The 71887-nt window shown below is 45.2% G+C and overlaps 3 protein-coding genes across 3 annotated transcripts in view; 1 reads left to right on the top strand and 2 right to left on the bottom strand.

Moving 5' to 3' along the window:
- Nucleotides 1–12706: 12706 nt before the first annotated feature.
- LOC137810810 (uncharacterized protein At4g06744-like) lies at nt 12707–14193 on the bottom strand. Its single transcript, XM_068612262.1, has one exon. It carries the CDS (start codon nt 14066–14068, stop codon nt 12827–12829), a length of 1242 nt encoding a protein of 413 aa, XP_068468363.1. The 5' UTR covers nt 14069–14193; the 3' UTR covers nt 12707–12826.
- A 27737-nt stretch (nt 14194–41930) lies between these two features.
- LOC137809105 (uncharacterized) lies at nt 41931–45073 on the top strand. Its single transcript, XM_068610246.1, has 2 exons — nt 41931–42344; nt 45062–45073. Exons 1-2 carry the CDS (start codon nt 41931–41933, stop codon nt 45071–45073), a joined length of 426 nt encoding a protein of 141 aa, XP_068466347.1.
- A 26719-nt stretch (nt 45074–71792) lies between these two features.
- The window catches only part of LOC137809104 (uncharacterized), a 1668-nt gene continuing 1573 nt past the window's right edge, over nt 71793–71887 (bottom strand). Inside the window, exon 2 of the mRNA XM_068610245.1 lies at nt 71793–71887. This exon is cut by the window's right edge and continues 256 nt beyond it. Within this exon, the coding sequence (XP_068466346.1) occupies nt 71793–71887 (95 nt within the window).

Here is a 71887-nt window from a genome sequence, read left to right as displayed (position 1 = left end):
TGAGGGTCTTAAGCCCCTTTTATAGTTATCCCTTTAACATCTTTCTCCCACAAGAATATAATCTCAATTGAAAGCATAATAGAAACAATATTCTGCCTACGGGCACCTTTACACACGGTGCTAACAACAGAAGAAAATCTCGTGCACCTTTATTCTTGGGTGCTCACCACTTATGATGTGAGTTGATTTTTAGATGTTTTCATTTATGGTGTGACACTTAAATTGATATTTTTTAGCAATTATATGGTGAGAACCCAAAGAAGATCCATACTGAACAAAAACTTAATCAAGTGGTTAAGTAAGTATGAAGATTCTGTTCTAGAGGGCAAAGCAAAAATACAAGAATATGGTGATTGATGATGAAGGGAGAAATGTAAAAGAGCATGGAAGGAAAAGCAAGAACATAATGAACACTAAATTGACAAAGGATGAAAACAAGAACATAAGAACACAAAGATAAATGGAATAATGGGAAGAATGGAAGAGATGAGAGAAAGGAAAAGCTTATGTGATGGAAGAAAGGTGGATCACGCCACTTGAGAGCTCTCAAACAGTTAAGATAAGACCTAAATGCTAAGAGGAAACAAACCTCACTAACACCTTACACAATTTGTGCAGAGTAACTTTTCTCTTCAAATTCAACATGGAAAATACAATGGGTAAGCCTCATATTTATAGGTGAAGGAGCCTTGGAAAACAAGCAAGAGGGGTAGGATGGGAAAAGGGAAAAAATGGGCAGCCTTAGGGTTTGACTAAGTCAAACCCGTACCCTAGGCTTCTCCTTCTAGAAACTAGGTCCACTTAAAAGGTTGATACAAACCAAAGCATACAAACCAAAGCAAACAACAGATGACTAAGGACAAATCAAGCACCTCACAAAAAGGTTAGTCATCTCATTATACAAAGTCGGGTCCCACCAAACCTCAAGAAAGTATCAACAAAAGAAGAAGCTACAAATCAAAATATCAGAAGTTCTTCCCGCTGGTCTTCTTAAATGTTTAGAAAATGTTGTAAATAAGTTGGGCTTATTTGAGGGGTCCAAATAGTAGAAATAAGCTAGAATAAAGTGCCTTTAGCATAATAGGGGGTGTGGGTAGCATTTTAGGTTGTTCCTAGCCCTTTTGGAAAGCATTTTTTACCTAGTTTCTAGAAGGATAAGCCAAGGATGTGGGATTAACTTAGTCAAACCCTAAGGCTACCCATTTTTTCCCTTTTCCCATCTTACCCCTTTAGCTTGTTCTCCAAGGCTCCTTCATCTATAAATAGGAGGCCTACCTAGTGTATTTTACAAGTTGAAATTATAGTAAAGAAATTCTGCACAATTTTTGTGTGAGTTGTGAGTGAGTGAGTCTCCTCCTAAATTGGTCTTATCTTGTGAGATATGAAGCTCTCAAGTGGCGGCCTCCTTTCACTCATCTTGGTGATTCCATCCCATCAAGTGGTGTGATTCAACCTTGCTTCACAATCCCTAATTTCTTCTTTCATATTCTCTTCCATTAATCCATTCCTATTCATGTTTGTGTCTCTTCGATTTTATCATTCTTGTTCTTGCTTCCTTTTATAATTCCGCCCCTTGATCTTGTCATTATCATCCCCATTTAATTGTGTTTTTCTCTTTGCCTTATGAAAATGAACCTTCACATCTACTTAACCACTTGGTTAAGTTAATGTCCAATGGGAATTTTCCTTAGATTTTCACTCTTTAATTGTCTTAAAATCCAAATCTAAGTAAAGTGTCACAATACAAATGAACAATCCTAAAATCAACTCACATCATGTGGTTATCAAAGCTTAGGTTCTTATGCTTAATTTGCTTGAATTGATTTGGCACTTTACAATTTCTTTACATTGTAGCACCTTTAATTCTTGTCTTTAAATTCAAGTACCTTTACTTTCTTGTCTTTAAATTCAAGTACCTTTAAATTATTGTCATTATTTTCTTGCTTTTTATTTTCCAACACCTTATTTCTTGTAGAGTTTTTTTCGGCCTTTCTTTATATTCATAGCATTTTTCATTTTGAATATGTTTCTTATTATGTCTTTTGTTGATCTTGCCTTTTACTTTGAGTCTTATGTTCATTAGTGTTCTAGGAGTCCTTGTTTTGATTCTACTTACTTGCTTTTAATTGTGAAGTTTGCAAAGTAATTAGAAACTTGTTTTTAGTAGAAGTAGATTTAAAGTTCCAAACACATGATTTCAAGTGTTCAATTAATTGAATCCAACCAAACTTTTTTGTGAAAATTGAAAGTTCTTGAAAATTTTCATGATGCAAGCTATGTTCATTCTTTTCCCTAAGTCACATTAGTATAAAAAAAACAGCAAGGTATTTTGAAAGAAAAACAGTACCGCAAAATACAAAATAGCAAAGAAATTACAAGGCATCTTTGGTTATCATTTTCTCAAAGACAATTCATTTTCAAACTATGGATTCAACTTGATTGGCAAATTGTTTTCAACCTTTGTGGAAGTTTTTATCCTTTTACTTTAGCATTTTTCTAAAAAGACAAGTTTCATAGTTAAAAGTTTAGTGAGTTCCTTAAAGTCTTCTTTTGTGCTTTTTCTTGCTTGTCATCTTTATCAAAAGTTTTGTCATATCTCTTAATTCAAATTTGGTTTAGCTTTTTCTTGTTTAAACTTTTCTTGTTTCTCTTTTCTTTCTTTCCTCAAGTTTTATGGTGAATTACCTTGAGCATGTGTTGAGGCTTTGGCATTTTTCACTTGAGAGTTTCTTAAACCACAAGAAAGGCTTGGCTAAGGGAGGAATTATTGTTTGTTGAGTGCTTAGAGTGCTTTTATTCAAATTTCTGCAAGCTTTACATTTCTCACTTCAGTTTCGATGGCCGCTAGTTCCTTTATTACGTCGTTCAGTTCAAAGAGTCATTCGGGTATCTGCTTTCAATGTTTGTTAGTAAACAATGGTTGTATCCTTGATACCCTCTCGCCCTTACATACAACATATTTGAGTGATTTTTACTTCTTTTCTTAAACTTGTTTGTTCCTTGTGTTTCTTGTTTGTTATGGCTCATATTTCAAGTGGTGCTTCTTCCAAATTGCAATCGTATCACAAACCCACCTTTTGGGAGAACTTGTGGAGGTCAATAAGCAACTTGTCCACAAAAACGAGAAACTAAGACAATTTGCGCAAAGATTGCAAAGACTAGAAGAAGCTCAAGCAAGGAAAACTCAAGAAGAAGAGAACGAATGGAGATTGCACACTTTTGCCAAACGACACCATCAACACCAACCACAACCACCCTTCTTTGTATTTAGATTGGGAAGCTAAGGTTGAACATCTCTTTAATGTGTATAAGGCCACCGAGGACCAAAAGGTTAGGTTAGTTTCCCTAGTTTTTTAAGACTATGCCAACCAATGGTGGCAACAAACTGTAATGGACATTGGGCTAAACAAGAGGTCAACCATGGTCTCTTGGTATGATTTGAAAGCATGTATGTGCGCGCGGTTTATTCCTCCTCCTTATAGGAAGGAACTCTTGTTAAAGCTCCAAGGGTTTCATCAAGGACCTAGGATGGTAGATGCATACTTTAAAGACTTAGAAATAACCTTGGCTAGAATTAATATGCATGATAATGAAGAGTTCAAGATAGCTAAGTTTGTAAGTGGTTTGAGAAGAGAAATTAAAGATTTTGTAGAATTATATGAGTACTCTTCTTTAAAGACAATGGTTAACCTAGCCATCAAGGTGGAATCACAACTTTTGAAAAAAACATCTTTCAAAAATACTCATAATGATGGCTTATACAAATCTTCTTGGAAGGATATAAACAAAAATTATACAAAAACTTCTTCTTCCAATTTTTCAAAACAAACCACTTCTCACCAAAAAGTTTCTAAACACAATCCTTCTACCTCTACCCCTAAGTCACCCACCAAAACTTCAAGCACAAAATGTTTTAAATGTTTAGGTTTTGGGAACATAGCTACCAATTGTCCAAATAAAAGAACCACCATGTTACAAAAAGAAAATCAAGACCAAATTAAAACAAAAGCTAAAATAGACAATGAAAAAGAAGAGGAAAGTAAAGTGGGTCTCATCTTGTTGACTCCTACGAAAATCACTGCACCTCCTAGGTATATTTCTTCCTTCTCTTTTTTCATTTCCCAATAAATCTAAATACTTGACATCTTTGTTAAAGAAGTTTAGGGATGATCTTCCAAAACCTTCTAAAGGTTCTTTACTTTTAAGAGGAATTTTACAAATAGATCATCTCTTCCCTAAACATTCTCTACAACCATGGTCTGTATCTAGCATTCACTCATGTGAACTCCCCAAGCTTCATGAACATAAGTTTGTTTCACATCCTCAAGTTAGAAATCTCTTCTCTGGGAATAAACTAACTATGTTATTTGCAGGAGTTCTAAATTCGAGGACGAATTCTTTCCAACCTGGGGGGCATGATACAAACGAAAGCAAACAACAAATGACTAAGGACAAATCAAGCACCTCAAAAAAAGGTCAGTCATCTCATTATACAAAGTCGGGCCCCACCAAACCTCGAGGAAACATCAACAAAAGAAGAACCTACAAACCAGAATATCAGAAGTTCTTCCTGTTGGTCTTCTTAAATGTTTAGAAAATGTTGTAAATAAGTTGGGCTCATTTGAGGGGTCCAAATAGTAAAAATAAGCTAGAATAAAGTGTCTTTAGCATAATAGAGGGTGTGGGTAGCATTTTAGCCTGTTCCTAGCCATTTTGGAAAGCATTTTTGACCTAATTTCTAGAAGGACAAGCTAAGGATAGGGGATTGACTTAGTCAAACCCTAAGGCTGCCCATTTTTTTCCCTTTTCCCATATTACCCCTTTAGCTTGTTCTCCAAGGCTCCTTCATCTATAAATAGGAGGCCTACGTAGTGTATTTTACAAGTCGAAATTATAGTAAAGAAATTCTGCACAATTTTTGTGTGAGTTTGAGTGAGTGAGTGAGTCTCCTCCTAAATTGGTTTTATCTTGTGAGATATGAAGCTATCAAGTGGCGGCCTCCTTTCACTCATCTTGGTGATTCCATCCCATCAAGTGGTGTGATTCAACCTTGCTTCACAATCCCTAAGTTCTTCTTTCATATTCTTTTCCATTAATCCATTCTTATTCATGTTTGTGTCTATTCGGTTTTATCATTCTTGTTCTTGTCTTTTTATAATTCCGCCCCTTGATCTTGTCATCATCATCCCCATTTAATTGTGGTTTTCTCTATGCCTTATGGAAATGAAATTTCACATCTACTTAACCACTTGGTTAAGTTAATGTCCAGTGGGAATTTTCCTTAGGTTTTCACTCATTAATTGTCTTAACATCTCATTCATAAATATCAAAGTGTCACCTAATGATCAATCCTAAAATCAACTCACATCAAAGGTGGAAACCTTTAGGAGATGTTTGAAAATCATCCCTAAAATACTTTAAGAAAGATGGTAAGTAGGTAGAAACCTTTGGTAATGAAAAAGAGAAGGAAGAAGTATACCGTGAAGGCGCAGTTATTTTTGTGAGGTCTAACAAGATGAGACCCTTTTTACTTTCCTCGGCTTTTTCATTTTCTCTTTTCGTTTTTATTTGAATTTGGTCTTGATTTACCTCTACTAACATTATGGTTCTTTTACATGGACAAATGTTTGGGAATGACAAATCTTTGTGATGAAAGTCCTCTTTAAAGGTGGAAACCTTTAGGAGGTGTTTGAAAATTATCCCTAAAATTCTTTAAGAAAGATGGTAAGTTGGTAGAAACCTTTGGTAAGGAAAAAGAGAAGGAAGAAGTATACCATGAAGGCGCAATTATTTTTGTGAGGTCTAACAAGATGAATCCCTTTTTACTTTCCTCGGATTTTTCATTTCTCTTTTTGTGTTTATTTGAATTTGGTCTCGATTTACCTTTTGTAACATTATGGATATTTTACTTGGACAAATGTTTGGGAATGACAAATCTTTGTGATGAAAGTCCTCTTAAAAGGTGGAAACCTTTAGGAGGTGTTTGAAAATTATTACTAAAATTCTTTAAGAAAGATGGTAAGTAGGTAGAAACCTTTGGTAATGAAAAAGAGAAGGAAGAAGTATACCGTGAAGGCGCAATTATTTTTGTGAGGTCTAACAAGATGAGACCCTTTTTACTTTCCTCGTCTTTTTCATTTTCTCTTTTTGTTTTTATTTGAATTTGGTCTTGATTTACCTCTTGTAACATTATGGATCTTTTACTTGGACAATTGACAGCTATGTGCCCAAAACCTAAACATTTAAAATATTTTGTGCTTGAAGTTTTGGTGGGTGACTTAGGGGTAGAGGTAGAAAGATTGTGTTGAGAAACTTTTTGGTGAGAAGTGATGTCTTTTGAAAAATGGGAAGGAGAAGTTTTTGTAGAAATGTTTTTCGCATCCTTCCCAGAAGATTTGTAGAAACCATCATTAAGAGTATTTTTGAAAATTGTTTTCTTTGAAATTTGTGATTCCACCTTGATGGGTAGGTGAACCAACTTCTTTAAGGAAGAATACTCATATATTTGTACAACATCTCGAACTTCTCTCCTCAAACCACTCACAACCGAGTTATCTTTGAGTCATCACTATTAGGCATATTAAATTTAGTTAGAATGGGAAGCTAAATTTGAACATCTCTTTAATGTGTATAAGGTCACCGAGGACCAAAAGCTTAGGTTAGCTTCCTTAGTTTTTTTAGACTATGCCAACCAATGGTGACAACAAATTGTAATGGACATTGGGCTAAACAAGAGCCCAACCGTGGTCTCTTGGAATGATTTGAAAGCATGTATGCGCATGCGGTTTGTTCCTCCTCATAGGAAGGAACACTTGTTGAAGCTCCAACGACTTCATGCAGGAACTAGGACAATAAATGGATATTTTGAGGATTTAGAAACAACTTTGACTAAAATTAATATGCCTAATAGTGATGAGTCAAAGATAACTATGTTTGTGAGTGGTTTGAGGTGAGAAATTCGAGATGTTGTAGAAGTATATGAGTACTCTTCTTTAAAGAAGTTGGTTCGCCTAGCCATCAAGGTGGAATCACAAATTTCGAAGAAAACAACTTTAAAAAAAACTCATAATGATGACTTCGACAAATCTTCTACAAAAACTTCTCCTTCCCATTCTTTAAAAGAAATTACTACATACCAAAAAGTTTCTAAACACCACATTTCCACCTCTACCACTAAGTTACCAACCAAAACCTCCAATATGAAATGTTTTAAATGTTTAGGTTTTGGGCACATTGTTGCCAACTATCCAACTAAAAGCACCAAGTTGGCAACTAAAGAAAAAATACAAATAAAAATAAAAGGAGAAAATGAAAAAGCAGAGAAAAGTAAAAAAGGGTCTCATCTTGAACAAACACTTAAAGAACAAAAGTTGAGTTTGTTGAACAAGATGTTTTGATGTCTCCAAATCCAAGTGGAAAGCTTGAAGACCTTGCTGCTGTTGTGTGTGTGTTTCTAGTTGTTTGAAACTTGTTAATTCACTCCTTAAGATGATCTAAGTTCATTTGAATCTTTAATCTTTTGAAAAGATGGGTTTTATAAAAAGTTTTTGAAATTTCAACAGGTTGAAATTTCAAAACAACATGTTGTTTTACCTTAGTAGTTTTTGAAAAGGTTTTGAAAAGCTTGACTTTGCTGTCAAGTCAATTCAAACGATTGTTTCGGCAAAACAACCAATTGTTTTCCTGAAAACCTTAATAGAATTTTGTTAAGTGGTTTTAATATGTTTTAAATGATCCTAACTACCTTAGCTCCTTCATTAAATGTTTTTGACCACTTGGTTGGTCCATATAAAGGTGATTTTACGCTCCTAATCTTGAAGTAAGAAAAAGAGTTTATCAAAAATGTTTTTCCAAGATTTGAAAGAGCTTTGGATCATTCTTAAGTGTGTGGAATAGGATTGGGTTGTAATTCTGAACCTTAAGCTTTGTAATACCCAGGTGTATTCTATTCTCTTCTTCCTTGATTACTGTATTTATGTATTTGTGTTGCCAAGGAGTGTTGTGTGTTCTTGAGGTGTTCAAGATCAACACTCTAGGTGTGGTTTTCCGAAGGTAGTGTGTTTCTTGAGGGGTTCAAGGTCTCTACTTTGGTGTGTGGTGTTTGTAATCTGGTTTTGATTGCATAGTGGATTACCTAGTGGTTTATGGGGACTGGATGTAGCTCTTGGTGAAAGAGTGAACCAATATAAATCTGTTTGTGTGATTCTCTCTTTCCCTGATCTCACATATATATGTTTTAAGCTGTTTTTATTAACTGCTGATAAAAACAACCGATTGAATCGCAAAAACAACTGGTTGATTTTCTGGAAATCAACTAAAACAACTTTGTGCATTGATTTCCTTAGTTTCTTTCTTTGTGATTCTTCATTGGCTTTCATTATACCTTCAAATTTTTCGAAAATCTTTCATAAAAAATTCACCCCCTCTTGTTTAAGGCCATATATTCTAACAGAGTTCACATCCGCATTATCTTATATGTGAACAAACTAACTATGTTATCTGCAGGAGTTTTGAATTCGTGGTTGAATTCTCTTGAACTTGGGAGGCGTGACACAACCCGAGTAGCTACGAAGATGACCAAGGAAGGAAAAGTCAAAGCACATAGTGAACAGTCATCTCAAATTCATAACCCCACTAAGGATCGCATAGACCTCACCAGATGAGCTGAGCATAAACCATCACACCAACTATTCTTCCTTTTAGTCTTCTTATAAGATACAAATATGTTGTAAATAATTTGGGCTCTCTTTAGGGGTCCAAATAGCAAAGATAGGCTAGAATAAGGTGCCTTTAGCATAATAGGGGCTGTGAGTATCATTTTAGCCTGTTCCTAGCCCTTTTGGAAGGCATTTTGACATAGTTTCTAGAAGGACAAGCCTAGGATGCGGGTTTGACTAAGTCAAACCCTAAGGCTGCCCATTTTTTCTCTTTTCCCATCCTACCCCTTTAGCTTGTTCTCCAAGGCTCCTTCACCTATAAATAGGAGGCCTACCTAGTGTATTTGACAAGTTGAAATTAATAGAAGAGTTACTCTGCACAAATTGTGTGAGGTTTAAATTCCTCTTAGAATTTATGTCTTATCTTGTGAGTATTGAGAGCTCTCAAGTGGCAGCTATCATCACTTATCTTGGAGGCCAATCACACTCCAAGTGGCCTGTTCCACTTCTCAAATCCATCACATAAGGTTTCTCCTTCCTTCATCTATTCTTCCATTGTCATTCCCTTTTTTACTCTTTGTATTATGTTCTTGTTTTGTTTCATTGTTTCCATTCAACAATTCTATTTGCCTTTCCTTTTCATGTTCTATAATTTCGCACCTATTAGCATCATGTTCACCTTGTAATTATCTTTTCCTTTTGCTTTTGTGAAGTGAACCTTCACACTTACTTAACCACTTGGTTAAGTTCATGTCCAGTGGGGATCTTCTTAGAGTTCTCATAATATTCTTGCTTAAAATCTCAACCTAAGTAAAGTGTCACACAAAAAATGAACAATCCTAAAATCAACTCACATCAATCAAGGACTGGCCTATCCCTCAAAATGTTAACGAGGTTCGCAGCTTTCATGGGTTTTATGGGTTTTATCATCGCTTTGTTCCTAATTTTTCCACCATTGTTGTTCCTCTTAATGATATTGACAAGAAGGATGTTCCTTTTCATTGGGGTCCTAAACAGGATGATGCTTTTCACACTCTTCCAACTTGCTTATCCCAGGTGCCTGTTTTAGCTCTTCCCATTTTTGCTTCCACGTTTGAAATAGAATGTGATGCGTCTAACATTGGAATTGGTGTTGTCCTCACTCAACATGGTCATCCAATTGCTTATTTCAGTGAAAAGTTAGAGGGGGCCACTATGAACTATCCTACCTATGATAAAGAACTGTACACTCTCATTTGTGCTCTTCATACGTGGAAAATTTATTTGGTTCCTAAAGAGTTCATTATTCATACTGACTATGAATCTTTAAAATATCTTTGCAGTCAGCATACCCTCAATAAACGCCATGCCAAATGGGTTAAATTTTTGGAGCAATTCCCGTATGTCATTAAACATAAAAAGGGATCTCAGAATATTGTTGTCGATGCTTTATCGCGTCGACATATGTTGCTCAATGTCCTTGGCGCTCAAATTCTCGGTTTTGGTCATACTAAGCAATTATATGAATCTGATGCATATTTTGCTCCCTTTTTTTCCAAATGTATTCATAAACCATTTGACGGGTTTTATTTGTCTGATGACTATCTCTTCTTTAAGGGCCTTCTCTATATTCCCAGTGGGTCTATTTCCCAATTATTAATAACTGAAAGTCATCAAGGTGGGTTAATGGGCCATCATGGGGTTCATAAGACTTTTGACATTCTCAAACACAAGTTCTTTTGGCCTCATATGCGAGGACGTTGAGAAATATTGTGCTAAGTGTTAGAATTGTAGGCCTTAAATAAGAGGGGGGTGAATTGTTTATGAAAGATTTTCAAAATTTTTGATGGTAGATTGAAAGCCAATGAGAATAAATGAAGGAGAAATCAGTTTAGCCAAAAACAAATCGATTGTTTTTATCAGCAGTTATGAAAATCAAAGCTGAAAAAATTTAAATGAGATAAGGGATAGAAAGATCAACACAGAAGGTTTTATACTAGTTCACTCTTTACGAAGAGCGACATTCAGTCCTCAGAAACCTCTGAAAATTCCACTAAAAAATCCAATACATTGATTACAATAGTCAAGAACAATCTTACAGAAAGAGAGTAGTCAAGAGAGAAAAGGAATGATAACATTTAGTTCAATCACAGATTGAAAATGAAAAGTACGAAGCAATCCTATTCCACTCTTAGAAAGAATCCAAAGCTTGAAGCAATCTTGGAAAATTGATTTGAAAGAGATAATTTGAATCACTAACAACCAGGAGTGTAAAACAGATTATTTAAAGTCCAATTAGTTGTTAAAAACATTTAATGCAAGAGCCAAATCAGTTTTAAAACAATTAAAATAGACTAAACCACTTTTACAAAATTTTGTTAAGGATTTTAAAAAATCAACCGATTGAAAAGACGAAACAATCAGTTGAATTCGCTTGACAACAAGGTCAACCGGTTGAAACGACAATTCAACAGGTTGATTTTCCACTTTCTTTAGACAACATATCTTTTTCAAAAGAACTTGAATCAAGCAACCTTGGATCATGACTATGAGTGGATTAAAAAATTCAAACTACACAAAACACACACACACACAAGCAACAACAAAGTCTTCAAGCAATCCACTTGGATTTGGAGACATCAAAGCCTATGTTAAACAATCTCCCCCTATTTGATGAAGACAAATTCCTGGTTTGTTTGTGTTGTCCTGTTTGAATTTGAAATCACCGACAAAATAGAAATTGTGCATGTACAAAGTAATAAAACAACCCAGGTTTTAAACTCTCTCCAAAAACCTGTTTTCCAGCAGTGAAAACCAGTGTTCATCAAAGCATTCAATCAGCAAATCATACCAAATTTAAAGCAATGTAATACAACAACAATATAACACTAAAAAACCAGATAATTCTCCCCCTATTTGTCTTCAAAAAGAGAGTAATACAAGTGATAAAAACATAATTAAGAAAGAATTTGAGAATCACGAATACCTAACTCATTTCTTAATAAGAAAAATTTGTCCTTAGACAGTGATTTTGTGAAAATGTTTGCAAGCTATTTTTCAGTTTCAATAAATTGAACTTCATAATCCCCATTGCTCACATGATCTCTTATAAAATGGTGACGAATCTCAATGAGCTGAATTTGATTTTTGGTAAGATTAATAACACTTGTGTTGTCACAAAGCAAAGACACCTTGCAAACTTTCAACCCAAATACTTCTAGCTGCTGTTTAATTATGAGAATTTGAGCACAACAGCTTCCGGCAGTTATGTATTCAGCTTCTGCAGTTGAAAGAGGCACACAAGCTTGCTTCTTGTTATGCCAAGATATCAAACTTGAGCCAAGAAGATGACAAATCTAACTTGTGCTTTTTCTGTCCAGCTTACACCCTGCAAAATCAGAATCAGAGTAGCCAACCAAATGTATAGGAGAGTGATAAGGATACCATAAACCAACAGTGGTTGTTCCCTTAAGATATTTCAGAATTCGTTTTGCAACTTTGAAGTGAGATTCTTTTGGATTGGATTGAAATCTTGCACAAAAACAAACTGCAAACATGATGTCTGACATGGTAGTAGTGAGATAAAGCAAGGAATCTCTCTCATAGTTATGAGATAAAAGAAAATTGTTAAGTCTCTCATAGTCTTGGAACTTGTTTGACCCCTACAAAGCCTTTTTCTCATTATTTATTCACAATCTTGTGTGTATATCCTAAAGTACCCCAAATACTTCAATATAAAAAAAAATTATTGATAAAAAAATATCTATTTGTACATCAATGTCTTAGTAACATATTTAAGTGAAATTTTGATTCACTTGGACATGGACTCACTTAAACATTACTTTTTATATATATAAAATATAAATATTAATTATTTTAAAAAATAACTTTGATTCTATGATATCAAACAATAAAATCATAAAATAAATTCAAATATTTAGATTTCCAAGATTCCTTTATTTTATTTTCGGGGTCGTAAATATACTTCGCCAGAAACCCTCCACGCAATTTTTCACAACTCTTTCAATTTAGCATACGAAAAAAAGTATGATAGGAGATGAGCAATATGATAAAAAGGAAAAATTGTAAGAGTTTATTATTATAAATATAACTTACTTAATCCCATTACATTCTGTGTATGCATGTAAATCAAAGTATATATACCTTAGTACACACTACACAATCCTGAGTTAGAAAAGGACTCTATTTGTGGAAAGAGCAGAATATGAAAGCAAATGCCTCTGAGTTCTTTCTCGCGGTTTCGTCCAATGAATTTGACACGGTATGATATTAAACGATGCAGGGTGCAAACAAGACCTCGGAATCGAAAAAAACGCCATACACTCCTTCGCCGATCTCTGATCCGGAAGACCAACAATACAGTTATTCCTCACATCAAGAACCCCTCTTTGAATCAGGCTCTTGCACGAAGGTCCCACTTTCGTAAAATAATTGTAAGACAAGGAAAGATTCGCCAAATTGCCCAACGCACACACCACTTCCGGAACCTGTCCATACAAAAAGTTCCTTGCTAGGTTCAGCTGCTCCACTTTCTTCAAGCACCCAAAGGACCAAGGTATTGGCCCAGTTAAGAGGTTCCCACCAACATCCAACAATCTCACGTTTCCCAAGAACCCGATGTCGTAGGGAAGACAACCCGTTAAAAGGTTGTTCAAAAGCAGCACTTCGATCAACGTGGACGAGGCTTTTCTAATGCTGCGGGGAATGGGCCCGGTGAATTTGTTGTTGGCCAACGTGAGATAAACGACGGGTGTGTCTCCTAGGTTGTTGGGCAGTGTGAGCATGAAATTGTTGTTGTTGAGGAACAGAGCGTCTAATGTCTGCATGAAAATTTGTGGGGGCAGCGTGCCGGTGAAAAAGTTGTACCTAATGTCCAAAAAGGACAAGGTGGGGATGTTGATGACCGATGAGGGGAATAACCCGGAGAACAAGTTGTTACTTAAATCAAGTTCGTATAGGAACTTGAGTCCCGCTATTTTTGGAGATATGGTGCCCGAAAATTTGTTGCTGTTTGCATGGAAAAGAGCCAGGTCAGGGAGTTGGTCGATGAAGCCATCAAGTGTTGGAGCAGTGAGTTGAAAGCCATTGAAATCAATTGAGGCAATGGTTGTGGCAGTGAGGTTGTCTAGTGGGTGGTCACAGTAGAAGCCTGTGTAGTTGCATAAATTTGGACCAACCCATGTTGCTGTTATTCCCAAAGGATCTGAGATTATTGTGTTCTTGAAGGCTTGAATAATGGGGAAGACCAGAGCGAGTCTTTGGTCTATGAAGTTTAAAATGTCAGGGATTAGTGGGATTGAATCCGATGGTGGTGATGGGGTTTCAAGGATTTGGCAACCTACTAAGAGAAGGCAAAGAAAAAATGTTAAGGTGTGGAGTGTTGAAACTGAAGATTGCTTAGATAAAATCATTCTTTTGATTTCTGAGGGAAGATCAGTTGAACTGTTTTTGTATAGGTTAGTGATTTATAGTGGTGGTTGAATTTTTCTGGAATAAAGATTCATTGACACTGTACACATTAAATAATACTATTCAACAACCCTTTACAATAATATTAACATTTAAAATTCAAAAATAAATTTAAAATATTAATTAATTTGTTTGTTAAAGAATGTTTTCGCTATAAACAATGTCAAGATATCAGGTCCATTTTTCTTTGGTCCCATAACGAAATGATTTGCATGTTTTTATTTTCCTGATAGTGGCTGGTGCGTGTTAATCAATAGGTTTGGTGCACATTTCGCACTCGTAAAGAGGTCAAGCCCACCAAGAAATTGTGCTTGGAAAATTTGGTAAGGAGGCATTATGCGCGTACCACCAACTTCAAAATGGAGCACATTTTGTGGCTTTTGAACTTTGTAAACCACTAAACTAAATAACATGGGAACACTTAATGAGTTTTATGAATTGTAAACCACTTAATTATTAGACCCACTTCTAACGTATATGGATATGCATGAGTTCAACCAAATTTATATCTAAAAATATTGGATTAAGAAATTATATATATATATATATATATATATAATGTAAATTCATGTGTCTACTACTCTTAATATAATTACGTCATATGTTATGAAATCAAAATGAGCTAAAATGAACAACCCTGAATCACATTTCATCCATAGTTTATTCCAAACATATGGAGCACAATGTACAACAATAAAATGACCAACTCGTAACATATTTTATCCACATTTGTTCCAACATATGGAGTACAATGCACAACAGTAGAAGAGGAAAAACAACCTACATTAAAAGCTATGCAAACTCTAAAATCTTGCTTTGCCCGGAGTATCCTTTGTAACACCATTTGTATTACATTTCTGTCAAAGACATGGAGAAGTTTACGAACTAGAATATAGTAAGAGCCTTGGTAGGATGAACCTCCCACTGCAAAGCTCTTAAAAAATCATAGTCGATCTTGTTTGATGTATTTTTTCAATCAAAGTTCCTCAAATTTTTTTCAGTTAACATTGACACTGGTACAAAAAGGTTAAAAGACAATGATTATTTTCACTTTAAAATGATGACTTTCTAGATGTAAATGTAGTCTTATGTCCAACAGAGAAGACGACAACTATATAGCCGCATTCTTCTTTAAAAAGAATTAAAAAAAATTAAAACTCTAAACCCTAAGCATTAAAAATAAAATAAAACAACACCAACCTTGTGCGTGAAGGAAGCAACGGCGGCGGAAGCAGTGACAGAGCAAATACGACATAGCAAAAATCCAAACAGCAGACAAGGAAACAGTGGTGACTTTCACCAATGCAAGAAAACAAACAAATAAGAGAAATGAAAAAAATATATAAACCAATGGTGAAGAAGAAAGAGAGCTCGAAACAAACTTACAATGACACGAAGAAGAAAATGAAGGCTCGCAAAAGACGAGAGGAAACACGAGAGCAGAAACAGAATAGAAAATTAAACGAAGCACCAAAGAAGAAAACAAGTATGAAAGTGTACAGTACAAGAAAATCATGAAATAGAAACCAATTTGTAGAAACCAAAATAATTAGTTGCAATAGTAACTAAATTAGAGACCATTTTAGAAACTAAAAAGAAATTTGGTTTCTAAATTAGTTTCTATTATTTTCTATTATTGTTAAATAGTTTCTAAATTGGTATCTAATTAGCAACTAAGATTTTTGCTACCAAATTTAGAAACTAAATAATTGGTAGTTAAAACCTTAGTTGCTAATTAGATACCAATTTAGAAACTATTTAACAATAATAGAAACTAATTTAGAAACCAATTTTTTTTTTTAGTTTCTAAAATGGTCTCTATTTTAGTTCCTATTGTAACTAATTATTTTGGTCTCTAAAAATTGGTTTCTATTTCATGATTTTCTTGTAGTGGTAAGTGACGCGCTTCAGTGTTAAGGTTAAAAATATTTTAAAAATGCGGATATTAGGTAAAGCCGCATTCTTAAACAAAACGCTTTATTACAAATAGCCGCATTCTTAAATGAAGTTAATTTAAAAAATGCCACCGCGTTTTGAATGATAGCGTTTGACCGTAAAATCGCATTAAATAAAGGACCGTTGTTTTTATATTTTGTACTACTGTAATGGAGTTTTTTCTTGATATATGTTGGCAGAGATTGTTTTCTATTAATGTTGATTACAATCATTTACGATAACATTTGAGAAATTTTTTACGACTTTATGGATTAAAGTTTTTTTTTTCTTCTGAATTTTAAATCTATCTCAACTAAAAACTTCTCCCAATCAACATTAGCAAAAACAATCCTATTAAATGTCGGTTGAAAGTTTTCTTAATCAGTACAAATGTTTCACAACATTTTGTGAAGAAGAAGAGGTCATAATTATGAGTGAAAATTCTATGGAAAAAATTTAATTTGTGATGGATTCTATTTTTGTAAATTTACATGACAAGTATGCGTGATCCCGAAAACTTACGTTATAGAAATCGTCACAAAATTTTATTAGTGACGAAATTTGTGATGCAAACATTGTGTGTCACAAACATGATCACAAAATGTTAGAAGAAAATGAGTAACAATTTTTTTGACGACATAACGAAGTGTCACGAAAGTTTGTTGTAGAAGTCACAAAAAGGTAATAATCGTTTAAGCTTTTGGAAATTCACTTTAAGCGACAATGAAAGTGGCATTGACTTAATATGAAGTCATTATCGCTCTAAGAGATGTCGCTTAAGTGTCCAATTATATGCTTAATCCGGAGTCACTTAAGTGACTTTTCAAGTGAGAATACCATGTCAAGAAATTGGTTAAGTTTTCAAATCGCTTAAATGAACATAAAGTTTTGCTTAAACAGTGTCGCTTAAGCGAGATTGAAAGCGTTTGAAGCAAGAGTACCTAATCCAATAAATAGTTAAATTATTGTTGCTTAAACAAATATAAATGTATGCATAATTGATTATAGTTAAGCATTTGAGTGCATATTTAATGGACCTTAATCATATATGTATAATGAATTAATATATGTTCAACATTTGTAATAGTTAATTTTAGCTTATGACATATATTTATTCAAAGAAAGGAAAAAATGCACATAAAGTTGAAATTATAAAGTTTCATTAATTTAAAATAACAATTAAAATAAAAATAAAATAAGAAACATAAACTAAAAAATTTAAAGTCATAGCAATCTAATTTGTGTCACATGCAATATCATTATTAGTTTCCTTAGAACTTGAGTATTCAATTGCAAGTTATTTTAGAAAGTTTGTTGGTCAAGCAACATAATCTTGTTGTGTAGAGAGAATCCACATAGTGTGTCATGACCATGTTTATTTTCCTTTATTTTTTAGCAACGACCATTTGATTGCCTTGAATTATAGTAATGAGATGTTGCCTGTCTTGTGCTGTTGGAGGGAATGCTACTTGTGATGGTGGTGGTGTTGCTTGCAAGTGAGGTTGTTGTACTTCCTCGGGGTGTACACAGTAACGTCAAATGAAAGAGTGTGTAATTGGTATATGCAATTGATGTATGTACGTCACAATAAGATAAGGGGGGCTCCACCTGTTAATAATACTCCAACGATCAAGTTAGTGAGAGTATAAAATATATCAGTGTAGTATGTATTGCATGTTAGAATTTATGGCTTAAACAAGAGGGGGGAGGGGTGAATTGTTTCTAAAAGATTTTCGCAATTACTTTCCTTTAGAATGAATCTTTAACAAACAACTCAGATAAGCATTTCAGAAAGTCAATCAAACAGTCTAATAGAAACAAATATCAGAATTTCAATGGTTAAAACAAGATTTAATCAGTTGTTTATGACAGCGAAAATATCAAACAGTTAGAGAGTTGAGAGAGAGAGATATTTACACACAAGGTTTATACTGGTTCACTCAATCCCTGAGCTACATCCAATCCTCAGCCAAACCACTGAGTATTCCACTATGTAACCAAACACAAATTGTACCGCCCTGGTGGACGGGTGTGGTGACGTGGCATACTGCTACAGTGAAGGCGTGTTGACAAGGCGCCAGGTTGGCAGATGGGAAGGAAGTCGGGAGGCACGTGTGGTCGCCGATTGTTAAGTTGGCGTGTTCCGATTTCCAGTTTACCAGAATAGGCGATCGCCAGGTTGAAGGTGAAGTCGCCAGATGTAGACTCAGGCGACCAGGCAGTCGGAGATCGCCAGAATAATCACATCGCCGAAGACGAAGGAGGAGCAGATTATGAAGGCGGCCGGCGAGACCACAGGGAAGGTGTACGAAGGCCCTAACTCGCCAGTTTCAGCAGAGATCGCACTCCTGAGTTAGCCATGCACTGGGCAGTACCATGCATAGGTAACTTAGCCAAAATGAGAGTAGAAGCAGCGCCAAGTCAGGGAGCCTCCAGATGATGGCACGTGTACGGTTGGATACGAGCCACGTGTCCAAGTCTGTAACTGCCAAGAGAGAGAAAACCACCAGGTATATAAGAGTTCTTAACAGATTTTCTAAGGTACGCACGTTCAGTTCATACACTTTACGCTTGCGAGTGACAGAGCTGTTTGTGAGAGAGAGTTTGCACGGCTCCAGTTCTTAGTATTTGGTGATACCGTCACTGACTTGAGCGTCGGAGTGCGATCGGCCGCAGCGGCGCCGTATCGTTTCTTTGCAGGTTCTTGAGATAGATCCAGAGGAGGAACGGAAGTGAGAAGCGGCGCGCACGTCGATCCTTGACGAGGCATTCTCTAGCGCTCCGGTCAACAGGCAGGATCATCAGGCGCCCACCGTGGGGCCGTGTAAAACGTGCTCCCATCCACAGCGTGAGTTCGTGGAAGTTTTCGAGGTTTTCTGCGAAGGTTTGCGGTGTTCGTGGTTTCTTGCGCGGTTTCTTGAGTTTTCTCCGATTGATCGCTGTTTCGATCGTGGTTGAAGTGTTGGTTGCTGTATTCTTGTGGTTCGCTGAAGTTGATGAGAAAGATGAGAAGCAATCGTTCCAGTCCCGTGGCTCCCGTCGCTGCTGAAGGCGACGCCGCCATGACCATGGCGCAGATGGCAGAGATGATGCGCTCGTTGCAGGCCATTGTGGAAGCCTCGCGCGTCGAGCAGGCAAGGATACATGAGGACCTGGTCGCCTCTCGCGCCAGGAACGAGGAGCTCAGCAAGGTAACTGAGGAGCTGCGGCGAGCTCTTCAGGAGCAACAGGGACGTTCTTCTGCTGAAGAGGTGGCACCGTCGACGCCGCCTCGTGTGTTCCCCATGCCTTTTATCCAGGCGATTACCGACACGCCAATTCCCACGAGCGTGGTTCCAGTTAAAGCTGTTTTTACCGGCGTGGAGGATCCAGAAGCTCATCTGACCACGTTCCACACGCAGATGATGCTGTCGGGAGGGTCAGACGCCGTCTACTGTAAGATGTTCGTGAGCACGCTCCAGGGAACGGCGATGGAGTGGTTTGTGAGCCTGCCTAATGGCCACATAACCAATTTTCAACAGTTCTCGAAAATCTTTGTCGAGCAGTACATTGTGAATAAGGCACCGCCGAGGGTGTCCTATGATCTGTTTGATATAAGGCAGTACCATGGGGAGTCCCTCAGAGACTACCTCAATCGCTTCGGCGCGCAGATGGTCAGGTCGCCAGCCAAGGATGAAGAAATGCTGGTCTATGCCTTCAAGAAGGGCGTGCAGCCAGAGCCATTCTGCGAGGCCTTGATCAGGGCTCATCCAGCGACGTTTGCTGAAGTCAGGCGACTTGCGGTGGCCCACATCGCCGACGAGAGTGAAGTCGCCGAGAAGAGAGGCAGCGTGGCTCCCGCCAGGCCACGCGCCCAGACCAGGATCCAGCCGCAGAGGGTGCTGGAAACGGCAGCGGCGGCCAGAAAAGACCAAAGGACTCGCTATCCTTACGATAGGAGAAATAAGGGAAGAAGCCAAGCGCGCCAACCGCCAGCACGCCAACAACCAGCACGCCGAGAGTACAATCTCCCGCTTAAGCACAAATTCGTCATGGGACTAGCGGACCTGATCGCTATCCCTAACATATCTGCTAGGTTGAAGGCGCCCGAGAAGGTGGGCGACAAGGTGCTGGGGTCAAAGCCGGACGTTTGGTGCGAGTTCCACCAGTGCTTTGGCCACAACCTGGACTCGTGTTTGTCTTTAGGATACCAGCTCGACGATCTGGTTAAGAGCGGGTTCCTAAACGACTATCTGCTGGACAGAAGGACCGGAGGAGCGTCGAGTTCCCAGCCAGCGGGTGGAGAAGCCCAGCAACACGAGATGCCTATCCATGGAGAGATCCACACCATTGCGGGGGGTTTCTCAGGTGGTGGATGCACCGCATCGCAGAGGAAAAAGTACGTGCGATCGGTAATGGCAGTGGACATGTTTGAGGATCACTCGCCGGAAGTGGACATTACGTTCACCAAGCAGGATCTTCGGGACGTTGTGCCTCATGACAACGATCCCATTGTTATTTCGTTGATAACAGCAGGGAGGAAGGTCCACCGAGTTCTGGTGGACCAAGGAAGCTCGGCAGACGTGATGTTCTGGCCGACTTTCACGCAGCTGGAATTGCCTCTTGACCAGCTGAGGCCCTATGGAGGGTGCTTATATGGATTCGCTGGTGACCAGGTGGAGGTCAGGGGGTACATTGAGCTGAGAACCACGTTTACCGATGAGGCTGGGTCGAGGACGGAGAAAATCAAGTACCTCATCGTAAACGCCCCTTCAGCATATAACATCCTGTTGGGAAGGCCCACTCTTAACAGGATAGGCGCAATTCCATCGACTCGGCACATGAAGGTGAAGCTGTCGTCCATGGAAGGGGTGGTGATCACGATAAAGTCTGATCAGAAAGAAGCGAAAAAGTGCTATGAAAATAGCCTGAAAAATAAAAGATCAGTGAGCTATGTAACGACCACCCCGCCTCCCGGTGTGAAGCCCAGACCGCCGGTAATAGAGGAGGCCGCCGGAAGGGATGTAGAGATGGTAGATGCTGAGCTGGGGGAGAGGAATGCTGGCCTGGAGGAAGAAGAGGCGCGGAATCGCCCTGAGGAAGCAAGGGAACTGGGGATCGCCAAGGCGGTGATCGCCAGAGAATCCAGGCCCAAACCCGTCGAGCAGTGGCTCGAGAAGGAGATCGGGGGGAAAGTTGTCAAGCTCGGAAGATCTCTGGAGGTCGATCTCCAGGACCAGATCGCCAAGGTGATTGAGCGGCATCTGGACGCGTTTGCTTGGTCCGCTTCGGACACGCCCGGAATCGATCCCGACTTCTTGTGCCATCATCTGGCGATGGACAACATGGTGAGACCGGTGCGACAAAGAAGAAGGAAATTTAATGAAGAGAGGAGGCAGGCAATCAAGGACGAGACCCAGAAACTCCTCGCTGCAGGCCACATCAGGGAAGTCCAGTACCCTGAATGGTTGGCGAATGTCGTACTGGTGAAGAAGAGCAACGGGAAATGGCGCATGTGCGTCGATTTCACCGATCTGAACAAAGCTTGCCCGAAGGATTCGTATCCTTTACCAAGCATTGATGCCCTGGTCGATAGTGCTGCAGGGTGCAAGCTGCTGAGTTTCCTGGACGCCTTCTCGGGCTATAATCAGATCAAGATGCATCCCATGGATGAAGAAAAAACAGCCTTCATGACGGAGAGGTCGTGCTACTGCTATAAAGTGATGCCGTTTGGGCTGAAGAACGCGGGGGCCACGTACCAGAGGTTGATGGATCGAGTACTTGCACCGATGCTGGGAAGGAACGTGCAAGCCTACGTCGATGACATGGTCGTGACCTCGTAGGAGAAGAGCAAGCACGTAGCAGACTTGGAAGAATTATTCACGACGATCGCCAAGTTCAAGTTGAAGCTCAACCCGGAGAAATGCATTTTCGGCGTGGAGGCTGGAAAGTTCTTGGGTTTTCTTTTGACTGAAAGGGGAATAGAGGCCAACCCGGACAAGTGCGCCGCCATCTTGGCGATGAGAAGCCCGGCTACAGTGAAAGAAGTCCAGCAGCTGACGGGTCGGATGGCAGCCCTATCTCGCTTCGTGTCAGCGAGCGGAGAAAAGGGACATCCCTATTTCCAATGTCTGCGGCGCAATAACAAGTTCGCTTGGACGAAAGAATGCGAGGAAGCTTTCGTCAAGCTGAAGGAATATCTGGCGAGCCCGCCGGTTCTGTGCAAACCACTGGCGGGAATCCCTCTCAGGTTGTATTTCGCTGTGACTGAGAGGGCGGTGAGTGCGGTGCTCGCCCAGGACCAGGATCAGGCTCAGAAGCCTATTTATTTTGTGAGCAAGGTGTTGCAGGGCCCAGAAACGAGATATCAGGCCCTTGAGAAGGCTGCGCTGGCTGTGGTGTTTTCGGCGAGGAGGTTGCGCCACTACTTCCACAGCTTCACAATACTGGTGATGACTGACCTGCCCATCCAGAAGGTCTTGAAGAAACCTAACGTTGCGGGAAGAATGGTGAAGTGGGCAGTAGAATTGTCAGAATTTGACATTAAATATGAGCCTCGAGGCCCGATCAAGGGGCAAATCTTCGCAGATTTTGTAGTCGAGCTCTCATAAGAGGCAACGCGGGTTGAAGGTGACGACTTCCGTTGGGTACGCTCGGTGGATGGATCATCGAACCAGCAGGGTAGCGGTGCTGGAGTAATATTGGAAGGACCCAACGGCGTGCTGATCGAACAATCGTTGAGATTCGCCTTCAAAGCCAGCAACAATCAAGCAGAGTATGAGGCGCTGATCGCCGGGATTCTGCTGGCCAAGGAAATGGGAGCCAGAGTGCTGATGGCTAAGAGTGACTCGCTGCTAGTCACAGGGCAAGTAACAGGCGAGTTCCAGGCTAAAGATCCACAAATGGCGGCTTACTTGGCGTATGTGCAGGAATTGAAGAGTTCCTTTGCCTCTTTTGAAGTGGTACATGTGCCCCGAGAACAGAATGCCCGAGCTGACTTGCTTGCTAAGCTCGCCAGTTCAGGCAAGGGGGGTAGGCAGAGGACAGTGATTCAAGAAACTTTGAAGACGCCGAGGGCATTTGTAGCAGATCACCTGGTCCTTCAGATAAGCAGGTCGACGGAGAGAGCAGCGAGAAGCCACAAGTCTTTGACGCAAGAAACTCTGAGATCGCCAAGAATTAGAGCATGTCGAGGAGAGAAGGTGGACGTGATGCAGGTCTGCGCCATCCATGCGCCAGACACTTGGATAACGCAATACAAGCGGTGCTTGGCGGATGGCCTCCTCCCGCTGGATCCAACAGAAGCTAGGAAGGTAAAGAAAAATTCCAGCAAGTATACATTGATTGATGGCGATCTGTACAGGTTTGGGTTCACTCACCCACTCCTGGAATGCATACACGGCGAAAAGTGCACGAGAATTATGGCAGAGCTCCACGAAGGAATATGTGGAAGTCACGTCGGAGGTCGAGCTCTGGCCGCGAGGACTCTCCGTGCAGGCTACTATTGGCCATCCATGAGAGAAGATTGCAAGAAGTATGCCCAATGCTGTAAACAATGCCAGCAGCACGCCGATTGGCATAAGGCACCTCCCGAGGAGTTGAAGTCGATCTATAGCCCTTGGCCGTTTCATACTTGGGGAATCGACATCCTGGGACCTTTCCCACTGGCGATCAGGCAGATGAAGTACTTGGTGGTGGCGATCGAGTATTTCACCAAGTGGATTGAAGCAGAGCCGGTGGCCCAGATCATCGCACACAAGATCGAAGGGTTTGCGTGGAAGAACATTGTGTGCCGGTTTGGAGTGCCTAAGCGCCTAGTGTCAGATAATGGGACGCAGTTTGCAAGCCACCTGTTGAAGAAGCTTTGTGAAGGGGTTGGAATTCAACAAGTGTTTGCATCCGTCGAGCACCCTCAGACGAATGGCCAGGTGGAATCAGCTAATTGGGTGTTGTTAAGAGGTTTGAAGAGAAGGCTTGAGAAAGCCAAGGGAAGTTGGGCTGAGGAAGTGCCTCGGATAGTCTGTGCGTACCACACCACCGAGCAGTCAGGAACCCATGAGACCCCGTTTAGTTTGGTCTATGGGTGCGATGCCATGATTCCAGTCGAGATCCAGGAGAGCTCGCCGAGATTCCAGAACTTTGTAGAGGAAAACTCGAATGCAGAGAGAAGGCTGAACCTGGATCTGCTGGATGAAGTCAGGGAAGAGGCAAGGCTGAAGGCTGAGGCGGTGAAGAGGAGGATTGAGCGAAGATACAACTCAAAGGTGATGCCAAGGCAGTTTAGAGAAGGCGATCTGGTGATGAGGAAGGCCCACCAGTACGAGATGGAGAACAAACTATCACCCAAGTGGACTGGACCGTTCAGAATAACCGAGGCGCTCGGGAACGGGGCCTACCGCTTAGAGACGCTGGAAGGAGGAGCGATTCCTCGCACCTGGAACGCCACACATCTGAAGTTGTACTATAGTTGAGAGCTTTGTAAGTAAAGACAAACACAAATGTTATATTGCAATGTCTCTATCAAAACAGTTTCAAGGGGGCACTCTTTTTTCCCTAAGGAGGGTTTTTAATGAGGCCACCCAATAAAAGAAGGGTTTTTGAAGTATAAGGTGTTTTCAGATTGCATGTGTGATACTTTCAAAAGTTCGAAGAAAGACCTTGTCATTCGTACATGATTTAAGGCAAGAAAAGATATGTCGCGTGTTTTCTAAAAGTTTTAAAGTCCTCATCGTTTTTCGGCGATTAGAGGCAACAGTTAAGTTTTTAAAGCCCTCATCGTTTTTCGGCGATTAGAGGCAACAGTTAAGTTTTTAAAGCCCTCATCGTTTTTCGGCGATTAGAGGCAACAGTTAAGTTTTTAAAGTCCTCATCGTTTTTCAGCGATCAGAGGCACCAGTGAAGTTTTAAAGTCCTCATCGTTTTTCGGCGATCGGAGGCACCAGATGAAAGACCTCCTTGCCGTCGAGCGAGTGCAGGCGAGAAAGAGGAAAAGTCCTCCGTGCTTCTGGGAGCGAGAAGATGTAACTCCCGGGGCAACGCAGAGGCAAGTTAAAGACCTCCTCGCCGTCGAGCGGGTGCAGACGAGAAAGGTCCTCAGTGCATCCAGGGGGGAGGAGATGTACACCCTGGGCAAGTTGAGGCACCGGATAAAGTCCTTATCGCCGTTGTGCGAGCCAAGGCCAGTTAAAGACCTCCTCGCCGTTGAGCGAGTGCAGGCGAGAGAAAGAAAAGGTCCTCAGTGCATCCAGGGGGGAGGAGATGTACACCCTGGGCAAGTTGAGGCACCAGATAAAGACCTTCTCGCCGATGAGCGAGTTCAGGCGAGTTAAAGACCTTCTCGCTTATGTGCGAGTATAGGCAAGATAAAATCCTTCTCGTCTTGAACGAGTTCAGGTATGGCGAAGAGGGTGGAAGAAGCTTGAAAGGTGGCTAAGGTAGGTTCGAAGAGAACGCCTAGCCAGCCGGTCTTCAGCTCTGAAGTTCAGGGGGGTACAGAAAGATCCCAAAGGGCATTTCTGCCCCAGATAAAGAAATGACTGCCAAAGCATGAGGCTGGGAAAAGCTAGTGTTACCAAGAGGTTTTGGCGATCGGGAAAAGTTCAAACACGGCGAGAAGATTGAAAGACTTGCTTGATAAAGCAGGTCGAGTGGGACGTTGTTTGAACCAATGATTAAGTTACAGTTCGTTGCTTGGAAGCTTTTCTTATGATCAGGTTAGTGCCTCAAGGGTACAAGTTGTTTAAGGCGATTGTTGCTTAAGTTTGAATCGGCTCGAAGCAGTTACGCCAAAGGTCGTGTTTGCAAAATCGCTAAGTTAAACTCGGCAAAGTTAAACATACGAAGAAGGTGAAAGCGCTCAAAAGAAGTCAGAGGAAAGAATGTCCAAGTTTCGCTATTGAAATAAGTAACTGTTCAAAACACATATGCAAGAGTTTTTACAAGGTAAATACAAGTGAATTTATAAAGAAGCAGATGGGGTGGAATTGGTTGAGCCTTCGGCGGGAACGACCTTTCCATCAACTACTTCGTTGTTTAACGACACCATGCTGAGGTCGAGATCAGGGAATAGGCATGCAAATTGTTCCCGAGCGGCATCAAATCCAGCAACCAGAATCTGAGCGGAGCTTAGCTTAAGTTCTTCAATTTGCCTTTGAAATTCTTCAACCTGTTGCTTAAGCTCCTTGTTCTGCTGCTCCAGCTCTTCGACCTGTTTTCGGAGTTGTTTGTTGGTCTCTTGAGCATGAAGAAGGTCGTCAGCAACCTTCTTGGATTCCGCTTGAGCTCGGGTCAACTCGGCAGCCATTTTCTCTTTTTCCTTGTTCGCCTCGGTGAGATCAGCCATGGCGTCATCCCTTGCTTTTTCTACTTGTCCAAGTAGTTTTTCGCGGTCAATCGACCTTTGCTCCAGTTTTTGTACCTTATCGGCGTTAGCTTGAATGTGAGCCTCCAGGTCGCTCGCCTTGGTGCGCAGAGGCACGATCTTGCTTTCTAGTTCAACTTTTTTTTGGGCAAGTTCATGGACTTTGCGGCGAAGGTCAGCAGCTTCCTTGCGCGCAAGCCTGAGCTTGGTACTCAGGGCATCCTCTACTCGAGAGTGTTCCATTTCCGCGAGCGTCAGGCTGAATGACACCTTCTCCACCTCAACCTTCATAGTGCTATTTTCGGTCTTGAGGTTGTAGAGATCGTCTTGAAGCCTCCTGGTGGAGCTCTCCACAGCCCTCGTTATGATTGATGGGATATCCTCTGCTATGGTTTTGAGTTTGGCAGTCAGAGGTTCCCACATCCTTGTGACTTCAAGGGAAAGGTTGGATGCCTGGAGAGGCGCCAGGGGGGCTTGTGGAGGGTTCTCGCCGCCACCTTCCTTAGCAGGGTTTTCAATGTTTGCTTCCTGGCGTGGCGACGCGACCGGGGACTCGGTAATTAGAATTGGGGAGGTGTGAGCAACCTCATTCCCGGTCGGAACGTTCTCTGCAGCTGAAGCATTCGAAGGAGGGCCCCCTCCAGCTGAGATATGGGGCGTAGAGGCACTTGGGGGGTCCTCCAGAAAGTTTGGCTCTTGAGCCTCGACTGCTGGTGGCGCAGTGGCCAGTGGAGTTGCTTGGACTGGTGGTGAAGGGGCTCGTGGTGTTGGCGATGAGGGAGGAGGAGCAGGTGTTGATGGTGGTGTTGAAGCTGAAAGAGGGGGTGGGGCAGGTGGAGAAGGTGGTGCCACCCTTTTCCTCTTTGTAACGAGGCCATCCTCAGTGACCTCGTCGTCCTCTTCCTCCTCCTCTTGGACGACTTGGGGGGCTTTTCGCTTTGGCCTTTTAAGGACCAGTTTCTTTCGTTGAGTGGGCTCCTTAGGCGGTGATCGCCCATGAATGATGGCCTTCTCGACCGCCGAGTTGGGCACCGTCTGGGAACCGGTCGCCAACCCGTGGTTGCGGGCGAGCGCCTTCAAGTCAGCGAGCATGTTCTTACCCAACATGGTATCTGCATGAAACGAAAGTGCATGAGTTAGCTCCAAGGGGAAAAAAGATTAGTGTACAAGGCAATGAGACAGCAAAAACAGGCATATGCAGAAAAGATAAAACCAAAGTCTTGTGCGAACAAGACGCCCAGAAACAATATCAGAAGCAATGTCAAGACAAAAGTGTAGCGTCCTAACCTATTTGGAATTCCAACTGGTCCTCAAAGAACTCGAAGGAAATCAGGGTGGGGGTCAAGAATGTTATGTGGGCATCTGCCACCCTCTTCCAGAATAGGCAAAGGTCTCGATCCAAAGCTCCCATGCTATCAGGACTTCTGGGCCTCCTGAAGCAGCTCTTGGACTCCTTTTTCCCCTTGTCCACCCAGTACAAGGGGAAACCGTCGAGAAGGGAAGTGTCTTTGTCATTTGCGCGAACCTGGATGAACTTCCCCTTCCAATCCTTGTACGACTGCTGGAAGATGGTGAAAATGGATCTCCCAGCAATGGCATTCAGGCTGACCCACAGGCGATCTCCTGGGTGCTTGGCCTCAAACAGGAATAAAAACACGTCCACTGACGCGGGCAACCCCAGGTGGGCGCACGTTATCTCGAAAGCTCGGACAAACGCCCAGCTGTTGGGGTGAAGCTGGGCGGTAGCGATGTTGAGCTCGGTTAAGAGTTCCCTCTCAAATCGAGTAAGAGGGAACCTGAGTTTGACCTTCTTGAAGAAAGTGGTGTAGACGAAGCAGAAGGGCCCGTCGGCGCTCACTTTATCATCGGCGCACACTGGCAGAGCGGCGGGGCAAGGCAGCACCATCATTCTCTCATCGTGCTCCTTGTGAAACGATTGGTGGGCCTCGTCCCCATTGGTCAATCGCAGAACCGCTCCCGCAGTGTTCACCGACGAGGTTTCCTTTAAGAGGGTTGGGTTAGCCCATGGGTATAAAGTCTTGAAGTCTGGCAGAGGGATGGGGGCTCCTCCAGCGTTTGGTGGAGTCGCCTGGGCCAGAGCGGTTTGAGAAGACGCAGGCCTCACAGCCTGCGAAGTGGGAGCACCACGAACTTGCGTTGAGTCGTGTGCTTGTGGAGGAGGGTTTCGCGCTGATGGAGGGGGGTTCGGGGTGATCTTCGTGCGAGTCATGATAGCAACTGCAAACGAAGAAGAAAGAAAAAAAATAATCAGGAGGGTTACAAAGGCTGACTCGATCATAGAAGGAAGGTGAAAGACGAACGAATGTGAGTTCGTTGCGACGATCGACAAAGCCCTAAGTTACGCAGAAGGAGAAATGGAAAAACAGCCCACAGCGTATGCACCAGACAGTTACAGGATGATGCAAATCGGTGAAAATGCAAGGAAACCCAGCAGATGAAGGAAAGTAATTACCTTTCAATGATCAGGAGAACGTTGAAGGGAGGTGGTGATCTAGAGCGTCGAGGAACGTCGAGAGTTTTCGCAGAAGGAAATGAGAGCGTATGCAAGTGTGAAGAAAGTGATGGAACAGTAGGAGCGTAAGGGGTTTAGGGGTTTTCGAAATAAGTTTGGAAGCGCTAACGGCAGATGAAGAGAGCCGTTGATGAAGCCACGTGTCGAGCGATCGCTGAAGGGTTTGGTGGAGCGTCAGAGCAGCAGAAAGTACGATCGCTTGGAATTCTGCGTCAGTGCCACGTAGATCGGTGTTGACGAGGGCTCTTTCAGTCTTTTCGCTAGACAAGCCTTCGCTTAAGACTGGGGGGCTTGTGTACCGCCCTGGTGGACGGGTGTGGTGACGTGGCATACTGCTACAGTGAAGGCGTGTTGACAAGGCGCCAGGTTGGCAGATGGGAAGGAAGTCGGGAGGCACGTGTGGTCGCCGATTGTTAAGTTGGCGTGTTCCGATTTCCAGTTTACCAGAATAGGCGATCGCCAGGTTGAAGGTGAAGTCGCCAGATGTAGACTCAGGCGACCAGGCAGTCGGAGATCGCCAGAATAATCACATCGCCGAAGACGAAGGAGGAGCAGATTATGAAGGCGGCCGGCGAGACCACAGGGAAGGTGTACGAAGGCCCTAACTCGCCAGTTTCAGCAGAGATCGCACTCCTGAGTTAGCCATGCACTGGGCAGTACCATGCATAGGTAACTTAGCCAAAATGAGAGTAGAAGCAGCGCCAAGTCAGGGAGCCTCCAGATGATGGCACGTGTACGGTTGGATACGAGCCACGTGTCCAAGTCTGTAACTGCCAAGAGAGAGAAAACCACCAGGTATATAAGAGTTCTTAACAGATTTTCTAAGGTACGCACGTTCAGTTCATACACTTTACGCTTGCGAGTGACAGAGCTGTTTGTGAGAGAGAGTTTGCACGGCTCCAGTTCTTAGTATTTGGTGATACCGTCACTGACTTGAGCATCGGAGTGCGATCGGTCGCAGCGGCGCCGTATTGTTTCTTTGCAGGTTCTTGAGATAGATCCAGAGGAGGAACGGAAGTGAGAAGCGGCGCGCACGTCGATCCTTGACGAGGCATTCTCCAGCGCTCCGGTCAACAGGCAGGATCACAAATTATAAACACCCACAAAGAGCTGATCCTGAAACCACAAGACCTAGTCACCCTCTTTGAACACAACACAAACCTCAAGCCAAAATCACACTGACTTTACAGGACTTTACAAACACGTTTACAGAATGTAATATGAACAATTACAAGAAACTAAGATAGGGTAGAAAACACCTGGAATCAGTAAACCAGAAACCCTATGATCAGTTCTTAAATCACAACAAAGCTCAAAAGCAATCTTGCTAAACTTGAAAAACTCCTTTTCACAAACAAATTGTAATCTCTCTTTTTGATCTCAAATCAGAGTGTAAAACTTCTATATTTCTCTCGCATGAAACTTTTGAAAGAAGGCTATATTTATAACCTTTGAAAAACAACCGTTTAAGGCAGATTTGAACAACTGAATCAGTTAAAACAGGTTTTCAAAATACTGTTATGAAAACTTACTTTTAATCGGTTGAAACCACGATATAACCGGTTGAATGGTTTCAGTAGTTACACAACTGATTCAAAAAACAGTTTCAAAACTCCTTTTCCAGCTAACTGACAAACAACCGATTGTCTCGAAACTTTAATCGGTTGTTTTTCCCTTTGCATGAAAAAAACACTTAGTTCTTTAAAACAGATTGAAACAAGCTTTCTGTAGGAATCAATACTGATCTTACAAAGATTCTAAACCCCATAACTAAACCCAAACCTAAAACACAACACGACTTCAGGTTCCATGAGGATTTGATACATCAAAGCTTCTCATCTTCAACATTGCATAGAATAATACTTCCTTTGCTTTTTGGGTTATAGAGTTCTTTGGCTTATCTCCTCTCATTTACCTTTTTTCATCTGAATAATATCACAACAAATTTAAATAATGACAATTATATCTTTTATCTTTAGAATAATATCACAACAAATTTAAATAACAACAATCATATCTTTAATCTTCATAATAGTATTACAACAGATTTAAACAATAACAATCATATCTTTTATCTTCATGCATCAATTTATGAGTTTATAAGGAATAAAACCATCTGAATAAAAAATCTTTATCAATCAATATTTCATTAGTTTTTCTCTATCTCCATGTAACTAAAAGATAAAGAATCTCTGTATCTACGTAACAAAAATTTTCCCAATTACCTCACATCGGGTTTATATTTGATTAAGATCATATCGATCATATAACCGATATAACCCTGGTGGTACAAAAACAATTCACTCCCTCTTATTTTCGACCAACAATTCTAACATGGTTTCAATCAGACAGTTTTAGAACCTTCATCTCATTTTGTTAACATATACCAATTATTATGACAGGAATTGTTGGCGTTTAGTTGGTATAATAAAACAATTTTAATTTTAATATATAGTAACTTGGTTGCAAAGTGACAATAATGGTCGTAAAATAGTTCAACAATGGCAACATAACAACAATAGTGATACAACAACGATAGCATAATAATGGAGACATTACTTTTCTTCTTCTCATTGAGGCAAAATAACGATGATACATTCTTTCTTTGTATCATGGAGACACAACAACGACAACACAAATCCTTATTCTTTGATAAACCTTTAGTCACATATGATTCACAAAAAGAAAACTAAGTTTCCCTCTAATGTAGTATAAGGTTAACCTAGGTTGAATCTAATTATAAAGAAAAATTAAAATAGAAATGAATTCGTGCAATATGAAAACTAAGTACAACTGTTAGACTGTTTAGTCAACAATCATCTACCAAACTGTTGAATAGTTCTACCAAAGAAAGATGAAATGCCTAATGGAATTGAAAACAACAAAAATATAAATTGAAAAATGTAAACCATAGAGATTACAAAATGCAGAAAATGTAAATGTTCCCGTATGCCAATATAGTCCCACATCGCTCAGGAGTCGAGGCTAATGGCAGTTTATATACTCCCTCCTCTCTCAACTCACCGAGGCGCCTTTTAAGGACAAACCCGTGACGGAGCACCGACCTCCAAAGCGGACAATACCTCAGATGCGGTGATTGACGCTAGCGATGCTATCTCTCGGACTTGAGGTCGGAACATTGGCGCCCACGAAGAGGCTCCTTAGCCCCTCAGTTAGGGGGAATCCAATTCCCTTAGACCTCGACTGGGGGGCTTGTTCCCGTACGTCAATATAGTCCCACATTGCTCAAGAGTCGAGGTCAAGGGCAATTTATATATTCCCTCATCCCTCAACCCACCGAGGCGCCTTTTAAGGACAAAACCGTGACAGAATACTGACCTCCAAAGCGGACAATACCTCGGATGTAGTGATTGACCCTAGCGATGCTATCTCTCGGACTTGAGGTCGAAACATTGGTGCCCACCGTGGGGCCGAAGAGGCTCCTTAGCCCCTCCTCGGCTAGGGGGAGTCCACTTCCCTTAGACCTCGACTGAGGGGCTTGTTACCATATGCCAATATAGTCCCACATTACTCAAGAATCGAGGCTAAGGGCAGTTTATATACTCCTTCCTCTCTCAACCCACCGCGGCGCCTTTTAAGGACAAAACTGTGATGGAGCCCCGACCTTCAAAGCGGACAATATCTCGAATGCGATGATTGACCTTAGTGATGCTATCTCTCAGACTTGAGGTCATAACAGTAAATGATAATAACTATTGTACATGAATGTAAAAAATTGAAAATGTAAACACAAGAAATGGAAAATATAGCATGACTAATTAGAAAGTGCAATTGAAATGAACTAATATTAAAATAAATTAAGTGCATAAACTAAAAATGTAAAATGGAATTGTAAACAAACAAGAATTAAAAGAAATTGCACTGAAAAGAAGCAAATTTCATCCTAGAAATGAAAAATAAAGAACATAAATCATAGTCAAGTCATCTTCAACTTCAAATGAAAGAAACTCAAATCTAGATTCCTTATTAATGAATAAAACACATAACCAAACGGTTTTTATGTTAAAGAAAACGATTTTTAATCGAAAACAGAACTTCAAAATGACTTCAAAGAAGAAATAACTTAAACAAAACATTGTCTAATATGGTTTCATATTTGGTGTGACCCATTTTCATAATTCAATCAACTTTCTAATGTAAAGTTGTAGAAGGGTAAACTAAAAAAATGTAAAATAGAGTAGAAAATAAAATTGTAAAATCTGAAACATAAATGGTAAGTTCTCTAGCTACCATTCTCACTATTATTTGCATCTATTCTCTATTTATAATTTTATAAATTACTAAAATTAGATGGGCCTTAACTAAAAGAGAAATTGTGATGCAATTCCTAGTTGTATGTTCATGTGTCTTTTGATTTGTTGTCTTGTTGCGGTTTGATGGAAGTCTTTTGAGGTTTCAATGGAGGAAGAATACCGTGTGGGGAAGGTGAATCAGAGTATGATAGTTGAGGCTTAGAAGAGCTAAGACCAACTTCTAAGAAGATCCATGCTAAACACTCACAATGGTGTTAACAAGGAAAAAGCTAGAAGACAAGTGTGCTGAAAATTTGGCAGCATTTCTTTATCAATTCTAAGTTGTTTTACAAGTGTATTAACACCTCTTTTTATATCCTAATTGGAGCTAATAATTCAGAAATATTCCTCCACTCATAGGTTGACAAGTGGCCTTTTATATTTGAAGCAATTCTTGTCCATTCCTAGAATCACAAGTGGCGTTTTGTCATTAGATGAGACAACTCTCCATTGAGGCGTTGCCATGAGGATGCTCACATTTTCCTTGTCATAGTCCAGTTGGAATCTTCATGTTTTCTGTACCGCCCTGGTAGTCGGGAGTAATGACGTGGCGTCGAGCTATGATATAGGCATGTTGGATGGGACACCTGGTTGGCAGAAGGGAAGGAGGTCGGGGGGTTTGCGTAGTCGCTAGTTATCAAGTTGGCGTGCCCCGATCTCCATCATACCTATACCGGCGGTCACCGAGTTAAAGATGGAGTCGCCAGATATGAACCCAGGCGACCCAGTGATTAGAGACCGCCGAAACAAGGACATCGCCGAAGATAAAGGCAGATGGACACTTCCCAGCTGGCCAGAGGATAAGGTCGGGGGACAGTTTACTTGAACGTATACAGTGAAACAGGTAGTACAGATCATGAAGGCGGCCGGCGAGACCACAGGGAAGGTGTGTACGAAGGCACCCGAACTCGCCATCCAGAAGAGATCACGCTCCAAGGCAACTATGCACTGAGTAGTATCATGCATAAGTAACTTAGCCAAAGAAGAGTCAGAAGTAGCGCCCAAGTCAAGGATGCTCCAGGTGAAGGCACGTGTACAGCTGGATGCGAGCCACGTGTCCAGATGTGTAACTGCCAGGAGAGAGAAAGTGCCCAGGTATATAAGAGTTCCCAACGAACTTCTGAGGTACGCACATTCAGATTGTTTTCTTTACACTTGCGAGTCTTGAGTACACTGAGAGAGAACTGGTCACGGTTCCTTAGAGTTTTCGAGTTTTACTCTTAAGTAATTGGTGGTTCAGTCGCTGATTTGGGCGTTGGAGCGCGATCGGCCGCAGCAGCGCCGTTTCGTCTTTTGCAGGTTCTTGAGGTGGATCGCGGTGAAGGACGGAGGCTGACACGGCGCATACGTCGATCCAAGTGTGACGAGGCTAAGCTCCAGCGTTTTGGTCAACAGGCAGGATCATTTTCCATGTCACAAGGGGTTGCAAATGCTTGCCAAGTCACATTCAAAGTCTCAGAAGAACCTAGACACTTACTTGTTTAATCCTAGATGGTCCAAAGTTGCATTTAGGTCAAAAAGGCCCAATTGTAGCCCTAACTAGACTTTTTTTCTTATTTATACCCTACTATTCTATGCCCAATACATGACCCATGAAAATTGGACCAAACTAGCTTTGTATACTGAGATGAATGACCTTTTTGTGAAGTTGATCTATGCCTAGTCATCTGCTAGTTGCTGTGAGTTGATTATAGATTGTACATTTTAAAGGTTTCACTTTTGTTTAGATTTTGTATTTTAGTAATTTAAAGGTGAGAACCCTAAGAAGATCCCCACTGGACACGAACTTAACCAAGTGGTTAAGTAAGTGTGAAGGTTCAATTCACAAGGGCAAAGAGAAAAACACAATAATATGGTGACAATGATCCAAAGGTGCGGAATTGAAGAGAACATAAAAAAGGAAACGAAACAAGACTAAAATGATAAAGATGACCGAATGGAAGGAAAATTAAATAACATGAAATGGAAATGGATAATGGCGCAAACAAAGAAGGAAAAAGATGAAGGGATGAAAAGAACTTATGGATTAGAAAGGGAATTCACACCACTTGAAGTAGAGGGACTCCAAGATGAGTGATGCAAGAGCCGCCACTCGAGATGTCCCTCACTCAAGATAAGACCCAGAGTCACCCCTTAGGATACTATCCACCCAAGATAAGACCCAGATAAAAAGGAGTACTCAGACTCTCAATTCACTCAAGCATAGCTTCTTTACTTAAAATTTCAATGTTAAAAATACATTAGGCAAGATACTCTGTTTACAGGGAGGGGTGCCTTGGTGATCAAGATGGGTGAAGGGTAGAAATGGCAAGGGAGAGGTGATGTGAGTTAATTTTAGGATTGTTCATTTGTATGGTGACACTTTACTTAGATTTGGATTTTAAGACAATTATAGGTGATAACCTAAGGAAAATTCTCACTGGACATTAACTTAACCAAGTGGTTAAGTAGATGTGAATGTTCATTTCCATAAGACAAAGAGAAAAACACAATTAAATGGTGATGATGATGCAAAGATTAAGGAGTAGAATTATAAAAGGAAACAAGAACAAGATTGATAAAACCAAATAGACATAAGTATGAATAGGAATGGATTAATGGAAGAGATGATGAAGGAAGAACTTAGGGATGGTGAAGCTAGGAGGAATCGCGCCACTTGATGGGATGGAATCACCAAGATGAGTGAAAGGAGGCCGCCACTTGAGAGCTTCATATCTCACAAGATAAGACCAAATTTGGAGGAGAACACTCACTCAATACTCACACAAAAATTGTGCAGAATTTCTTTACCATAATTTCAACTTGTAAAATACACTTGGTAAGCCTTCTATTTATAGGTAAATGAGCCTTGGAGAACAAGCTAAAGGGGTAGGATGGGAAAAGGGAAAAAATTGGCAGCCTTAGGGTTTGACTAAGTCAATCTCGCATCCTAGGCTTGTCCTTCTAGAAACTAGGTCAAAATGCTTTTAAATAGGCTAGGAACAAGCTAAAATGCTACCCATACCCCCTATTATGCCAATGTTACCTTATTCTAGCATATCTTTGCTATTTGGACCCCTAAAGTGAGCCCAATTTATTTACAACATATTCTAAACATTTAAGACTAGCAGGAAGAACTTTAGGTGCTCTGGTTTATAGCTTCTTGTTCTGTTGATGTTGTCTTGAGGTTTGGTGGGACCCAACTTTGTAACTTGAGATAATCGACCCTTTTGGAATTTGCTTGTTATGTCTTTAGTCATTTGTGGGTTTGTATCATGCTCCCCAGGTGCGAAAGAATTCGTCCTCGAATTTAGTAGTCCTGCAAATAACATACTAAGTTTGTTCACATGAGGTGGTTATGGTAGGTGTGAAGCAAACTTATGTTCATTAAGCGTAGGGAGATGACATGTTTGAGTTCTAGCTACAGGACATGATTGGAAAGAATTTCTGGGGATGAAATGATTTTTGGAAAATCCTCTTAGAAGGTTCACAGAATAACCTTTAGGAGGTTTTGGAATATCATCCCTAAACTTCTTAATCAAATATGTCAAGTATTTAGAATGTTTAGGTATAAAAAAGACAAAGAAGAAAAACACCTTTGAGGTGAAGGGATGAGACCCATGTTATCTTGTCCTTCTTTTTCTTTTTCATTGTCATTTTTTGTTTTTGTTATAATGTGGTCTTGTTTTACCTCTTGGAACATTATGGTTCTTTTATTTGGAAAATTGACAACTCTATGCCTAAAACTTAAACATTTAAAACCTTTTTGTTCTTGAAGTTTTGGTGGGTGACTTAGGTGTAGAGGTAGAAGGATTAGGTTTAGAAACTTTGTGGTGAGAAGTGGTTTCTTTTTAAAAATTGGAAGGAAAAGTTTTTGAAGAAATTTTGTTTGTATCCTTCCATGAAGATTTGTAGAAGTCATCATTATGAGTATGATTGAGAGGTGTTTTCAAAAGTTGTGATTCCACCTTGATGGCTAGGTGAACCACTTTCTTTAAAGAAAAGCACTCATATAATTCTACAATATCTTGAATTTCTCTCCTCAAACCACTTACAAACCTAGCTATCTTTGACTCTTCATTATCATGCATATTCATTTTAGTCAAAGTGGTTTCTAAGTCTTTAAAGTATTCATCTACCATCCTAGGTCCTTGATGAAGCCGTTGGAGCTTCAACAAGTGTTCCTTCCTAGAAGGAGGAGGAACAAACCGCGCGCACATACATGATTTCAAATCATACCAAGTGACCACGATTGGCCTCTTGTTTAGCCCAATGTCCATTATAGTTCGTTGCCACCATTGGTTGGCATAGTCTAGAAAAACTAGGGAAGCTAACCTAACCTTTTGGTCCTCGGTGACCTTATACACATTGAAAAGATGTTCAACCTTAGCTTCTCATTCTAAATACAAAGAAGGGTCATTGGACCCATTAAAACTAGGTAACTTTACAAAATCAAAACAAGATTGTGGTTGGTGTTGAGGGTGCCGTGCATCAAATTTGGTCAATCTCCATTCTTCCTCTTCATCTTGAATTTGCCTCGAATGAGCTTCTTCTAGTCTTTGCAATCTTTGTACAAGTTGGCTTAGTTTCTCGTCTTTTTGGACAAGTCACTTTTTGACCTCCATAAGTTTTCCCAAATTGTGGGCTTTGTTATAGGCTTGTAGTTTTGAAGATGCACCTAAAGCAAATGACCCATAATTTTGTTGCACAAATGAACAAACAAAGAGTGAAAAGAAGTTAGGAAAAATTTAAAGCTTGTGGCAATTTGAATAAAAGCCCTCAACCACTCAAAAAATAAAATAAAATTCTTCCCTTAACCAAGGTCTTTCTTGTGGTTTGAAAAACTATGAAGTGAATAATGCCAAAGCCTCAACACTTTCTCAAGGTAATTCACCACAAAACTTGAGGAAAGAAAGAAAAGACAAACAAGAAAAGCTTAAACAAGAAAAAGGCTAAACCAAATTTGAATTAAGAGATATGAAAAAACTTTTGAAAAAGATGACAAGCAAGAAAAACACAAAAGAAGACTCTAAGAAACTCACTAAACTTTTAACTATGAAACTTTTGTTATTAGAAAAATGCTAAAGCAAAAGGATAAAAAAATTCCACAAAGTTGAAAACAATTTTCCAATCAAGTTGAATCCATATTTTTGGAAAATGATTGTTCCGTCCGGTTGACCGGGATGTCTTCGTGCGCGACCTCAACCGTCAGCTAGGGACTCCTTCCCACTGGTTGCCTGTGGATTCCTGCAAAAAAGAGGACAAAACGGCGCCCTAGCGGCCGTGTGCACTCCGACGCTCAAGTCAGCCAGCAAGAAACACCAAAACTGTCCACCTACGTCTCTGAGCACCGCGTATGGCACTCTGAAGGTGGTAAAAAGAACTGTGTATATGTGTGTGTGTTGTCTCCTTCAGGAAAAAATATTCCCCAGTCACTTGTACGTAACCTTGAAGCACGAGCAAGCAACTAGAGAGTTCTCTGGTAAATTTGCCAAAAGTTCCAACCCCGTTTCCAACATTCCCCGCGCTATTTAAACCTCCCAAACATTTAAAGCGCTTTTAATCACAAACGTAACGCACTCATTAAAGCGCTTAATTAGAAAACGTAGCGCATTTAAGACGTTGAAACGCTTGGGAGCCATCATAGCACCTGAACGCTCGAAACGGAAACTGTATTGAATGACTTTAATTACCTGGCACCAGACCAAGGGGTGTTTCCATTCTGACATGGCTGTTATACACGTGGAGGGCCTCACGACGCCGTGACCCCATCTGGGGGCGCTTCTGCCCACCTGGGGACGTTTCTACGTGTGAGTCCTCCTGCTGGGAGTGCTACTGCGCTAGGGGTGACTTTTTGGGTGCCAACTCATGCCCCCAATCATCTAGTCACTTACTCTGAGAGCGTATCTGCCTTCCTCTCGTACCCTGCACCCGGTTACCCTGGGCGTGACCTTCCTCTTGGGTCGTATCTGTCTCGAAGGCGTCTCTGGGGCGACAGGGGTACTTCACGAGTCAGGCTGCCCTACCCTGATGTTATCACTATGGCCTTGAAGCCACCTTTTCCTTCTCTTTATCACTTTCCCGAGCTATCGGGACCTGAGGCCTTCCCAGGGTGTCGCTCCCTCCATGGTCTTTCCTACCCATGGGTATCGGGGAACCACACTGTGATTGCCTTGTTTTTACACTGTTTGATCTGGCGACGCCCTGGTTGGACGACGCCTTCACCTAGGCGACGCCTTGCGTTGACTTTGACTCTCCAGCTGTTGACTTTGACCTTGACTTAGTCAACGCCCGGATACGGGACGGTACACAAGCCCCCCAGTCTTAAGCTGAAGACTTGTCTTCAGCGTAAAGACTAAAGCCTCGCCCACGCCGTCCACGTGCCATCCTGATGACGTGTCATTCCCTGCTGACTCAACAATTCTCGAATGGTTGACGTGACGCTCTCTGAACCCTAGGAGCGCTCTTGCTGATTGATTTGACCTCCTCTGAAACGATGATGATAACACCTTTTGGGCTACCCTTGATCGCGCGCCACGTGGCCCATCGCGCGGCCATCCTCCAGAGACCTTTGCGTTTCCCTTGGGCAATTGATCCTCTGACGCGTGGCACGATCCCACGGCCCTCAGTTAGCGCCTCTTGAGTTGCGAAATGTAACGTTTAAGTTACTCCAAACCCCGCGCTCACCCTACTGTTACATTCATTCTCTCTGCATCTCCGCACTGTTCATCGCCTTCAAAACCCTTTCTCTCTGCAACTGCGATTCTCTCCTTCCTGCGCTCTTCTACTGCCTCCATTCCAATAGCAAAGGTACGATTTCGGGTACTCACGACTCTTCCCCTTCGTCGCATTAGATGATTTATTGAACTGCCTGGGACTGTTTGTTATTCACGTATTACTGCGTCTCTCCACTTCTTCTTTCCCCTCTGATTTTTCTCGCGTGGGTGACGTTTCCTGGGGCTCTCTCCCCTTCCTGCCATGGCTACACTTGCTAAACCCTTTTTCCTCTCTTCTTTCTCCAGCTCTTTATTTACACCATGACGCGCGCGAACGCGGAGCCTGATTCCTCCCCCACGACCCCCAAGTCCAACTACAAAGCCTTCTACCCCTGGGCCCCCGACGAGCTCTTGAGCGAATGCACCAGCCTGACTTCCTTCCAGGACCTGGAAGCTCACCGTGGGGATCCCCATTTGTACAATTTTAACGCCTTCTGCCGCACACACGACGCCCACATATCCGTCCGTCCCGGCAGGCCTGGGGAACCTGTTTGTTTGGACGACAGACCTAGGAAGGGGAAACCCTTCTTCTTCATGTACCAGACCGTGTTCAAGCGCGTAGGAGTGCGTCTCCCGTTCACCCCCTTTGAACGGGAACTCCTCACTGAAATCAACACTGCCCCTGCCCAGCTCCATCCCAACAGCTGGGCATTCGTGAGGGGCTTCCAAATTCTTTGTGGACACCTGGGCATTCCCCCTTCTGTAGATGTCTTCCTGCATTTCTTTGAGGTGAAGAAGCAGGGGAAGAGCTTCTGGGTAAGCTTTTCCGGGATCGCAGGCAGGATCCTCCTCTCCCTCTTCCAAAATTCTTACAAGAATTGGAAAGGGAAGTTCTTCAGGGTGTGCAGCGCCAAGCACGATCCCACAGCTTTGGATGGCTTCCCCCTTTACTGGACGGAGCGCCCTAAACTGCTCAGGGCCAAAACCCTGGAAGAGCTATCTCCCGCCGATAGGGAGGTAAGCAAAGCCTTGGCCGGGTTGGGGATCGTTTTTGATACCTTGAAGCTGGTCGCTAGCGAGTACAATGCTCACGCCCTGACCACCTACTTTGGTAAGGGGCTCTCCCCTCATCTTTCTTGTTGTGAACAGCCTGCTATCGAACATTTGTTCCCCCATACTATTATGCTCGTTTTATACTGTGCCATGTTACTTGCATTTCACGCCTCCATGTGTGTTGTAATTTAGCATAGCTGCTTTGGCCCTAATTCTTGCTGTTTGGTCTGTCTTGATGTAGGATCGGTGATGGGCGCTTCTAAGAGAATGATGTTGGTGAAAGCAATGAAGGAGGCACGTGCCACCAAGGCGGGCGCCTCCTCCACTCTTGCTGCCGATCCGGTTCCCCCACCGACTCTGTCACCGCCTCCTCCGATCATCGCCGAGGCTCCCCTGAGTTCACCTCCGTCATCTCCACATAGCCTCGCAGCACTTCAGACTGCCTGCTCTCCTCTACCCATCGCCGCTGTTCCCCTAGCTGTGGCCTCGTCACTGGCTCCAACCCCCTTTGACAAAGGGAAACGGGTTTTGGAGATTCTATCAGAGGATGAGGACTCAGAAGGCGTGGCACCCTTCAGAAGAAGAAAATCTGCGCGGGTACCTCTTTTGGTAGAGGCGTCGCCCCAGGGAGGGAATCCCTTCATGGACAACCCCCCAAGCGCAACCTCACTCCCTCCCATGACACTCCAAGAGGAAAGGGGCGAAGGCGCCGAGTCTGCCCCACCTCCGCCGCCGACAGAAACCCTTGCTTCCCCTGCTTCCGTTGCTGCCGCCCCTAATTTCATCGCCATCCCTCCTCCGATTATGTATCTAATGAGGGGCTTCAGTGGCGGGACCCTGCCAGAGGGCACCAACAGGAAGGAAGGCATGCCCTTCTACTTGGGGGCCTTCTTGGCGGTGGCCCTTGAATGGCGCGCCCAGGCCAGAAACGCGGTCATGCAGGCTCAAACTCTCCAGGCCTTAGAAACAAAGGCTACTACTCTGGAGGAGGAAATGAGGACCCTGGGGTGTCAGAACGAAACCTACCAAACCTCTCTGAAGCAAGCGCAAGAGTCCAAAGCAGAAACTGAGAGGCAACTGGCAGAGGCATTGGAGCTCCAGGCTGGCCTTTATACTCGTGAAGTCGCCCTCCAAGTCCAGGTAACGGGCCTTCAGGAATTGCTTAAAGCTGATGCAGAAATTCAAAAGGACCTGAAGGACCGTTGCCGTGAGCAGGCTGACAAGACGGAGCGGTTGGAGGGGGAAATGGCCACCCAGGCCAAAGCGATGGACCTTCTTCGGGCTGACTACGACAAACTACAGGTCGAGGTCAGTCGGCTTCGCGTGGAGAAAGAGGCTCTGGAGAAGCAGGTGACCTCTGGGGATGCCGCCGTTGAGGAGCTAGAGAAGGAGAAGAAGTCTCTTATCCAGGAGATGGCGGGTACTTTCGAGGAGGGGTTCCAAGAGGCTCTGACCCAGGCGTCCTGCGAGAATCCTGGCATCAACATTTAGAACTGCGACCCCATGCACCATGTCGTCGACGGGAAGGTCGTGCCCATGGACTTGGATGACTGAACCGCTGTCTCTCACCCGCCACCTTCACCTTCAAGCTTAATTCCTTTATTCTTTACGCTTGCTTTTGACTCTCTCTGTTTAAACTTGTAATTCTTTGAACCATCCGTACTCTTGTTACCAATTTGGGTGTTCGTATGATTGCTTTTGTGCGATCTCATTCTCATCTTTTGCCTTCTTATGCTTCGGTTGTTTTGTTTGCATTATACTTGCTTCTCTCGCTTCGTTGGGCGGCTTTGTATGATCGGGAAAAGTCGCGTGCCAACCCCCACGCCCATGGAGAGGCTCACTTAGTGACGCCGTATCGTCCACGGGGTGTCTCTAATACCAAAAGGTCCTTTCCTTGATCCTTAACGCCCGGCGCCCACGCCTAAGGAGAGGCCGGCTACAGCAGCGCCGTATCGTCCCCGGGTGTCTAAAACGCCGAGTGCTCTGGGGGGGGGGTCTGTTCCCTCCATGGTCTTTCCTTCCCATAGGTATCAGGGAACGCCCTGCCAGCGATTCGTTGGCGTTTGGCGGTCTTATCTCCCTCCACAGTCTTTCCTACCTGTGGGTATCGGGGAGGCGACGCCAGTGACTAACCTTGCCAAAAACGCCGAGTGCTCTGGGGGGGGTCTGTTCCCTCCATGGTCTTCCCTTCCCATAGGTATCGGGGAACGCCCTGCCAGCGATTCGCTGGCGTTTGGCGGTCTTATCTCCCTCCACAGTCTTTCCTACCTGTGGGTATTGGGGAGGCGACGCCAGTGACTAACCTTGCCAAAAACGCCGAGTGCTCTGGGGGGGGGGGGTCTGTTCCCTCCATGGTCTTCCCTTCCCATAGGTATCGGGGAACGCCCTGCCAGCGATTCGCTGGCGTTTGGCGGTCTTATCTCCCTCCACAGTCTTTCCTACCTGTGGGTATCGGGGAGGCGACGCCAGTGACTAACCTTGCCCTCTTTGATTTCGTCTCCCTCCACAGTCTTTCCTACCTGTGGGTATTGGGGAGGCGACCCTGCTGATATTTTGGTTGGCGACGCCCGCGACGTCTCACGCTAGCGTCGCCCCTTTGCGTCCTTCCAGGCGACGCCTTGGGCATTACCTTTACTTCGACGTTGACTTTGGTCCTGCCTTGGTCGACGCTTGATGACAGCGAAGAGCTCAAGGTTTTGCCCGTGCCATCCGCGTGGCACCTCCTGTATGGCTGATGGGACGTTCCATCATTCGACTTGATCCACGTGGCGCTGCTTGTATGGTTGATGGGACATTCAGTCATTCCATTAAGTTCTGACTCCTGCTGTGCCCCTGACACACTTTCGACGGCGCATCGTACCACTGGATATTCTGTTGATACGACGTTTTCTGATTTTAACCAGTGGTGCCAGGGTCATCCTTCCATCTTCTGCCACGTGGACCAATCGTGCGGTGCATCCATTCGCATCGTTTGGCGCTCTAACCGCTTTATTTAACTCTTCAAACTCTGAAACTATCCGCATCACTTTCTCACTCTTCACAATCTACTTACGTTCTTTCTTCTTGCACCCTTCCTTCTTGCACCCTTCTTTCTTGCACCCTTTCTTTTTCACAAAGGGTTGTTCCAGCATTCGCTTCCCTCGCCCAACTCTTGCATTTCTTGCGGTCTCTACACTCTTGACAATCTCTGATCTTGTTAAAGAATGTCTTCTCACGCTGTTTCCTCCAGGGTCCGTCCCAAAGACTTGTACCCTTGGGCTTCGAGTGAACTTCTTGACGAGTGTTCATGCTTACTCTCTACAAGGGCCATAAGGGAACACAAAGGGGATTCGTGTTCCTATGACCACCGGGCCTTCGCGAGGAGGCATGACGATGACATCGCTGTGCTCCCTTGCACTCTAGGGGAGCCAGTATGTGGAGACGAACGGGCCAACGAAGGGATCCCTTTCTTTTACTTTTACCAGGTGGTGTTCAAGACCATCGGAGTGCGCTTACCCTTTTCCTGGTTCGAGAAGGAACTGCTGACGGAGATCAACGTTGCTCCGGCCCAGTTGTATCCCAACAGCTGGGCCTTTGTCAAAGCCTTCGACATTCTCTTCGGGTTTCTGGGTTGTGCACCCTCGGTTGACCTCTTTCTTCACTTATTTGAGGTGAAGAGGCAGAGACACAACCTCTGGGTAACTCTCAGTAATGTACCCGGGAGAGTTCTCTTCACACCCTTCCAAAGCTCGTTCACCGGGTGGAAAGGCCGGTTCTTCAAGATCTGTCGTACTGACCTTGTTCCCGACGCTCTGGATGGGTTTCCGCTGTACTGGGTGAGAGAGGAAAAGGCCCTCAAAGCCAAACCCCTCAAGAAGCTGGCTCCAAGTGATCAAATAGCTTGCCGGATTCTTGCTGAGGCGGGCGGCTTTGACTCTGCCACGGTGATCAGCCTGGAGTTCAACGCTGGGACTCTTGAGAAGTACATATGTAAGAACCACTGCCTTAGAAAATTCGGCCTTCATTGCTTTCTAACTGTGCATGTCTTGCTTCATGGTGTCTCTAACACGTTTTCTCCCTTGGTGCAGGTTCGAGAATAAACCAAGAAAAGAGGACACGACTTACTCGAGCTCTGCGGGCTGGGAAAGGGGCTTTGCCTTCCTCCAGTGATGACTCTGATGACCATTGAGGAATGGCTTGTTCATGTTCTTGCATGATTTGTAGTGTTTGCTCCGTTTGTACTACTCCCATTGTATTGAACATTGCTTGTAACAACAACTTTTCAATATCATACTTGATTTTTTGCAACGCCACTTTACTTTGCATATGCTTCACGTACTGCGCGCTTTTCTTTCGTCCTGTTCTTCCAACGGTGCATGCCTTCACTTGGGCGACGCCTTCTCAGGGGCGACGCCCCTATCTAGGTGACGCCTTCTTTCTGGGCGACGCCAAGACCTAGGCGACGCCTTCTTTCTTGGCGACGCCATGACCTAGGCGGCGCATCACATTACTTCAAACAGAGAAAGATAAAGGCTGAAAACCAAGGCACTTCTTTTTCTCAAACTGGTTTTTCCTTTTATTAGGGTGACCTCATTAAAAAACCCCCGAGAGGGAAAAAGAGCGTCCCCTTCAACTAAATTGTTACATACTGCTTACATAAGTCAACTGAAATAAAATTTTAAGTTGGCTGCATTCCAACTGCGCGGGATAGGACCTCCATCTAAAGTCTCCAGGTTGTACGAACCGTTGCCCTTAGCCTCAGTAACTCTGAAGGGTCCGGTCCACTTGGGAGACAGCTTATTCTCCAACTCGTATGGGTGAGCTTTCCTCATCACTAGGTCGCCAACCTGAAACTGTCGCGGCTTTACCTTAGAGCTATATTGCCGCTCTACTCTTCTCTTCATCGCTTCAGCTTTTATTCTAGCTTCTTCCCTGGCCTCTTCTAGCAGATCCAGGTTTACCCGCCTCTCTTCATTGGATTCCTCCACCACAAAGTTTTGAAAACGTGGTGAGCTTTCATGTATTTCTACTGGAATCATCGCGTCCGACCCGTACACCAAACTGAAAGGCGTCTCCATAGTAGAGGATTGGGGCGTGGTGTGATATGCCCATACAATCCTTGGCACCTCTTCCGCCCACGCCCCTTTGGCTTTCTCTAATCTTCTTTTTAACCCCCTCAGCAGAACTCTGTTTGCTGACTCTACTTGTCCATTGATCTGGGGGTGTTCGACCGACGCGAATACTTGTTTGATTCCTACTTCAGCACACAGATTTCTCAACTGCTGACTGGCAAACTGGGTCCCGTTGTCAGATATCAGGCGCCTAGGTACGCCAAAGCGACACACAATGTTTCTCCACACAAAATGCTGTACCTTATGCGCAGTGATCTGTGCCACGGGCTCCGCCTCTATCCACTTAGTGAAGTATTCGATGGCGACGATCAGATACTCCATCTGCCTGATTGCCAGTGGGAAAGGGCCCAGGATGTCAATTCCCCATGTATGGAAAGGCCACGGGCTGTATATGGATCGCAATTCTTCTGGCGGCGCCTTGTGCCAGTCGGCGTGCTTTTGGCATTGCTTACACCTTTGGGCGTGCCGTGCGCAGTCCTCTTTCACTGTTGGCCAGAAGAAACCTGCGCGTATTACCTTGGAAGCTAAAGATCTTCCCCCTACGTGGCTTCCGTAGATGCCTTCGTGTAGCTCCGCCATTATCCTGGTGCATTCATCGCCACTGACGCATGTCAGGATAGGGTGAGTGAAACCGTGCCTGAACAGCACCCCATCCACCAAAATATATCTGGCGGCATTTCTTTTGACTTTTTTACCCTCTTCAAGGTCCACTGGAAGAGCCCCATCCGCCAGGTATCACTTATAGGGCGTCATCCAGGTGTCTCCCTTGGACAAAACACATACCTGCATCTGCTCTTCCTCAGGCACGCCCGCGTACATGCTGATGCGGGGCGCCCTCTGTGTATCTTGGGTCAAAGAGCAATGACTCCTCGGTCTTCCCCTTGATGTATAAATCTGGAGGACATCCACCCTGTTGTCTTCCACGAATCTACGTGGAGCTTTGAGAGTCTCCTGGATCACTGTCCTCTGTCTACCCCCCTTGCCTGAGCTGGCCAGCTTTGCGAGCAGGTCAGCTCTGGCATTCTGCTCCCTCGGGACATGTATCAGCTCAAGAGCGTTGAACGCCCCCTTCAACAACTGGACGTATTTCAGATACGCCGCCATCTGTGGGTCCTTCGCCTGGAACTCACCCGACACCTGCCCCGTAATCAACTGAGAGTCGCTCTTCACCAGGAGGTTCTGTGCGCCCATCTCCTTGGCCAAGAGCATTCCTGCTATTAGGGCTTCATATTCTGCCTGATTGTTACTTGCCTTGAAGGCGAAGCGTAGGGCCTGCTCGATCAGTATGCCGTCGGGTCCTTCCAAGACTATTCCCGCACCGCTCCCCTGCTGGTAGGAAGAGCCATCAACCGAGAGCAGCCACTGCGAACTCACTTCCACCTCCTGCTCACCTCCGGGCGACAGCTCCGCTATAAAATCTGCGTACACCTGCCCTTTGATGGATCCTCTAGGCTCGTACTGGATGTCGAATTCTGACAGTTCTACCGCCCAACGCACCATTCTTCCCGCCACATCAGGCTTATGCAGCACTTTCTGTATAGGGAGGTTGGTCATCACCACCACCGTGAAACTGTGGAAGTAATGACGGAGCCTCCTGGCAGAAAATACTACTGCTAGCGCCGCTTTCTCCAGCGCTTGATACCTCGTCTCAGCCCCCTGTAATGCCTTGCTTACGAAATAGATGGGCTTCTGACTTTGGTCCTGCTCCTGGACCAACACAGAACTAATGGTCCGGATACGGGACGGTATATTTCTTTACAAAGTGATAATCAAAGATGCCTTTGAAATATCTTTACTGTTTTGGCTTGGACGTTACTGTTTTGCTTGCTTTTTTTATATACTATTGTATCATATGGAAAAGAATTAACATAGCTTGCATCATGCATATTTTCAAGAACTCTCAATTTTCACAAAAGTTTTTGGTTGGATTCAATATAATTGAACACTTGAAATCATGTGTTTGGAACTTTAAATATACTTCTACTAAAAACAAGTTTCTAATTACTTTGCAAACTTCACAATTAAAAGCAAGTAAGTAGACTCAAAGTAAGAAGGCAAGATCAATAGAAAACATAAAGAGAAACATATCCAAAAGCGAAAAATGCTATGAATATAAAATAGCCGAATTTTGCTTTGCAAGAATTAAAGGGCTGGAAAATAAAATGCAAGAAAATAAAGACAAGAATGTAAAGGTACTTGAATTTAAAGATAATAAATTAAAAGTACTTGAATTTAAAGACAATAAGTTAAAGGTACTTGAATTTAAAGACAAGAATTAAAGGAACTAGAATGTAAAGAAATTGTAGAGTGCCAAATCAACTCAAGCAAATTAAGCATAAGAACCTAAGCTCTGATAATCACATGATGTGAGTTAATTTTAGGATTGTTCATTTGTATGATGACACTTTACTGAGATTTGGATTTTAAGACAATTATAGGTGATAACTGTACCGTCCCGTATCCGGGCGTTGACAAAGTCAAGGTCAAAGTCAACGCCTGGAGTCAAAGTCAACACAAGGCGTCGCCTAGGTGAAGAGACACCAAGTACCAGCGTCGCCAAGAGGAAGCGTCGCCAAGGCGAGGCGTCGCCTAGGTGGAGGCGTCGCCCAACCAGGGCGTAGCTAAGATCAAATATCATTAAGGCACGGCAATCACAGTGCGGTTCCCCGATACCCATGGGTAGGAAAGACCATGGAGGGAGCGACGCCGTGGGAAGGCCTCAGGTCCCGATAATCTGGGGTTGTGATAAAGAGAAGAGAAAGGTGGCTTCAAGGCCATAGTGATAGCACCAGTGTAGGGCAGCCTGACTCGTGAAGTACCCCTGCCGCCCCAGAGACGCCTTTGGGATAGATACGACTCAAGAGGAGGGTCACGCCCAGGGTAGCCGGGTGCAGGGTACGAGAGGAAGGCAGATACGCTCTCAGAGTGAGTGACTAGAGGATTGGGGGCCTGAGTTGGCACCCAAAAGGTCACCCCTTGCACAGTAGCACTCCCAAGCAGGAGGAATCACACGAAGAAACGTCCCCAGATGGAGTCATGGCGTTGTGAGGCCCTCCACGTGTACGACAGCCAGGTGAGAATAGAAACACCATTTAGTCAGGAACCAGGTAATTAAAGTTTAATACAGTTTCTGTTTCGAGCGTTTAAGGTACTATAAAGGCTCCCAAGCATTTCAACGTCTTAAATGCGCTACGTTTTCTAATTAGACGCGTTAATTAAGTGCGTTACGTTGTATAATTGAAAGCGCTTTAAGATGCTTTACATGCTAGGGTAGTTTAAATAGCGCTGAGAATGTTGGGGACGGGGTTCGAACTTTTGGCAAATTTTCCAGAGACTCTCTAGTTGCTTGCTCGAGCCTTGAGGTTACGGACAAGGGACTGGGGAAAGATCTTTGCCAGAAGGAGAAAACATACACTAGAAATAGTTTCCTTTTTACCACCTTCAGAGTGCCATACGCGGTGCTCCGATACGGAGGTGCATAGTTTTTGTTGTTTCTTGCTGGCTGACTTGAGCGTCGGAGTGCAAACGGCCGCTAGGGCGCCCTTTTGTCCTTTTTTGCAGAAAGCCATAGGTAACCAGTGGGAAGGAGTCCCTAGCTGACGGTCGAGGTCGCGCACGAAGACGTCCCAGGTCAACCGGACGGAACATTTGGCGCCCACCGTGGGGCCGATATAAAACATCAGTCCCATCACAAGTTTGAGAAGATCTACCAAGTTATAGTAACGTTGGAGGAGGTTTGAAGAGACCGTGATAATGGCCACCACAAGACGGGATACTGCACGCGCGGCCCCAGCAGAACTGTCCATGCAACAGGTCCTGGACATAATGCGGGGGCTGCAGGAGGATATGGCAGAGTCGAAACTGGAACAGGAACGCATGCAAGCAGATCTCGAAGCCTCGCATGAGAGGAATGAAGAGCTTCGTCGTGTAAATGAGGAGTTGCGCCGGGGTCTGCGAAATAATCGGGGCAACGTGAACAGGACGAGATGGAGAACACTCCCCGCCAAGGGAGTTTTCCACTCCCTTCTCGCAGGAGATTATGGATGCAGTGATCCCGAGCACATTCGCGGGGCCCAAGGTGATCTTCACCGGGATGGAGGACCCTGAGACGCACCTCGCTGCGTTTCACACACAGATGGTCCTGGTAGGCGGCTCTGACGCTGCCAAGTGCAAGCTCTTTATGAGCCCCTTGACTGGGATGGCTATGGATTGGTTCATCAGCCTACCGGACGGTCATATCACCTCTTTCCGACAACTGTCACGATTGTTCAGGGAACAATACCTAGCAAACAAGGCCCCGCCGCCGGTCTCCTACGATTTGTTTGATGTGAAATAGTATCAAGGGGAGACCCTAAAGGAATACATCAATCGCTTCGGGGACCAGGTAGTAAAGGTTGGTACGACAGAGGAACCTATGATTGTATACGCGTTCGTGAAAGGCGTATGCCCCGACCCTTTTGGGGAATCCATCATTCGCAACCGCCCTAGGACTTTTGCTGAACTACGGCGTCGGGTGGTAGAACATATCGCTTCTGAGGGAGAGGTGTGTGTGAAGCGCACCAGCGTCGTACCCTCGCGCCCGAGGGGACCGACGCGAGCTCAACCCGCCAGGATCAATGAGACCACGACGGGAAGGTAGAAACCAGAGGGGAGACGCCCCTACGAGGCCAGAAAGCCCCAGCCCCGGGGTCCAGCGGGAGGCGATCGCCCGGCCAGAGAATGAACGAGGCCGGCGAGATACAATTTTGTGGTGGAACTGAAGGATCTGATCGCCGTGCCTAATATAGCGGAGAGATTAAGGCGACCGGCGAAGTCCGATAAGGTGTTGGGGCCTCGGAAAGACTCTTGGTGTGAGTTCCACGAGGCTTTCGGTCACCACATTGATAACTCCCTGTCGTTGGGTTACCAGCTGGATGAGCTGGTGAGAACCGGGTTTTTGAAGGATTATGTCGCGGAACCCTTAACGACCGCCACCTTGCCGCCGCCAGCGGAAGAACAAGCACACGAGACGCCGGTTCTCGGCGAGGTCCATACCATAGCTGGAGGATTTTCCGGCGGAGGACCCACCGCCTCCCAGCGAAAGAAATACGCGAGGGGGGTCAACTCGATCGAAGAAAGGATCTCGGGTGAGCCGTGGGAGTCGGACCTCGTATTCACGAGAGGGGATCTCCGAGACGTGGTGCCGCACGACGATGACCCCGTGGTCATTTCGGTCATCACAGCTGGGAGAAAGGTGCACAGAGTTCTTGTCGACCAGGGAAGTTCAGCAGACGTCATGATCTGGTCGACATTCAATAAGTTGCGGTTATCCCCCGACCTTTTGAGGCCCTACACAGGGTGCCTGTATGGGTTTGCGGACAACCAGGTGGAAGTCCGAGGCTACCTGGAGTTGAGGACTACGTTCACGGACGGAGAGGCCTCGCGTACCGAAAGCATCCGGTACTTGGTCGTGAACGCCAGCTCCGCTTACAGCATCTTGTTGGGCAGGCCGGCGTTGAACCGGTTGAACGCAGTAGCCTCCACACGCCATATGAAGATGAAGCTGTCGGACCTCATTGGCAAGGTGATAGTCATCAAGTCAGATCAGGAGGAGGCAAGGAAATGCTATGAGAACAGCCTGAAAACGAAGAGAGGCGTGTTCATGGTGTATGAGCGTCCGCCGTGTGCAGACACGACGATGATTGAGGCGACGCCCGCTGAGGATGATATCAGAGAACAATCGGCGGCTAACGCCGTGGAGAGGGAGATTGGCGGCAAAACGTTTAAGTTAGGAAGTTTGCTGAGCCCAGAAGAACAGGAAGGGGTGGCAGAAGTGATTTCGCGCCACCTGGATGCTTTCGCATGGTCCGCCTCGGATATGCCCGGCATCGACCCTGATTTCCTGTGTCATCACCTCAGCATGGACGCCACGGTCCGCCCCGTGCGCCAAAGAAGGAGAAAGTTTAACGAAGAGAGACAGCAGGTGGTAAAGGATGGAACGCAGAAGCTGTTGAGTGCTGGCCACATCAGGGAGATTCAATACCCCGAGTGGCTGGCCAACGTCGTCTTGGTGAAAAAGGCGAATGGGAAGTGGAGGATGTGCGTGGACTTCACGGACTTGAATAAGGCGTGCCCGAAGGACTCGTACCCACTGCCCAGCATCGACGCGTTGGTGGATAGTGCATCCGGCAGCAACGTGCTGAGCTTCCTGGACGCATTCTCAGGGTACAACCAGATCAAGATGCACCCGAGAGATGAGAGTAAAACTGCATTCATGACCGAGACTTGCAGTTACTGTTATAAGGTGATGCCTTTTGGGCTGAAAAACGCGGGCGCCACATACCAAAGGTTAATGGACAAGGTCCTGGCACCCATGCTAGGGAGGAATGTGTACGCCTACGTAGATGACATGGTGGTGGCGTCGCAGGATAGGGCACAGCACACGGCAGACCTGGGGGAGTTGTTCGTCACAATATCCAAGTACCGCCTCAAGTTAAACCCTGAGAAGTGTGTCTTCGGGGTTGAGGCCGGTAAGTTCTTGGGTTTTATGCTCACAAGGGGGATAGAAGCGAACCCCGACAAATGCGCAGCGATTATCGCCATGCGAAGCCCGACGTCGGTAAAGGAAGTGCAGCAGCTGACAGGGCGGATGGCGGCACTCTCAAGGTTTGTTTCCGCCGGGGGAGAGAAGGGGCACCCATATTTCCAGTGCCTAAAGAGAAATAGTCGCTTTGCATGGACTGACGAATGCGAAGCAGCTTTCATTAAGTTAAAGGAGTACCTGGCGACGCCACCGGTCCTCTGCAAACCGGTAACAGGTGTGCCCTTCCGGCTATATTTTACGGTAACGGAGCGGGCTATCAGCTCTGTGTTAGTCCAGGAGCAGGACCAGAGTCAAAAGCCCATCTATTTCGTGAGCAAGGCATTACAAGGCGCTGAGACGAGATACCAGGCGCTGGAGAAGGCAACATTAGCAGTGGTGTTTTCAGCCAGGAGGCTCCGTCATTACTTCCACAGCTTTACCGTGGTAGTGATGACAAACCTCCCTATACAGAAGGTGCTGCAGAAGCCTGACGTGGCGGGAAGAATGGTGCGCTGGGCGGTGGAGCTGTCAGAATTCGACATTCAGTATGAGCCCAGAGGATCCATCAAAGGGCAAGTGTACGCAGATTTTATAGCGGAACTCTCGCCCGGAGGTGAGCAAGAGGTGGAAGTGGGCTCGCAGTGGTTGCTCTCGGTTGATGGCTCTTCCAACCAACAAGGGAGTGGTGCGGGAATAGTCTTGGAGAGACCCAACGGCGTACTGATTGAGCAAGCTTTGCGCTTCGCCTTCAAGGCAAGTAATAATCAGGCGGAATACGAAGCCCTGATAGCAGGAATGCTCCTGGCCAAGGAGATGGGCACGCAGAACCTCCTGGTGAAAAGCGACTCCCAGCTGATTACGGGGCAGGTGTCGGGTGAGTTCCAGGCGAAGGACCCACAGATGGCGATGTATCTAAGATACGTCCAACTATTGAAGGGAGCATTTAACGCTCTTGGGCTGATACATGTCCCAAGGGAGCAGAATGCCAGAGCCGACCTGCTTGCCAAGCTGGCCAGCTCAGGCAAGGGGGGTAGGCAGAGGACAGTGATCCAAGAGACGCTCAAAGCTTCGTGTAAATTCGTGGAAGATAACAGGGTGGATGTCCTCCAGATCTGTACATCAAGAGAGAGTCCAAGGAATCATCGCTCTCTGACCCAAGATACGCTGAAGACGCCCCACATCAGCACGTATGCGGATATGCCCGAAGAAGGAAGGCAAATGCAGGTATGTGTCCTAGCCGAGGGAGACACCTGGATGACGCCATACAAACTGTATCGCCCAGGTAGTCGGAGGTGATGACGTGGCAGCGAGCTATTATGTAGGCGTGTTGAGCAGGGCTCATGGCTGGCAGAAGGGAAGGAGATCGGGGGGCTCGTGTAGTCGCCAGTCTTTAAGTTGGCGTGCTCCGATCTCTAGCATACCTAAACCGGCGGTCACCAGGTTTGTGATGAAGTCGCCGGATGCAAACCCAGGCGACCAAATGATCAGAGATCGCCGAAAGGAGGACATCGCCGAAGGATCAGTGAAGCTTGTTCCAGGCTTTCGAGGCAGAGGATGAAGCCGTCAGGTAGTCATTCCCTAGCTAGCCAGAGGTTGAGGTCGGAGAACAGCTTACCCGAGCATGCACGATGAAGCAAGTGAAGTAGATCATGAAAGCGGCCGGCGAGACCACAGGGAAGGTGTGTATGAAGGCACCCGTACTCGCCACGCAGAAGAGATCACGCTCCAAGGCAGTTATGCGCTGAGTTGTTTCTTGCATAAGTAACTTAGCCAAAAAGCCTGAAGAGTAAGAAGTGGCGCCCAAGTCAAGGATGCTCCAGATGGTGACACGTGTACAGCTGGATACGAGCCACGTGTCCAGATGTGTAACTGTCAGGAGAGAGAAAGCGCACAGGTATATAAGGGATTCTAACGAACTTCTGAGGTATGCACGTTTGGATTACTTCTTTACGCTTTCGAGAACGAGAGTACGCTGAGAGAGAATTTTGCACGGTTCCTGAGAGTTCTTGAGTTTTCTCTTAGCATTTGGTGGTTCAGTCGCTGACTTGGGCGTCGGAGCGTGATTGGCCGCAGCGGCACCGTTCTGTCTTTTGCAGGTTCTTGAGGCGGATCAGAGTGAAGGACGGAAGCTAACACGGTGCGGAGTCGATCCAGGTTCGACGAGGCAAGGCTCTTGCGTCTTAGTCAACAGGCAGGATCACAAACGGTACCTGGCGGATGGGGCTCTCCCGGTGGAGCCAGAAGAGGGTAAGAAGGTCAAGAGAAATGCCGCAAGATAAACTCTGGTGGATGGAGTGTTGTTCAGGCACGGTTTCACTCACCCTATCCTAACGTGTGTAAGTGGCGACGAGTGTACCCGGATAATGGCGGAGTTCAACGAGGGCATTTGCGGGAGCCACGTCGGCGGAAGGTTCTTAGCCTCCAAGGTGATACGCGCAGGGTTCTTCTGGCCAACAGTAAAAGAGGATTGCGCGCGACACGCCCAGCGCTGCAGGCAATGCCAAAAGCACGCTGACTGGCACAAGGCGCCGCCAGAAGAACTGAGATCCATATATAGCCCGTGGCCTTTTCATACATGGGGAATCGACATCCTGGGCCCGTTCCCACTGGCGATAAGGCAGATGAAGTATTTGATCGTTGCCATCGAGTACTTCACCAAGTGGATAGAGGCAGAGCCCGTGGCACAGATCACTGCGCACAAGGTACAACACTTTGCGTGGAAGAACATTGTGTGCCACTTTGGCGTACCTAGGCGCTTGATATCCGATAATGGGACCCAGTTTGCCAGTCAGCAGTTGAGAAATCTGTGCGCTGAGATAGGTATCAAGCAAGTGTTCGCATCAGTCGAACACCCCCAGACCAACGGGCAAGTGGAGTCAGCAAACAGAGTTTTGCTGAGGGGGTTAAAGAGAAGGTTAGAGAAGGCCAAAGGGGCGTGGACGGAGGAAGTTCCAAGGATCGTATGGGCATACCACACCACGCCCCAATCTTCTACCATGGAGACGCCTTTCAGTTTGGTGTATGGGTCAGACGCGATGATCCCGGTAGAGATACATGAAAGCTCACCACGTTTTCAAAACTTTGTGGTGGAGGAATCCAACGAAGAAAGGCGGGTAAACCTGGATCTACTAGACGGAGCCAGGGAAGAAGCCAGAATAAAAGCTGAAGCGGTGAAGAGAAGAGTAGAGCGGCAATATAGCTCTAAGGTAAAGCCGCGACAGTTTCAGCAATATAGCTCTAAGGTAAAGCCGCGGTAGTTTCAGATTGGCGACCTAGTTATGAGGAAAGTCCACCCATACGAGCTGGAGAATAAGCTGTCTCCCAAGTGGACCGGACCCTTCAGAGTCACCGAGGCTAAGGGCAACGGTTCGTACAGCCTAGAGACCTTGGAAGGAGGTCCCATCCCGCGCAGTTGGAATGCAGCCAACCTGAAGTTTTATTTTAGTTGACTTATGTAAAGCAGCTATGTAACAGTCTTGTTAAAGGGGACGCTCTTTTTCCCTTTCCGGGGTTTTTTAATGAGGTCACCCAAATAAAAGAAAAAACAAGTTTGAGAAAAAACCGTGCCTTGGTCCTTAGTCTTTATCTTTCTCCGTTTGAAGTAGCGTGATGCGTCGCTAGTAAAAAGGGCGTCGCCAAGAAAAAAGGCGCCGCCAAGAAGATAGGCGTCGCCAAGAAGGAAGGCGTCGCCAAGAAAGAAGGCGTCGCCAAGAAAGAAGGTGTCGCCAAGAAGGAAGGCGTCGCCAAGAAGGAAGGCGTCGCCAAGGAGAAAGGCGTCGCCAAGAAGAAAGGTGCGCCTGAGTGCAGGCGCTGCTAAGAAACATGACGGAGGAAAAGCGCACAATATATGAGACGTATGCAAAGTAAAGTGGCGTTACGGAAACCAAGTATGGTATAGTAAAGTTGATTTTACAAGCAGTTTTCGATACAGACGGGAGAAACGCGAGTAGGGCAAACATTACAACCCATACAAAAACACAAACGAACCACTTCTCAGTGGCCATCGGAGTCAGCACGAGAGGAAGGCGAAGCCTCGCTCTCAGCCCGCAGAGCTCGGGTAAGCCGTGTCCTCCGCTCTTGGTTTATTTTCGAACCTGCACCAAGGAAGATGAACGTGTCAGAGACACCATGAAGCAAAAACACACCCAGATAGAGAACAATAAAGGCGGAAGTTTCTAGGGCAGTGACTCATACCTATATACTTTTCGAGAGTTCCAGCGTTGAACTCCAAACTGATCAAGGTGGCGGAGTCAAAACCTCCCGCATCAGCAAGAATCCGGCAAACCACCTGGTCATTTGGGGCCAGCTTCTTGAAGGGTTTGGATTTGAGGGCCCTCGTCTCCCTCACCCAGTACAGTGGAAAAACATCCAGGGCGGAGGGAACGAGGTCAGAGCAGCAGATCTTGAAGAACCGGCCTTTCCACCCAGTGAATGAGTTTTGGAAGGGGGTCAGAAGAACCCTGCCAGGAACGTTACTAAGGGTTACCCAAAGGTTACTCCTTTGCCTCTTCACCTCAAAGTAGTGAAGAAAGATGTCAACCGAGGGTGCACAACCCAGAAACCCGAAAAGGATGTCAAAGGCCTTGACAAAAGCCCAGCCATTAGGATATAACTGGGCCGGAGCGGCATTGATCTCCGTCAGCAGTTTCTTCTCAAACCCGGAGAAGGGCAGGCGCACGCCGATGGTTTTGAAAACCACCTGATAGAATTAAAAGAAGGGGACCCCGTCGTTGGCCCGTTCATCTCCACATACTGACTCCCCTAGAGTGCAAGGGAGCACAGCAATGTCGTCGTCGTGCCTCCTCGCGAAGGCACGGTGATTATAGGAGCATGGATCCCCTTTGTGTTCCCTTATGGCCCTGGTGGAGAGTAAGCAGGAGCATTCGTCAAGAAGCTCGCTCGAAGCCCAAGTATACAGGTCCTTGGGGTTGACCCTGGGGGGAGTGGCATAAGAAGACATTCTTGAACAGAATCAGGGAGGTTTGAAGGCATGTGGCCCACTGGTAACGCAAGGTTAAAACGCTGGTGGGAACGAACACTGGAAGGACTATTCGCGAGAAGAGAAAGGGTGCAAGTAGGTTACGAAGAGCGCAGAAATGATGAGAGCAGTTTCGAAGTTTGAAGAATTAAATATTGCGGTTAGAGCGCCAAACGACGCAAATGGAAGTATTGCAGTTATAGCGCTAAATGACGCGAATGGATGCACCGCACAATCGAGCCACAGGGCGGAGGATGGAAGGATGGCCCTGGCACCTCTGGTTAAACTCAGAAAACGTCGTATCGACAGAATGCCCAAGGGTACGATGCGCCGTCGAGAGCGGGTCAGGGGCATAGTAGGAGTCAGAACCAAGTCGAGTGACTGAACGTCCCATCAGCCATGTAAGAAGCGCCACGTGGATAGCACAGGCGAAACCCTGAGCTCTTCGCCCTCCTCAGGCGTCGACCAGGGCCAAGGTAAAGATAACGCCCAAGGCGACGCCAACATGAGACGCCCGAGGCGTCGCCAGGAAAGGCACCAAAGGCGACGCCAGCGTGAGACGTTGCGGGCGTCGCCAACCCAAGTATCAACAGTGCCGCTTCCCCGATACCCAGAGGTAGGAAAGACTGTGGAGGGAGACGAAATCGAAGAGGGCAAAGATAGTTTAGTGGCGTCACCTCCCCGATACCCACAGGTAGGAAAGACTGTGGAGGGAGACGAAATCGAAGAGGGCAAAGATAGTTTAGTGGCGTCACCTCCCCGATACCCACAGGTAGGAAAGACTGTGGAGGGAGACGAGAGCGCCAAACGCCAGCGAATCACTGGCAGGGTTGTTCCCCGATACCTATGGGAAGGAAAGACCATGGAGGGAACGACCCCCCCCAGAGCACTCGGCGTTTTTAGACACCCTGGGACGATACGACGCTGTTGTAGCAGGCCTCTCCTTAGGCGTGGGCGCCGGGCACTAAGAATCAATGGACGGATCGCTTTGGTGTTAGAGACACCCCGTGGACGATACGGCCCCATTAGACAAGCCTCTCCATGGGCGTGGGCATCGGCGCGTGACCTTCCCCAGACGTACAAGGCCGCCCAACGCAGTGAAAGAAACGGGTATAGTACAGGCAAAACAACTGAAGCAAGTGAAGGCAAAGGACGAAAGTAAAATCACACAGGCGGAATTCTATATCGCAATGGCACGAAAGTAATCATGCAAAAACCCAAAGTTGTAACGAAAGTGCAGACAATTCAAAGAATTACAAGTTTATCGAAGAAGGTTAAAACAAGTGTAAAGGAATAAAGTGATGGTCGAGGGTGGCGGTTGAATCGTCCAGTTCTAGGGGCATGACTTTTCCATCAACAATGTGGTGAGTGGAATCGCAGTTGGAGATGTCGATCCCCGGATTCATGCAGACAGCTTGGGCCAGAGCCTCCTGGAATCCCTCCTCGAAAGTGCCTGCCATGTCCTGGATGAGGGTCTTTTTGTCCTTCTCTAGCTCCTCAATGGTGGTGTCCCCAGAAGCTACCTGCTTCTCCAAAGCCTCCTTCTCCACACGGAGTCGGCTGACCTCGACCTGCAGTTTGTCGTAGTCAACCTGGAGAAGGCCCGTAGCTTTGGCCTGGGTAGTCATTTCCCCCTCCATCCGTTCCAATCTGTCAGTTTGCTCACAGCATCGGCTCTTCAAGTCCTCTTGGACTTCCATGTAAGCTTCGACCATGCCCTCGAGGCCTGTTACTTGGACTTGAAGAGTGACTTCCCGAGTGTAGAAGTCAGCCTGGAACTCCATCGCTTCTGCTAGTTATTTTTCAGCCTCTCCTTTGGCCTCTTGCGCCTGCTTCAGGGTGGTTTGATAAGCTTCGTTTTGGCGTCCCAGAACCTTCTTTTCCTCCTCCAGGGCAGCAACCCTTGTTTCCAAGGCCTGAAGGGTTTGAGTTTGCAAAACAGCATTTCTGGCTTGGGCACGCCATTCAAGGGCCACCGCCAAGAAGGCCCCCAAGTAGAAGGGCATGCCCTCCTTCCTGTCGGAGCCTTCTGGCATTGCTCCACCACTAAAGCCCCTCATCAGATGTATAATTGGAGGAGGGATGGCGATAAGGTCGGGGGCGGCAGCGACGGAGGCGGGAGAAGCAGAGACCTCTACCGGTGACGGGGGTGGAGCAGATTCGGCACCTTCGCCTATTTCCTCTTGGACCATTGTGGGAGGGAGAAAGGTAGCACTTGGAGGGTTGTCCCTGAAGGAATTCCCTCCCTGCGGCGACGCCGCCGGCAGAATGGGGGTCCTAGCAGCCTTTCTCCTCTTGAAGACTAGCCCCCCGTCGGAGTCTTCATCATCGGAGATAATCTCCAACACCCTTTTTCCTTTGTCAAGGGGGGTTGGAGTAGGTGATGTAGCCACAGCCAGTGGGACTGCAGCAATGGGCGGGGGAGAGCCGGGTGTGTGAAGTGGTTGGGGGCTATATGGGGACGGTGAAGATGAGCCTAGTGGGGCTTCGGTAGTGGTCGGTGGTGGAAGAGGCAGGGTTGATGGGGGGTTCGGGTCAGCAGCAGGGGCGGAGGAGGCGCCCGCTTTGGCAGCACGAGCGACCTTCATCGCTTTCGCCAGTATCATCCTTTTTTAGGCATCCATCACCGATCCTACATTCAGATAAACCCAGCAGCAGAAATCAAAGCCAAAGCAATTATACAAAACCACAAACGCGTAGATGCATGAGGCGTAGGTCACATGGCACAATGGAAAACAGATGGAAGAGGCCAGAGGAACAAACATGAAGCAGCAAAATACAGATAACAAAAGATAATGAGAGAGGAGTCTCCCTACCAAAGTAGGTGGTCAGGGAGTGGGCGTTGTATTCGCTCGCGATAAGCTTCAGCGTATCGAAGACAATTCCCAGGCCAGCCAGGGCCTTGCATACCTCCCTATCAGCAGGGGATAGCTCATCCAAGGTCTTAGGCTTGAGCAGCTTGGGGTGCTCCGTCCAGTACAGGGGAAAGTCGTCTAAGGCTGTGGGGTCGTGCTTGGCGCAGCACACCCTAAAGAATTTTCCTTTCCAGTTTTTGTAGGAGTTCTGGAAGAGGGAGAGAAGGATCCTACCCGCGATCCCGGAGAGGCTTACCCAAAAGTTCTTCCCCTATTTCTTCACTTCGAAGAAATGCAAGAAGACATCCACAGAGGAAAGGATGCCCAGGTACCCGCAGAGAATTTGAAAACCCCTTACAAATGCCCAGCTGTTGGGGTGGAGCTGGGCGGGGGCTGTGTTAATCTCGGTGAGGAGTTCCCTCTCGAAGGGCGTGAATGGGAGACGCACCCCGACGCGTTTAAATACCGTCTGGTACATGAAGAAGAAAGGATCCCCCTTTCTGGGTCTGTCATCCACACACACAGGTTCCCCCGGTCGGCCGGGACGAACGGAGATTTGCGCGTCATGAGTGCGGTAGAAAGCATTAAAGTTATATAAGTGGGGATCCCCACGACGATTCTCCAGGTTCTGGAAGGTGGTCAGGCTCGTACACTCGTTCAAGAGCTCGTCGGGGGCCCATGAATAGAAGGCATTATAGTTGGACTTGGGGGTCTTGGGGGGAGAACCAGACTTTGCGTTCGGGCGCGTCATGGTGTGAATAAATAGCTGGAGAAAGAAGAAAGGGAAAAGGTTTTTAACAAGTGATGCTAAGACAGAAAAGGGGGTAAAACCCCAGGAAATGCCACCCACGTGAGAAAACCCAGAAAGAAGGAGAAGAGAACGGAGAAGAAAGGAGAAGCGGAAGAACATAGTAATGCATAAACGTAAACAGTCCCAGGCAGTTCAATAAACAATGGAATGCAACGAAGGAGAAGAGTCGTGGAGATGCAAAAATCATACCTTTGCTATCAAAGTGAGAAAGGAAGGAGAGCACGAAGGAAAGAGCAGAAGTTGCAGAGGAAAGGTTTGAAGGCGATGAACAGTGCGGAGACGCAGAGAGAATGGATGGAACAGTGGTGAGAGCTCGGGGTTTGGGGTAACTTGAACGTTACATTTGCAACCCAAGAGGCGCTAATTAGGAGCCGCGAGATCGTGCCGCGTGTCAAAGGATTAAGCGCCCCAGGGGAGCGCAAGGGACTCTAGAGGCCGGCCGCGTGATGAGCCACGTGGTGCACGATTAAGCGTAGCCCCAAAAGGTGTTATTTTCCCCGCTTCAGAGGATGTCCAATCAGCCATTAAGAACGCCCCTATGGTTCAGAGAGTGTCACGTCAATAATTCGAGAATTGTTGAGTTAGCAGGGAATGACGCGTCATCAGGGTGACACGTGGACGGCGTGGGCGAGGCCTTAGTCTTTGCGCTGAAGACAAGTTTTCGGCTTAAGACTGGGGGCTTGTGTACCGTCCCGTATCCGGGCGTTGACAAAGTCAAGGTCAAAGTCAACGCCTGGAGTCAAAGTCAACACAAGGCGTCGCCTAGGTGAAGAGACGCCAAGTACCAGCGTCGCCAAGAGGAAGCGTCGCCAAGGCGAGGCGTCGCCTAGGTGGAGGCGTCGCCCAACCAAGGCGTAGCCAAGATCAAATATCATTAAGGCAAGGCAATCATAGTGCGGTTCCCCGATACCCATGGGTAGGAAAGACCATGGAGGGAGCGACGCCGTGGGAAGGCCTCAGGTCCCGATAATCCGGGGTTGTGATAAAGAGAAGAGAAAGGTGGCTTCAAGGCCATAGTGATAGCACCAGTGTAGGGCAGCCTGACTCGTGAAGTACCCCTGCCGCCCCAGAGACGCCTTTGGGACAGATACGACTCAAGAGGAGGGTCACGCCCAGGGTAGCCGGGTGCAGGGTACGAGAGGAAGGTAGATACGCTCTCAGAGTGAGTGACTAGAGGATTGGGGGCATGAGTTGGCACCCAAAAGGTCACCCCTTGCACAGTAGCACTCCCAAGCAGGAGGACTCACACGAAGAAACGTCCCCAGATGGGGTCATGGCGTTGTGAGGCCCTCCACGTGTACGACAGCCAGGTCAGAATAGAAACACCATTTAGTCAGGAACCAGGTAATTAAAGTTTAATACAGTTTCTGTTTCGAGCGTTTAAGGTACTATAAAGGCTCCCAAGCGTTTCATCGTCTTAAATGCGCTACGTTTTCTAATTAGACGCGTTAATTAAGTGTGTTACGTTGTATAATTAAAAGCGCTTTAAGACGCTTTAAATGCTAGGGTAGTTTAAATAGTGCCGAGAATGTTGGGAACGGGGTTCGAACTTTTGGCAAATTTTCCAGAGACTCTCTAGTTGCTTGCTCGATCCTTGAGGTTACGGACAAGGAACTGGGGAAAGATCTTTGCCAGAAGGAGAAAACATACACTAGAAATAGTTTCCTTTTTACCACCTTCAGAGTGCCATACGCGGTGCTCCGATACGGAGGTGCATAGTTTTTGGTGTTTCTTGCTGGCTGACTTGAGCGTCGGAGTGCAAACGGCCGCTAGGGCGCCCTTTTGTCGGTCGAGGTCGCGCACGAAGACGTCCTAGGTCAACCGGACGGAACAATAACCTAAGGAAAATTCCCACTGGACATTAACTTAACCAAGTGGTTAAGTAGATGTGAATGTTCATTTCCATAAGGCAAAGAGAAAAACACAATTAAATGGTGATGATGATGACAAGATTAAGGAGCAAAATTATAAAAGGAAACAAGAACAAGATTGATAAAACCAAATAGACATAAACATGAATAGGAATTGATTAATGGAAGAGATGATGAAGGAAGAACTTAGGGATGGTGAAACTAGGAGGAATCACGCCACTTGATGGGATGGAATCACCAAGATGAGTGAAAGGAGGCCGTCACTTGAGAGTTTCATATCTCACAAGATAAGACCAAATTTGGAGGAGAACACTCACTCACTACTCACTCAAAAATTGTGCAGAATTTCTTTACCATAATTTCAACTTGTAAAATACACTAGGTAAACCTTCTATTTATAGGTGAAGGAGCCTTGGAGAACAAGCTAAAGGGGTAGGATGGGAAAAGGAAAAAAATGGGCAGCCTTAGGGTTTGACTAAGTCAATCCCGCATCCCAGGCTTGTCCTTCTAGAAACTAAGTCAAAATGCCTCCAAATGGGTTAGGAACAAGCTAAAATGCTACCCACACCCCCTATTATGCTAATGGTACCTTATTCTAGCATATCTTTGCTATTTGGACCCCTAAAGTGAGGCCAATTTATTTACAACATATTTTAAACATTTAAGAAGACTAGCAGGAAGAACTTTAGGTGCTCTGGTTTATAGCTTCTTGTTCTGCTGATGTTGTCTTGAGGTTTGGTGGGACCCAACTTTGTAACTTGAGATGACTGACCTTTTGGAATTTGCTTGTTGTGTCTTTAGTCATTTGTGGGTTTGTATCAAGAGGAGCTGCATAGGGTGTTTACCATGGTCAAAACCGCACCTTTTAGGCATAACTTCTAGAAGGTAAGTTAAAAAACCCTAATTCTAGGTGCCTTGTCTTGAAAAAGTGGGCTTGGTACCAGCCCATTTCGTTAAGTACACTCCCCTTTATGCTATATGAACCTACTCTAGCCTATTTTTCTATTTTGGGCCCCTAAAGTTAACCCAATTTATTTACTTAAGTTTTCTCTTGTGGAAAGAGCAGAAAGAAAAATTTATGATATTCTTGTTCATCTTCTACTGATTTTTTTTCCAGGTTTGGTAAAGCCCCACTTTGTATACTAAGACGATTGACCTTTTTGTGAAGTGTTTGATGTGTCCTTAGTCATCTGCTAGTTGTTGTGAGTTGATTTTAGATTGCACATTTTAAAGGTTTTGCTTTTGTTAAGATTTTGGATTTTAGCAATTTAAAGGTGAGAACCCTAAGAAGATCCCCACTAGACACGAACGTAACGAAGTGGTTAAATAAGTGTGAAGGTTCACTTCACAAGGGCAAAAAGAAAAACACAATAATATGGTGACAATGATGCAAAGGTGCGAAATTGAAGAGAACATACACTACAAGAAAAACGTGAATTATATACGGATTTTTCCGTATGTAACTTTTGGCACCATAAAATAAAATTTGCAATGAATGGGATTCGAAACAAGGTTCTTTCAGTGACTAGTGAAAATTTAACAACTACACCAAACAAATTCTATAATATTATAATGATTTTTATTAAACTTATTAATATTAATAATATGAATATAATATTAATAATATTGAATATAATATTAATAATATGAATATAATATTAATAATATGAATATAATATTAATAATATGAATATAATATTAATAATATGAATATTATATTAATAATATGAATATAATATTAATAATATGAATATTATATTAATAATATTAATAATATGAATATTATATTAATGTTCCGTCCGGTTGACTGGGACGTCTTCGTGCGCGACCTCAACCGTCAGCTAGGGACTCCTTCCCACTGGTTACTTGTGGATTCCTGCAAAAAGAGGACAAAAGGGCGCCCTAGCGGCTGTTTGCACTCCGATGCTCAAGTCAGCCAGCAAGAAACACCAAAACTGTGCACCTCCGTCTCTGAGCGCCGCGTATGGCACTCTGAAGGTGGTAAAAAGAACTGTGTATTGTGTGTATGTTTTCTCCCTCAGGCAAAGATCTTTCCCCAGTCCCTTGTACGCAACCTCAAGGCACGAGTAAGCAACTAGAGAGTTCTGGTAAATTTGCCAAAAGTTCCAACCCCCCATTTCCAAAATTCTCAGCGCTATTTAAACTACCCAAGCATTTAAAGCGCCTTAACGCGCCTTTAATTACAAATGTAACGCACTCAATCAGCGTATCTAATTAGAAAACGTAGCGCATTTAAGACGTTGAAACGCTTGGGAGCCATTATAGTACCTGAATGTTCGAAACGGAAACTGTATTGAATGACTTTAATTACCTGGCACCGGACTAGAGGGTGTTTCTATTCTGACATGGCTGTCGTACACGTGGAGGGCCTCACGACGCCGTGACCCCATCTGGGGGCGTTTCTGCCCATCTGGGGACGTTTCTACGTGTGAGTCCTCCTGCTTGGGAGTGCTACTGCGCTAGGGGTGACTTTTTGGGCGCCAACTCATGCCCCCAATCATCTAGCCACTTACTTTGAGAGCGTATCTGCCTTCCTCTTGTACCCTGCACCCGGCTACCCTGGGCGTGACCTTCCTCTTGAGTCGTATCTGTCCCAAAGGCGTCTCTGGGGCGGCAGGGGTACGAGTCAGGCTGCCCTACACTGGTGCTATCACTATGGCCTTGAAGCCACCTTTTCCTTCTCTTTATCGCCGCCCCGGGTTATCGGGACCTGAGGCCTTCCCACGGCATCGCTCCCTCCATGGTCTTTCCTACCCATGGGTATCGGGGAACCACACTGTGATTGCCTTGCTTTAGTAATGTTTGATCTGGCGACGCCCTGGTTGGGCGACGCCTTCACCTAGGCGACGCCTTGCCTTGGCGACGCCTCTTCTTGGTGACGCTGACACTTAGCGTCTCTTCACCTAGGCAACGCCTTGTGTTGACTTTGACCCCTGGTGTTGACTTTGACCTTGACTTAGTCAACGCCCGGGTACGGGACGGTACAATTAATAATATGAATATAATATTAATAATATGAATATAATATTAATGTTCCCACCGGTTGACAGGGATCGTCTTTGCGCGTGGCTTGTCCTCGCGAGCTAGGGCACCTTCGTTTTGCTCCGTCTGTGAGTACCTGAAAAGAAGTGAACAAAGGGGCGCCCTCGCGACCGTTTGCACTCCGACGATCAAGTCAGCTAGCGAGAAACATCAAAAAAGGTGATGCACCCCCGTATCGGAACACTTGAACGAATGCTCTGAGGGTGGTCGAAAACTGTACTGAAGGGCTAAAACTGTGTTGCCCTAATTGCCTTGTGCTCACAGCTGGGTGCGCCGTCAAGAACAATTAGGGTTGGTGCTTTGTGTGACTATGAGAATTAGGTTAAAACTCTCTCCCTTTCAAATGCTCCCAAGGTCCCTTTTTATACACCTCTCATCATTAAAGCGCATTAAAGCGCATTGAAAGAGTATAAAAACATTCCTTGGAATATACGAATCTTAAGTTACTTAACGCGTACCTTGACAAACTTTCCCTGAAACCTTTAATGAGCACGTGGGCATTGCCACGTGCCCCTCTGACTTGATCGTTATTCTGTGCAGAGGGTCCCACATCGCCGCCACCCAACTTAGGGTTATTCCATCGTGTGAGCCCTCTTTCCTACGAAGTGCTTCTGTCACGTGAGTTGACTTTTTGGGTGCCAACTCATGTGCCCCAATCACTAGTCACTCGCCCTGGGGGTGTATCTACCTTTCTCTTGTATCATGCACATGGTTCTCCCCTGGTCATGGCCCTCTCATGGGTCGTATCTGTCCCAGGGTCTTCCAGCAGTGGCGTGGATACTTCACGAGTTAGGTTTACCCCCTTCTGGTACTAGAACTTATGGCCTTGAAGCCACCTTTCTCTTCTCCTTGCTATTGTTCTGAACTGTCGAGGCCTGATGTCTTTCTTGGGCGATGCCCCTCTTGGGCGATGTCTCTCTGCTTGGCGATGTCTTCGCTTGGATGATGTCTTTACTTAGGCGAAGTCCTCGCTTGGGCGATGTCTTTGCTTAGGCGACGTCTTTCTGGGCGACGTCTTCTCTTGGGCGATGTCTTTACTTAGGCGACGTCCTCGCTTTAGGGCGACGTCTTACTTTGGCGACGTCACGAGCAGTCAACCTGTTGACTTTTCTTCCTTGGGTCCCTTGAGGGGTCCCACCATGTGTTGACTTTGACTTCTGGTCAACGCCCGGGTACGGGACGGTACACAAACCCCCCAGTCTTGAGCTGACACTTGTTTCAGCGAAAAGACTAAGGCCTCGCTCATTACCCACGTGGCATTCTTGTCTTTACTGAACTCACAGGCTTGAACTTCCTCGCCTGAACCCCCAACAACTTCACCTGAGTTAACTGGGAAATCCGGCGATGTTCTTCTTGCGGCGATGCCAGACCACTTGATCTTCCGTTATCTAACACGACGACAACCGATTACGTATTCTGCAGAGCGCCACTTCTACAAACGACGACTATTTTGACTTCTCGACCACCCGCCTTTCTCTTGTTCACATCATCACACCCGATGACCTGATCGGTACACAAGCCCCCCAGTCTTAAGTTGTGACTTGTTCAACGAAAAGACTATGAGGTTGCCTTTTCGACGACCTACGTAGCTTTAACTTATCTGTTGTGCGATCACCTGATAACTTGGTCGGTTTTCACTCAACCCAATTAACTTAGCACAAACTGACGCTTAATTCTCTGGAAATCAACTTAACTTGAACAAACGGTTAGTCTATAGCAATAACATTTGACACGAAATCACTTACTGAGCAGTAGGTGTGGGTTATTCTTAGTATCTGAAATCTCGTTTGCCTGATCTGCTAAGTGACATGTGTATTTCTAGGTTACCGCCTAATTTTCTGTTGGCCTGGTTCTACACTGAGGACTTTCAAACTTGCCTCAATTCGCTTAAGCAAAGAGGTCTTGTAATCCGTTCTCGCCTGAACTCACTCGAGGGTGAGGAGGACTTTCTCTGGTGCCTCAACTTCCCCAGGGGTTACATCTCCTCTTCCCCGGATGCACTTAGGACTTGCAATCTGTTCTTTCCTGAACTCACTCGAGGGTGAGGAGGACTTTCTCTGGTGCCTCAACTTGGCCAGGGCTTACATCTCCTCTTCCCCGGATCCACTGAGGACTTGCAATCTGTTCTTGCCTAAACTCACTCGAGGGTGAGGAGGACTTTCTCTGGTGCCTCAACATGCCCAGGGGTTACATCTCCTCTTCCCCCGGATGCACTGAGGACTTGCAATCTGTTCTTGCCCGAACTCTCTCGACGGTGAGGAGGACTTTCTCTAGTGCCTCAACTTGCCCAGGGGTTACATCTCCTCTTCCCCCGGATGCACTGAGGACTTGCAATCTGTTCTCGCCTACACTCGCTCACGGCGAGGAGGACTTTTTACTCTCTTCTCGCCTAGACTCGCTCGCGGCGAGGAGGACTTTTTAATCTCTTCTTGCCTACACTCGCTCACGGCGAGGAGGACTTGTTAATATCTTCTCGCCTACACTTGCTCACGGCGAGGAGGACTTTTTACTCTCTTCTTGCCTACACTTGCTCACGGCGAGGAGGACTTTTTACTCTCTTCTCGCCTACACTCGCTCACGGCGAGGAGGACTTTTTAATCTTTTCTCGCCTACACTCGCTCACGGCGACGATAACTAAAAACTTCATACTTGTGCCTCCGATCGCCAGATGGCGATGAGGACTTAAAACTTTATGCTTTAAAACTTTGTACTGAATGCATGCGATCAGAATTTGCCCTAAATTGCACAAGGACGACAAAGTCTCTTTCCAAAAGCTTAAAAAACGGTGAGCATGCAAACTTAATAACTGGGAAACTTTGATAACTTTTCAAAACCTTCTTTATTGGGTGACCTCGTTAATAAACCCTCCTTAGGGAAAAAGAGTGCCCCCTTGAAAAACTGTTTTAACTTAAACATCTCAAACTATTCGAGTTAATTGCTACTTACAATGCTTTAACTGTAACAAAACTTGAGATGGGTGGCGTTCCAAGTGCGAGGAATCGCCCCTCCTTCCAGTGTTTCCAAGCGGTAGGCGCCGTTCCCGAGTGCTTCGGTTATTCTAAACGGTCCTGTCCATTTGGGTGACAATTTGTTCTTCATCTCGTACTGGTGGGCCTTCCTCATCACCAGGTCGCCATCTCTGAATTGCCTTGGCCTTGTCCTAGAGTTGTACTTGCGTTCAACTCTTCTCTTTACTACTTCAGCCTTCACCCGTGCTTCCTCCCTGACCTCATCCAGCAAATCTAAGTTCATTCTCCTTTCTGAATTCGAGTCTTCCGCCACGAAGTTCTGGAATCTCGGCGAGCTTTCCTAGATTTCAAATGGGATCATCGCATCGCACCCATACACCAAGCTAAACGGGGTTTCATGGGTTCCCGATTGCTCAGTGGTATGATATGCCCATATTATGCGGGGAATTTCCTCAGCCCAAGACCCCTTGGCCTTCTCCAACCTCCTCTTCAAACCTCTCAGCAAAACCCGATTAGCTGACTCCACTTGCCTATTCGTTTTTGGGTGCTCCACAGAAGCGAACACCTGTTGTGTTCCAATATCCTCGCACAACTTCTTCAACAGGTGACTTGCAAACTGAGTCCCATTATCTGATACCAAACGCTTGGGCACACCAAAACGACACACAATATTTGATGTGAATGTAACTACAAGAACACATGATTCTTGACATTCTTAGGAGCAACTTGAGCTGGTCATATATGGCACCTTACTTTAGAATTGGATCAATGTTCTAATTCAAGAACTCACCAAGACTTAAAACTGGACAGAATTTAAAAGATAGCTACTGAACCAAAACAGAAATAAGAACACAATGCTAGAAACACAAAATTAAACGGTAGAAAAAGAAGTAAACTCTAGGAATCAAAACTACCGAATGGAAAATTGAAGAAAAGGGAAGAAGAACACTTATAGAAGAAGATGCTTGCTGGATTTTGAGAATTGGAAGAAACCATTCACGCCACTTGGAACCTTGAACCAAGATAAGTGATGGAGTGCCACCACTTGAAGCTCACCATAGCTCACAAGATAAGGCAAAGAAGAGGAAGACTCAAAACTCACAAATTCTCTCCAAAATTGAGTATAGTCTCTCTACTATCAAATTCCAATCTGAATTGTACAAGCTAAGCACCTTTATTTATAGCCAGAGGTGCTGAAAAATAGGTGGGAAATTTCAAATAAAACTCATTTGAAATTCCCACCAAAAACAAGTCACATGGGAGGTGTGACCTTTTTCTACTATGACACCTCCTAAAAACTACACCTACACCCCCTATTAAGTCACATGGACAAAGTGACTCTCTCTAATACATTCACACCTATTTATTTAATATCCACACCTCCTACAAGAGTCATTCAAATGATGCTCTTTTATTTAATGCTTGGCCTTGCCCCTCATGGTTTGGACTTGGGCTTCTTGGGCTTGGGCTTGGGCTTTGGGCTTGGGCCTCATCTTTTGCAAAGACTAATAAGAAGAACTTTAAATGCTTTGGCCCTTGTCCATTTCTTCTATTGATAACATCTTTTTGATTCTCATCAATATTCTTCCACACAAAACTCTGAATCTTGTGCGCGGTGATCTGGGCTACTGGTTCTGCTTCAATCCACTTCGTGAAGTACTCGATCGCCACAACCAAATACTTCATTTGCCTGATCGCCAATGGGAAGGGTCCCAGAATATCGATTCCCCACGTATGGAACGGCCGGGGGCTGTAGATTGACTTTAGCTCTTCTAGGGCGCCTTGTGCCAATCGGTGTGCTGCTGGCATTGCTTGCAACACTGGACATATCTCTTGCAATCTTCCCTCATTGTTGGCCAATAATAACCTGCACGGATAGTTCTCGTTGCTAAAGCTCAACCTTCAATGTGACTCCCACAAATCCCTTCATGGAGCTCGGCCATAATTCTCGTGCACTTCTCTCCATGCACACATACTACAAGAGGGTGTGTAAACCCAAACCTGTACAACTCGCCATCGATGAGGGTGAACTTGTTGGAGTTCTTCTTTACCTTTCTAGCCTTCGTCGGGTCCATTGGGAGTACGCCATCTGCCATGTAGCGCTGGTATGGTGTTATCCATGTATCTGGCTCGTGGATAGCGCAAACTTGCGTCATCTTTGTCTCTCCCACTGGATGCGCTCTAACTCTCGGTGTCCTCAAAGTTTCCTGAGTTAAAGATCTATGACCCCTCGCCGTCCCTTCCATTGACTTGCAAACTTGAAGAACCTGGTGGTCTGCTACGAAAGCTCGAGGTGTCTTCAGGGTTTCTTGTATAACGGTCCTCTACCTGCCCCCCTTGCCCGAACTGGCGAGCTTGGCTAGCAAGTCAACTCGGGCGTTTTGCTCCCTTGGCACATGCACCACTTCGAACAAAACAAAAGACCTCCTCAACTCTTGCACATACTTGAGGTTTGCACAGAACCTGTGGGCTCGCCAAGTACTCCTTGAGCTTCACGAAAGCCTCTTCACACTCCCTCGTCCAGACAAACCTATTATTCCTTTTCAAGCACTGGAAATACGGGTGGCCCTTCTCTCCACTAGCAGACACGAATCGCGACAGGGCGACCTGTAAGCTGCTGCACCTCCTTAACAGTAGCAGGGCTCCTCATCGCCAAGATGGCAGCACACTTAT

The sequence above is a fragment of the Phaseolus vulgaris genome, chromosome 2 (genome assembly GCF_000499845.2).
Source record: "Phaseolus vulgaris cultivar G19833 chromosome 2, P. vulgaris v2.0, whole genome shotgun sequence".
In the NCBI taxonomy this organism is placed as follows: domain Eukaryota; kingdom Viridiplantae; phylum Streptophyta; class Magnoliopsida; order Fabales; family Fabaceae; genus Phaseolus; species Phaseolus vulgaris.
This window is presented reverse-complemented; position numbering and strand designations above follow the sequence as displayed.

Coding starts and splice junctions, on each gene's coding strand:
- LOC137810810 (XM_068612262.1), bottom strand. CDS start 14,068: ATGATTTTATCTAAGCAATCTTCAGTTTCAACACTCCACACCTTAACA.
- LOC137809105 (XM_068610246.1), top strand. CDS start 41,931: ATGCAGGCTCAAACTCTCCAGGCCTTAGAAACAAAGGCTACTACTCTG.